General features: G+C 36.4%; 2 protein-coding genes, 4 long non-coding RNA genes, 2 other non-coding genes and 2 pseudogenes across 14 annotated transcripts; 7 read left to right on the top strand and 3 right to left on the bottom strand.

Moving 5' to 3' along the window:
- Nucleotides 1-17,961: 17,961 nt before the first annotated feature.
- Nucleotides 17,962-18,077, top strand: LOC113300683. Its single transcript, XR_003335890.1, has one exon. It is a non-coding gene; the product is annotated as a U5 spliceosomal RNA (small nuclear RNA).
- A 1,905-nt stretch (nt 18,078-19,982) lies between these two features.
- LOC113300347 (major latex protein 146-like) lies at nt 19,983-20,672 on the top strand. Its single transcript, XM_026549571.1, has 2 exons — nt 19,983-20,184; nt 20,270-20,672. The coding sequence occupies exons 1-2, from the start codon at nt 20,040-20,042 to the stop codon at nt 20,560-20,562; spliced, it is 438 nt and encodes a 145-aa protein (XP_026405356.1). The 5' UTR covers nt 19,983-20,039; the 3' UTR covers nt 20,563-20,672.
- A 129-nt stretch (nt 20,673-20,801) lies between these two features.
- Nucleotides 20,802-29,534, bottom strand: LOC113300348. Of its 7 annotated transcripts, none has more exons than XR_003335726.1 (11): nt 27,813-29,534; nt 26,881-27,283; nt 26,660-26,767; nt 26,353-26,450; nt 26,155-26,272; nt 25,925-26,026; nt 24,003-24,317; nt 23,120-23,894; nt 22,936-23,037; nt 21,254-21,666; nt 20,802-21,154 (listed from the first exon to the last, which is right to left on the bottom strand). It is a non-coding gene; the product is annotated as an uncharacterized LOC113300348 (long non-coding RNA). The 7 variants fall into 7 exon arrangements; XR_003335727.1 differs by having other exon boundaries at nt 21,140-21,666; nt 24,003-24,066; nt 24,172-24,317; XR_003335728.1 differs by having other exon boundaries at nt 21,140-21,666; nt 26,881-27,277.
- On the top strand, nt 20,945-21,099 carry LOC113300748 (annotated as a pseudogene).
- Nucleotides 29,535-31,950: 2,416 nt separating the features above from the next.
- On the top strand, nt 31,951-32,053 carry LOC113300948 (annotated as a pseudogene).
- Nucleotides 32,054-32,197: 144 nt separating this feature from the next.
- LOC113293768 lies at nt 32,198-33,338 on the top strand. The gene is made up of 3 exons (XR_003332546.1): nt 32,198-32,321; nt 32,799-32,869; nt 33,100-33,338. It is a non-coding gene; the product is annotated as an uncharacterized LOC113293768 (long non-coding RNA).
- Nucleotides 33,339-33,529: 191 nt separating this feature from the next.
- On the top strand, nt 33,530-36,229 carry LOC113296544 (zinc finger MYM-type protein 1-like). The gene is made up of 2 exons (XM_026544846.1): nt 33,530-35,582; nt 35,790-36,229. Exons 1-2 carry the CDS (start codon nt 33,530-33,532, stop codon nt 36,155-36,157), a joined length of 2,421 nt encoding a protein of 806 aa, XP_026400631.1. The 3' UTR covers nt 36,158-36,229.
- Nucleotides 36,230-38,878: 2,649 nt separating this feature from the next.
- Nucleotides 38,879-40,718, bottom strand: LOC113293769. The gene is made up of 2 exons (XR_003332547.1): nt 40,455-40,718; nt 38,879-40,158 (listed from the first exon to the last, which is right to left on the bottom strand). It is a non-coding gene; the product is annotated as an uncharacterized LOC113293769 (long non-coding RNA).
- Nucleotides 40,719-42,121: 1,403 nt separating this feature from the next.
- TRNAW-CCA lies at nt 42,122-42,193 on the bottom strand. Its single transcript has one exon. It is a non-coding gene; the product is annotated as a tRNA-Trp (tRNA).
- Nucleotides 42,194-68,271: 26,078 nt separating this feature from the next.
- Nucleotides 68,272-69,243, top strand: LOC113299518. The gene is made up of 3 exons (XR_003335094.1): nt 68,272-68,313; nt 68,429-68,517; nt 69,210-69,243. It is a non-coding gene; the product is annotated as an uncharacterized LOC113299518 (long non-coding RNA).
- Nucleotides 69,244-72,089: the final 2,846 nt, after the last annotated feature.

Here is a 72,089-nt window from a genome sequence, read left to right on the forward strand (position 1 = left end):
GACCTTTTGAATCATGAACCCCTAAAATTAAAAGATTTTGTGCTTAAAAGTAAACCTGTTGAAAAATTTTGGTTTAGGGGTGATTCATTCGGTTTTTCACTCTCACTCCCATTTAAGTCCAATTTTAGTGTTTTGAAACTTTCTATGTCTCTACACTTTTTCTTTTGGGTTGATCCTCAACTCTTTAGACTTTTGGTGTATGGTGAATTTTTTGTATATAATCCAGTAGATAAAATTTCTTAAAAACCCTTTTGTTCCTTTTGTATATATTTTGCTAATCCAATATGATCTCGGCTGAAATATGTTGGATTTTTTTTTCCTTGAATAACGGAGTTTTGATCGAGCTTTCGCCGAAATCGGGTATTCTCTCTCCTTTTACTCTACTCAGCATGTCCCTTTCCATATGTTGCATTTTAATTCTTTCCATATTTTGAAACATTGAGGACAATGTTTAGTTTAGGTTTGGGGGTATAGAGTAGATACCATGATAATTTGCCATAATTGAAAACGAACTCCTTCTTCTTTTTGAAAAAATTGAAAAATTCCAAAAAAATTGAAAAATCAAAATTCAAAAAAATTAAAAAAATTAAAAAAAAAAATCATAAAAAATGGAGCTCATTTACCTTGAAATGTTGACTCTTGTGCAAATATGTATTTTTATTAGGAGTCTTAGTCTAGATATTTAGGCACCCTGATTCTAGCACAATTCACATAGTGATAAGAAATTTGCACGCGCACGATCTACCAATACATGTATGGCCTCGATCTTCAAGGTGTTTGATAGGAAGTTACGATTGCCAATCACTTTAGAATACTGAACGAAACTTGACTAGCTTGTTCTTTGGTTGGTTGGGATAGAAGGTGGAGGTTACATTAAGAAAGACAACCATCGAATTTAACTGGGTGCATCAAAAAGGGCTACCTCTTGCAAAGTGTCATGTAATCTTTTGTTTCCTTTTGTACATGTATCAAAAGTGTTTCCAAAAAAATCAAGTATTTATCAATTCCATCATCTCTTGTTCCAAAAATAAAAAGAGAATAGTCAATGTAAATAAGAGTCATGTAAAGAGTCATTTTGTTGTTTCATTGTAATAAGCAAGGAGGGTGTATGCCATTGATGTACAACGCGAGTAATTGTGAAATACCTCCAACTCATTCACAATTCTCGTAAAGTCCGGACAGCTAGCTAGATTTCGACCTTGGTTCTTAGCCTGAGAAACTATCTCTTGGTGATTAGTAGTCATAACTTCAGATCTTTCTTTACACATGTGTAGATACACTTTACACTCTTATCACATGTCCTTTTTTTTGTTATCAGTGCTAGGATTGTGCCTTTGATAGCTAGATTGACATCTCCATTTTGCTGTGAGCTTTAACTGACTTGCACATGTCACATTTGATGGAATCTGAGCTTATATTTTGACCTAGAACTTTGTAGGTACGTTCTAAGCAAACCTTCACGAGACTTCAACTCGTCCACTAGGGACACTTAGTGGTTTAAAAGGCTTAGTGCATACGCTAAATGCATTCGAGAGACCAGCGACAGTGGTATAGTTAGGATTTCCTTAGTTTTGTTTTACTTGAGGACAAGTAAAATTCAGGTTTGGGGGTATTTGATGAGTGCCAAATAATGTATATATCTATCCCTTTTTGTTGGAATTTAACTCATCTTTTGTGCAGTAATTCTACATTTTATCCCATATTCTGTATTTTCATTGTTTTCAAGAATAAATATTTTTCTTACTTAATTTTGCATTTTTAGGTAATAAATAAAGTCTGGATGACTTGCGGAGCAGAAAAGAGCTGAAGAGTAGTGAAAAGCCGGAAGAAATTACGCAAGGAAGCCGCGAAGAATGGTGCGCATAAGCCCAAAAGACTAGAAATGGGCTCAAGAAGGAAGAATTGTTCTTAAAGAAGATATGGGCTTGGCATACCCAAGGCCCAAAACCCTTACCCAAACCCATTTTCTATATCCATACCCGCCTCCATTCTCAGCCGTTAGATTGGATCCATCTCATCATCCAATGGTCGCTTCTTCATCGTGCATCAAAATCTGAAGTCCCTGCAAAACACCATAGTGCCTAAATTCCAAGCCTTCAGATTAGATCACATTTAGATCCTACGGTCGTTCCTTTGCCTGCGCATCAAATCTCGATACTTCCGCTTAACACTACAGTACCTAACATCATCTAACACCGTTGACTTCGTTGTGTTTCAAAATCCAACGGTTGCATCGATTCATCTCTCATCTCACCGTTAGATCTACCAACCATCTTCGCATCCCGCAGCTCAGAGTCACAGAACATCAAAATTTGATGAAGCCGCTCAACACCCGAGTACCCAATACCTATACCCAAAAACCAAACAAACCCTAACCTATTTTCTATCGGGCTCCTTCTTCTTCCTCCCCTCTTCTTCACTGCAAACCCCATGACCACCACCTGCTCCGCCACCCACTCCATCTGCCACCACCACCAGCTCAATACGAGCTCTCAAATCACTCAACAACCCTATCCCACATCATTACTTCCCCTTTCACCAACTCTATGTCCTCCTAATCACTCAATTTCACGCCTCTCCCATGTCAGGAACCCTAGAGGTGAAATTGACAAATTAGGTGAAATAGAGTTGCAATTGGAGGCGTGGATAACATCAGGAGAACAATTAGAGGCATGGGTCGAAGTCAGAAGCAATCATCAGTGATTAGGTAAAACTAATTCCAATTTTCACCAAACCTAATTACACTGTATTTGGGGATTTTTTGTGTAGAACCCTAATTGTGCTTGTAACTATAAATAGATACTGTGGGTGTGATGTAAAAAACTTATGCTGGACTAGCCAGTGTCCAGAACTTTGTTCTGTTAATGTTCACTTTTTTTGCTGTTCATATTAAGTTTTGTTCTGAGTTTCTCCATTTTGTTCTCTGTTCCTGTTAATGTGTGCTGTTAATGTTTAAATGTTCATGTATTGTTCTGTTGCCGTCTATCTTGTTGTTCACTGTGATGTTTAGTTTCTTCAATTTTCCTAGTGCATGTTCCTGTTGATGTTTGTGTTCCATGTAATGTTAATATACCTGTCATGTGATACATGTTTTGTGAAGTGATGGAATGTTAGTCTAGAAGCCTTGAAGCATTGTGTTGATTGAGCATTGGGGAGAAACTAGTGCTCACTAGTGACTGTGAGCAAACTAGTTCTCTTCCCACTCTAGTAGTATGCCTAGGCTCACCTTCACCATTTTACTTCACCATCTCCCCTTCCCTTGGCTTAGGCCTTGGTTTATATCTTTGTCACCACTGTTAGCTTCTCATCTTCACTGCCCTTGGCTTAGGCCTTGGTATGTAACTGTTTCCAGTCACTGTCATCACCTAGTAGTTTCTTTGATGTTTTTTTTAGTTTACTTGTTCATTGTCTCACATTTTGTCACTTTCATTGTCACCTTAACTTTTACTTTGTTCCACTCTGTTTTGCTTTTGTTTTCTGTTTAGTCCCATTGTTTAGTTTCACTTCCATTCTGTTTAGTTTCATTGTTTTGCTTTTGTTTAGTTTCACTTTGTTCCATTCTGTTTAGTTTCATTGATATGTTTACTTTTGTTCTGTTTAGTTCATTTTGTTCATAGTTACTGTTTACTTTTGATTCTGTTCACTGTCCAAATTCAATTCTATTTTCTGTCACAAAAGCCCACTGTAAATTCTTAAGGTTATAGCCAAAGGCTAAAAGCCCAAGTCACTTCAGGCCCAGTCCAGTTCATTGTTTGAGCCTGAGCCCAAGTTCACAGTTAACCAAAGCCCAGGTGAAAGGCTAAAAGCCCAGTTCCCAGTTCAATATAGCCCAGGTTCAAACCATACCCAAAGCCCAGTGCCTTCAAGGCTAATTTCAGTTCACTGATACCAAACCCATTTCATTCCACTTCAAAGGCCCAAGGCCTAAAACACTTCATCATCATAAATAAACCAACTGAGCCCAAGCTCAGTTCACTTCATTATCAAACAAGCCTATAATCCAAAGGTACCCTAAGCCCAAAACCCAAAAGGCTTCATAGTTAACCAACAACAAATTAGAGCCCAAAATAGCTAGAGAACTCCAAAACACACCCAGTCTCTGTGGATCGAACCGTACTTGCACGAGCTACAACTGACGACCGTGCACTTGCGGTATTACTGTAGGCCCGCGTTTATTACGCTTTAATTTTTACACATCTCCGGGCCCACCAAGTTTTTGGCGCCGTTGCCGGGGACCATTTTACATTTAAATATAATATCTTTGAGGCCTACCAACAGTGACTAAAAGCACTAGGGCATTTTAATCCACCTAATAATCCTAAGCTAAGGCAATACCTATTCAACTTATGTTCTTGTTCCTTTCCAGGGAAGGATAAAATGGATAATATGCCAACCATTCTCACTAACTCACCCCTAGCATAAACTGTCTTCTTACAGTACAGCCTATCACAGGTTCATTTGATCAATTTAGCTAACTATCATCCCTAACAGGATAAAATGGATAATAATTCTAGCTATGTTATCTAATTCACTCCTAGCATGAACTGTCTTCTCACAGTACAACTCATCACAAAAGCATTTGAATGCTTTAGCTAGTAATCCTCCTACAACAGTGAACATCATAAGAACATTAAATTGAACAGAAATTTTCTCAACATATGACTAAGGGTTTCATCTACACCCTAGCAAGAGAAATTAGAACATACTAGACATGGTGAACAAATACAATTGAAATTACTGAACTTGAAATTAAACAAGAAGTAACAGTAGAGAGCACTGGCTAGTCCAGGCCTCTAAGGTGGTGCTCTGGCTAATCCAGGCATACATCAACACAACACCCACAACCCATATTTATAGTTACAATTACTTTCCCCAAAATACCTAATTTACAAAATTAGGGTTTTGTGTTCTTCCCCAAATTCAACAGTAAACTAGGGTTTCGAATTTACCTAATTAGATGGGACAATTGCTCTTCGACCCATATTTCGTCTGCCTCTCCTGGTCCATTTCCATGCCCTAGCTTTTATCTTTTCCATCATTGATATCTTCCAACCAATTTCTTCAACTCACACGTCACTGTTGAGATGTGACGTTGCTGAAATTAGTAGACATATATCATGGATATTTGGTGGTAAAGATGGGTTGTGTTTGTAAGATGATTTGGTGGCGACAGGGAGTGGTGGTGATGATGGAGCTCTCTGTAGAGAGCAGTTGAAGAGGAGAGGGAGAGAAGAAGGAGAAGAAGTCGATGGGAATTAGGGATTAGGTTCTGTTTTGGGTGAAATAGGTTTAGGTGCTATGGTGTTGGGCGGATCAGCAGGGTTTGATGCACAACGAGGATGAGTGTTGGATTATCACATCTGGATTGAATCGAACGGCACGAGGGAAACAGGCTTGGAGCGACCGTTGGATTTGTGAAACATCAAAACTGATGTCTCATATTAGAGTAAGGTGCTGTAGTGTGAGTCCGACGTATCGAAATCTGATGCACATCGATGAATAGACTGTTGGATGCATCTGTGGATCCAATCTGACGTCTACATGAGAATGGGCTTTGGGTTTGAGTTTGGCTTGGGAGATAAGTTGGGCTTGGGATAATTCTGAGCCCATTTCTTCTTTAAGAACAATTTCTTCCTTGTTAAGCCCATTGCTAGCCTTTGAGTCTTCCATACCACAATCTGCGCTATCTTTCTGCCGGATTCTTTGTCGTGCCTTTGCTATTTTTGCTCCGCAACTCATCCAATCTTTATTTAGTACCTAAAAATACAAAATTAATTAATAAAAATATTTATTCTTGAAAACAATGAAAATACAGAATATGGGATAAAATGTAGAACTAATGCATAAAAGATGAGTTAAATGCCAATAAAAAGGGTGCAAATATATACAATATTTGGCACTCATCAGTGAGGAGATAAAAAAAGGAAGAAAATACCCGTACCTTGCATGGAGGATAATCAAAAATATTTTGCATTTACTCGAGAGATTTGGAGTCGCTATGGGTATAAATAAGTTGCTGGGAATCCTAGAAGGATATCGAGTGATTGGGGAGGCTACAGAGTCGAGAGAATTGATGCAGTGAAATCTGCAGCAGCAGCAGAAAAATAGTGAAGAACGAAGAACAGGCTTGCAAAGACAGTCGTTTTTCAACAGTGACAACGACACTTAGCCGTGGGTCTTATATCGACAGTGGTTGCGACACATAGTGACAGTCGTAGAAGCTACAACGTCAGTAACAGTTTATTGTTGTATCTGTAACAATTATAATTGTTACAAAAGCCCTGTTTTTATACCTTTTCTCCTTGTAAACACCTTTTTGAGCAATGAAATATTATTTTGAGAGTGTTTTCACCATGTGGAGCTAAATCCCAACACTGGGTCGACGGAGGAAGCCGGACTTCATACTTGGGTGAATTTGTTTTATTTTCTATTTGACTTTTTCACTTAATTAAAATAGAATTATGATTTGAAAAAATTATTTATTATTTTATTAGATGGGTCATGCTTGCTTATATGTTTGATGTCCCATGCTTACGATTTATAATTAATGTTTGGAGAATCTACCTTGGAAAGAATAAGAGTCGATGTTGTTTTATTTGTCGAGCGATAATTGTTTGAGAATGAACAATTGAACCTATTGATATGAGTTAGGACGAATCCTAGACCCAGTAACTCTCTATTTTATTCCTTTAAAATTAATCTTAACAAGTCTTAGAGTTCGAATCTTTACTACTACAACAACCACAGTAAAAAATCGTAATCATTTTGGCGCCGCTGCCGGGGATTTGTTTTTAGATTAATTTTTGAGGTTTATTTTTTTTATTTTTTAATTATTATTTGTACAGTATTTTCACTTTATTTTAGATTATTTTTTCCTTTTTATGTGTTTCTTTTTGTATTTCTTTTCAGGGAATTTTTGAGGATGATGACTTCTTTTGAGGAGTAGTCACCAAAGATGACATTGGCAGAATATAAGCGTAGAAATTCAAATCAGCATGCATCCTCATCCGAGATGACGCTTGGTGAATACATGCAGAGGCAACGGTATGGAGTTTTTGATCCACATGTGGTAAGTGAAGAATCTCCTTTAGAGATATACGAGAAGTATTATAAACACACACCACCTAGTTTGGAACAAAGATTGAGAGTTCTTTAATGTCAAAGATTATTTGCTGATGATGATGATGAATCATGTAGTGACTCTCTGTCCCATACTGAATATATAGATGACCCTGTGAATGATTGTGTAGATGATTCGTCTAATTTATTAGAAGAACCTATATCGCAAGATCTTTCACCCAACTTAGAGGTTGTTTCTAGTCCCCTAGACTTCCAAAAGTTACCTAATTTAGGGTTAGAATTATGTGCTTCAAGAATTTTGTTGGAATACTTTGCATCCAAATACCCAGAGGACGTCCCTGTTTCTAATACCGTGCATGAGCCAATTGACAATTTCCCAGTCCCAATAGTATCCCCATATTTTGTTCTTTATGCACTTCCTTGTGCAGTAAAAACTTGGTTTAGGGGTAAATCTTTGTTTTTGATAGTTTCAGTGTCTCCGCATCGTCATTTACAAATGTTGTATTTTGGGTCGATCCCCAAATTTTCAGGTTGTTAATTTTTGGGGATCCTTTTTTGTACATTCCAGTAGGTGTATTTTATTTTATTTTTATTTTTATATTTTCGTTTACTCTTTTTTCATCTTATGGATTTCCCATCTTAAATTTTGCATTGGATGACTCAATTACATTGAGGAAAATGTAATGTTTAAGTGTGGGGGAGTGGTTAACGTTTTACTTTTCTTTTTCAAGAATTTCCTTGCATGTTATGACCAGCTATGTAGCGGGTCTCCAAAAAAAAAAATGATCAGCTGTGTAGCGGGTCTACATAAAAAAAAATGATTGTTAGAGTTATGACCAGCTGTGTAGCGGGTCTTAAAAAAAATTATGACCAGATGTGTAGCGGGTCTCTCTATGTCTCTTATTATATGACCAGTTGTGTAGCGGGTCAGTTTTCTGTTTTGCTCGAGGACTAGCAAAATGTAAGTGTGGGGGAATTTGATAAGCACGAAAGTGCGATACATTTTCACCCATAAATACATTAGCTGGGACTCCTTTTATCACTAATAAACTTGTTTGTAGGTGTTTTTGTGAAATAAGCTCTTTTGGAGAAAGTTGCTCGGAAAGTGGTTTTTGTACCCCGGAGGACACGTGTTATTCAGACTCCCACCGTTGGATAAGGGGCACCTAAATTACTAAGGGGCACCCCAGGTCACCCAAAAAGTAATCTGCTATTCGTACCCTAGTTCAGGATTGGGGCACTTCATCTTCAACAATTCAAATTTTGAGTTTTGGCGGGAAATTTTGAACTTCACGGAACAGAATTAGGGTTTGTGTTTGTGGTTTGAATAATGAGATTCAATCACTGAAACTTCTTGGGTGAGTCTGTTAAAGCTTAACAGGGTTGGTATGATTGATGGAATTCATAAACTTTGGCTGGGTTTGCTAGAATCATGGATCTGAAGCAACACAGTTTTGGCGGGAAAGTTGTTCTTCACGGACCAGAATTAGGGTATGAGAGTTCGAAGCTTTGTAGTGAGATTTAATGGCTATACTTGTTTGGGATATCTCCATTAGGTGAAACATGGCCGGTAAGGGTCTTAGAATCAATCCAGGTTGGCTGGATAGTTGGATCCAAAGAAAACAGGGTTCACGGGTTTGACTGTATCTGCGTGTATTTGTGGAAGTAATTTAGCTGAAATTTAATCGGATTTCTGTTCGGAATTGGTTGAAACAGTGAAAGAATATTCTCGAGAGATATTTTTGGTATTTTGTTGAGATATTCTTGGTGGTAGCATGTGGCTGGATGGAGTTCAATTCATTCAAGAGTTGTGTATCAAAGTAATTGGAACATGTCAATACCAGCAGAGCGCGTGAGGAGATAAAAAAAGGAAGAAAATACCCGTACCTTGCATGGAGAATAATCAAAAATATTTTGCATTTACTCGAGAGATTTGGAGTCGCTATGGGTATAAATAAGTTTCTGGGAATCCTAGAAGGATATCGAGTGATTGAGGAGGCTACAGAGTCGATAGAATTATTGCAGAGAAATCTGCAGCAGCAGCAGCAGAAAAACAGTGCAGAACGAAGAACAGGCTTGCAAAGACAGTCGTTTTCCAACAGTGACAACGACAATTAGCCGTGGGTCGTATATCGACAGTGGTTGCGACACATAGTGACAGTCGTAGAAGCTACACCATCAGTAACAGTTTATTGTTGTATCTGTAACAATTATAACTGTTACAAAAGCACTGTTTTTATACCTTTTCTCCTTGTAAACACCTTTTTGAGCAATGAAATATTATTTTGAGAGTGTTTTCACCATGTGGAGCTAAACCCCAACACTGGGTCGACGGAGGAAGCCGTACTTCATACTAGGGTGAATTTGTTTTATTTTCTATTTTACTTTTGCACTTAATTAAAATAGAATTATGATTTGAAAAAAATTAGTTATTATTTTATTAGATGGGTCATGCTTGCTTAGATGTTTGATGTCCCATGCTTACTATTTATAATTAATGTTTGGAGAATCTACCTTTGCAAGAATAAGAGTCGATGTTGTTTTATTTGTCGAGCGATAATTGTTTGAGAATGAACAATTGAACCTATTGATATGAGTTTGGCCGAATCCTAGACCCAGTAACTCTCTATTTTATTCCTTTAAAATTAATCTTAACAAGTCTTAGAGTTCGAATTTTTACTACTACAACAACCACAATCAAAAATCGTAATCAATCACTTGTGGGTACAATTCATTTAGAGATTGGATTATTACATGGACAGGCAAAACAAGTTGCATCCAGTTCAAGCACCATAAAACCATACATTGCATTGCATACATCATGTGGGCTTTATGGAAACATAGATGTGATACTGTCTTCTAACATACTAACCCAAATGCATTTAGCATTTTACTAGGCATATAAAGCAATATTGTCAGTGGCAGCATCTTCATTTTAAACTTCATTTCAAATTTGATCCCTTATTGGAAAATGCCACCAAAGGGTTACTTTAATATTAATATTTATGCTTCTATATTGCCTAACTGTAGCATTGTGGGAATTCCCATTCTAATTAGAGATCATGCATGGAGATTTATGGAAGCCATGGGACTCCTCCAACATGCCAGAAACATAACTCAAGCAGAAGTATGGGGATTCTTACACGCTATATGAAATGGGCACAAAGATGTCAATACAAGAAGGTTATATTTTAAAATGATAAAAATAAGGTAGTGAATCTCCTCAAAAACCAAAATCTACATCCTCCCTGGTAGGATGATTGTATAATTAATAGGTGTATAAAATTATCAGATTAAAATCCCTACTGGACTTCTTTGTATGTAAATAGGGCTTGCAATAAAGTTGTTGGTAAAATGGCTAGGTACGTAAGAAAGAATAACTTAGATAAAGTGTGGTAGTTTTTTTGTCCATCGGAGTTCAGACCAGCTCTTGAAGCTGACTATGTTTGTTGTAGAGTATCATAATCAATAAATCTTGCTTCTTTATTGTCAAAAAAAAAAACATTGTTGACTCAGAAAAATCCTCATCATTTTTGCTTAAACGATTTCATCATCTATGATCGATGATTCTAAAATTTCATCGCCGATTAACGTCTTTTCAAAAATGAGCTTGGTTTGAACCAAGCATCAAGGCCGACGGATGATCCTTATCTCGCAAGAGCTTTTCAATCACAAGCAAAATCTATAATAAGAGAAAGATTATAAATATTTATTGTTGAAGAATAACAAATTGATCCAGGGAAAAGTAACTCAGACAAACTTCTTCGAGAATGGCTCTAATGAAAAAAATTAAGTGTCTCTTATTTGTTTATATTTTGTTTTGATTGATTTGAACTTGATTTAATATGTTAGAATAAGAAAAAAAAATTATATGACTTTTCGGTTACACATCAACAATCAACATGGTATAGTTGTTGAATGTCATGCCGACCGTGTATATTGTTCTTCGTATGAAATAAAATAATTAACGGTTGGCACTTTGTATTTGTTGAATGTCTTGTAGACAGTTAATGATATTCTTCATCACCAATATCGTTAACAATAGTTTCCATGTTATTCATTATATAGATATACATAGGAACCCAATAGGGATTCCGATCTTAATTGTGTTTCCATATTCAAAGGTAATATGTAAAGATGGTGCTAACCGTAATCTACTAATAAAATCACAATTTCTTGTTAATGCGTTATTTTCTCCTGTTAGTCATTTTAAATGAATGTTGAGTACAATATATTTATTTATACAAGAGAAGCTCTTGCATCTCTTTTTTTCTTGATAATAAAATATTAACCTTTTATAGCTTCAAGTAAGAAAAGAAAAGAAAATAAGATAGGTTTATCCAGTAGGGATGTGGTAGAAGGTGAAAATATAATTTTGAGAAAGAACATAAATATTGACTGCCCTACTGGTAGTGGCCTCTGGATCATTAGAATGTACCGTTTGGAGCTGCCATTTTAATTCGAGGCTTATATGGTTAAAACCATTTAATAAAGTATGATAAGGGTGTTCTAAAATTTAAAAAGATAAAGTTACCATATTTCCTACCTTTTTTGGGAGCATCGCTATCAAACTCACATGTTTTGGTATATCAAGCTTACTGTCATATTAGTTGAAATGATCAAAACAAAATCTTGAATTATAGCCTACTGAAGTCAATTTCAGACTAGGAATAAAGCATGGTAGTTAAATATCGGAATCTACCAATCTTCCTTGAAGACCGAAGAACAACAAAGACATCTACGGGAACTTCATCAATAAAGGTATGTGAAGACTAACTATTCTATTTACTTATATTATCTGTCATTTATCTACTAAAATAATATTGCATTATGATGAATATTGTAAAGAATAAATCTTGAGTTCAATATAATAATTGGTGAAAAGAAGAGGGTACCAAGTACACCACCAACGTTTTGTTCGAAAACCTGTATGCACAAACTTTCCACAATCAGTAGCACATATCAATAGTAAATATCCGACATACCCGATATCTGGATAATCTTTACTTGGACAATCTCAAAAATCAATATCCAAGTAGCAACCTAATATGTACCCAAACTGCTATTAGATCTGAATTCCTACAAGTACAAGTCTTTTAATCTTCGTTAATTCAAGATAGAAATTCTTCAAGGATAAATCTTGTAGGTTATACACAGTCTTTTGGGCTTAAAAACTTTCTAGGTTGTTTAACGTACTACTTGAGAAAAACAAAAAAGCACGAAAAAGAAATAACACAACTCACCGGAAATTTTTATCGAGTAAAATTGAGAAAAAACCCCGAACCAAGTCCAGAACTTGAACACCACAATGTATTAACTCCCTACAGAAACTAGCCTACCATGAGACTTCAGACTAGAATGTAATTGAGAGTGAATCAACCCTATGAGAAATTCAACCTAATTTGTTCTCTTTTACATAATACTAAAGTCATACGATATGTCTCAGTAGATAATATAAGTAAATGACATATTTAGTTTTCACATACCTTCGTCGATGAAGTTTTCGTTGATGTTGTTTTTCTTCAATATTTAATCTTCAAGGTCGTTTGATGAATTCTGATACTCAACTACCATGCTTTATTCTTAGTTTGATACTGACTCTAGTGGATTGTAAATCAAGATATAATTTTGATCAACTAAATATGACAATAACACCAAAACTTGTGATTTTGACCGAGCGATGCTCTAACACTTGTAAAAATTGAGTCTAAAATTTAAACAATATAGAACTTATGACATAATAATTAAGTTATATGAAATTTAAACAATAGAAACATAGCTCGGTCAAGCTCAAAAGTTTAGGTATATCGAGTTTGTTGTCATATTTAGTTGATCAAAAAAAATCTTGATTTATAGCCTACTAAGGTCAGTCTCATATTAGAAAAAGTATGGTTGAGTATCAGAATTTACCAATTTTCCTTGAAGATTGAAGACTGAAGAACAACGAAGAAATCTACGGAAACTTCAACAAAGGTATGTGAAGAATGACTACCATATTTACTCATATTACCTACCATTCTATCTACTGATACGGTGTCATATTATGATGAATATAATAAAGAAGAAATCTTGAGTTCAAGTTAATACTTGGTGAAAAGAAGAGGGTACATACCAATTAGACCACCAAGTTTTTGTTTGGAAACCTGTATGGACAAACTTGCCACAATCAATAGCACAGATCAACTAGTATATATCTGATAAGTGGAAAAGTTTTACTTGGAGGATTACAAAAAATCAATATCCCAGTAATAACCTCGTAAGTATTCAAACTGTTATAAGAACTGAATTCCAGCATAAACAAGTTTTGTAATCTTCTTTCAAGATATGAATCCTTCAATAATAAATCTTGTAGGTTATACACAGATTTTCGGGCTTAAAAACTATTTAGGTGTTTAAAGTACGACTTGTGATATTTATATCATAAAGATAAACAATCGAATGTAAGAAAGAAATAACACAAGACACAAGATACTTTGTTAACACTGAATATACAGAAAACCCCTGAAACCTAGTCCAGAACTTGAACACCAGACTATATTAAGTCACCAGAGACACTATCCAACCATAGGAATTTGGAATGTCATGTAATTGAGATTAAATCGATCCTATGAGAAATTCAGCTTGATTTGTGCTCCTTTACATCTCTTGGATCTCACAAGACCCTAAATTACCCTAGTTAAAGTCTTATACAAGCATAGGATTTTTTTCAACGTAAGCGAAGACTTTTTAACTATTCTGCCTCTAACAAAAAGATTATTGATTCTCTTTATATATATTTCGATCACAGTCTGGAAATCTATTATGAAAATTCCATCAAACCTCAAGGATCTGGAACACTTACACTCTTATCAAAGAGAATCCTAGATAACTACCACCCCAAAAGAACAATCTAAACAAATCAAACCAGAAGTGATTTATATATTTATCTTGTCAAATCACAAAGTTTGAGACGAAGAGTACTTTGTGATTTCTGTCTATCTTATTCCTGATAAGAACACGACACGGATAAAATAGATTTATCAGGTAAAAGGTAGTCTAATCGGGTTTCACGAATCCCTTGGTGAAGTTTTTCAAAGTCATACCTAAATACGGTTTCACCATTGGAAACCTAGGTTTTTAGAAGAAAAATCTAGCCCCAATTAGGACATGGAAAGATTGAGAGACTAGTGTGCATCAAGTCCTCAATTTATATTGATAAACAAAGAATGGAATCTTACAAACAAATCTAGATTCGTGAACTAATTTTCTTGTTTACGAATTGCTTTGTAACCAAACAAGCTTAACTTCTCCATATATATTATTGTACATGTAAGCATGTGCGAACTTTGGTTTGAATTACAAAGAAGATATGTGCAATCGTAAGTATACGTTACGCACCAAGTGGTTTATCAAGGAAATCGAAGTTTATGGAACAAACAAGCTTAAATCGAAGTTTTACTATCACAAGACAAAATCATGTCGTGAATTTCCCAAAATGGTTTGTGAACAAATAGTCATCTCGCAACTCAGAACCTTTTGTATCTGTGATTTTCTCAGCACACAAACTTGGAACTTATAAAAGTAATTAAGACTTGATGGATTAATCTCTAATTAAATTGTGTGCATGAACTGATTTGTCCAGTTCGCAAACTGTTGATTTTGATATGTTTTTGGATAATTTTGAATCCTCAAGTACACAAACTGATTTGGTCTGGTTTATCTTAATAGGTTTCTGGAAACTAATATTAACTTTACACGAGCTGATTTGGACAGTTTACGAACTTATCAATACAAAAATCCCTGGACTCTAAGAGGCCAAATTGTTTACAAACTGTTTGGACATTTCAGGAACTATTTTAGTCTTGAGAGTTATTAATTACTGAAGAATTCCTCCATTTGGTTACAAACGAAATTGAAAAAAAATGACAATTACAAAGATCATCCTGGGAACGATCCTTACTAACATTGTAGATTGTTAGTATCATTGAAAAATATATTTAAAGCAATTTATTGCACTTACGCCACACATCATTTTATACATTAAATGCTTGAAGTAACCAATAATTTTCATAGATTTTAGAAAATCTAACATAGTAGACAAGGGAGTTTGATATACTTATATTCTCTTAACTCTTTATTTCTTTAACATGTTTACTTATATACTTGGTGGGCATATTTTTCTTGTGTTTCTTCGGGGAATTTAGTTCATAGGTTGAGTATAGTCACGTTTAAAATGAGTACGCATTCAACTTGGATCCAAGTTTTCGTTAAGTAATTACTTATAGCAGTGTGCATTTAGCTGAAATCCAAGTTTATTTGAGATGAACCTATCCATCAACAATAAAGTAAGCTACATTAAGCCTCTATACATAAGAATGTCATGGGGACCAAATAAAAAAAATTCTTATATAAAATTTCGCCTGGAAAAATTAAACCATTGATTTTACTACATGGATTTAGAAAACATACTGATATGCAATTACAAGAAACAACTATTTGTCTAAAAATGTTTAAAGTGTTCACAAATTTCTTTATCTTTTCAATTATCGTATCTTCATCATTTTTGAGACATAAAAAGCAATTCTGGTTGTTCTGTTTTAATTTTTGTTCCTAGAAAGCGAAAATGGGTATTTAGATGGCTCTAGTTATCAAGGGGTACTTTGATACATGGAAAGAAATTTTTATTAGAGAGAAAGATCATACATACCCTAGCCTTTTATACTAGTCTTCCAACCAGATAGAGTCTAATGGCATGATAACGGAAAATCAAAAAAGATGTTATCTGAGTGACTCAGGTAACTGACAACTGAACTAAATACCAACTAAGTGTGGTGTAGAGTCTCAATACATGTCTCAACACACCAATTATCGAGTCTAACTACACTCGGTATGGAGCCAATTATTTGTCTTATAACCTCACAAACATGCTATTGGACAACTTCCCAAACACTTAGATACTGTGATTCTTTAAGAATTCTTCTGTTTAATATTACGAAGTTATATAGATGAACAACGGTATTTACAATCTATGAGAAACCCACCCTTAACACACAGCATAAAAAAAAATCGATATTGTTATGTGGGCCACTTCATCGTGGAAAAACCAAGCTAGATTATGTGATTTCTAATGAATTTCTTTTTAACGGAATGACAGGCGCATCACACGTGCATCTTGTTTGCATAAAAACTAGGTTTAGCTTGATAAAATTTATGCAATCATCACTAACAACATCTTTTTTATTATAATGTCAATTTTTTCTTATTCCAATCTATAGTTTATTCTTATTTATAACTAACCTAAATTAAGACCACAAAGTTTTATTCTTATATGAAAGTTACTTCCATATACGAAAGCTTTACTATGGGAATTTCAAAATAGACAACAACTAATTCCCAATAGCGCGTTCCACGCAAACGACATTTATTGGGATTTACAATGAAATTAAACATCATCCCTCGACAATTTTGATGTAGAACAACATAGTCATTTTGGAATTGTGTATTCAAACTAACTTCTGAATTTTTTGCTTTTAGAAGTCAAAAAATAATTTCTGGATATATATCCAAACAGCCTATTAAGTATTAACTTCAAAATGAGTATTCGTTATGTTCTCTCACACCTGTACAAAAAGTGAAATTGGGGATGATCTGTTTCAACATTAGGAAGGCCCATCTCCTTGTAAATCACATGAGTGCGCAGCCCTGAAACTAGGGGTGTAAATAATACCCGAAAATACTCGGCTTTCCTGTATCCGCCCGAGCCCGCCTGTACCCGAAGTAGCCCAAAGCCTGTTATGGCCCGTCATGGACCACCCGGCCTGGCCTGGATTAATATTTTGGGCGGTCTCGGGCTTTGCGATTAGTTATGATGCCCGGCCTGATACCCGGCCTGGAGCCCGGCCTGAAAGCCTTCTATGTGCCATTAATCATTTAATATCCTCTTAAAAGACTTAAAAGTTACAATTTTATAATTGTCAATTTTGTGTCAAGAAAAATAAAATATATAATTGCTTTTGTACTTATAATTAACATTTTCAAAACATTAATGGTAATATATTTTCTTATTAGAAAGTTTATTGTACCCTAATTAATTATTTATTATAGGCTAAATTAAATATTTGTCAGTGTAATTTAAATATAAAATAATACTATCACTTATGATATACGATGTTGGAATGGAAAGGATATTGTATTTAATACCGTTCATTTGAAAATTTAAACTTCAAAAAAAAAAATCAAAATAGTGGCCTGTCCGGCCCGATCTGGCCTGCCCGTATAAAAATCGGGCTTTGGGCGGTCTTTGGGTAGCAAATTATCTACTTGTGCCCGGCCTGAATTTGTTTACGGGCTCACAAATATTAAGTCTGGCCTGCCCGGCCTGTCTTAGTTTTTGGGTCGGGCGGCCCGGTCTGCCCGAATTTACACCCCTACCTGAAACAAACTTACTCGATTACTGACTGTAAGTCTCTGTTGAGAGTAGAAGTGAAAAGGGAGATTAGGAAGCACCGGTCTACCCGAAATGCTCTCTATGTAAGAACTTGTTTGTTTGCAGCTGACTCGGCGTCTGAATCTGAGTCAACCCCTGACTCGGACCGAGTCAGCAGTCAGACCGTTTGTTTTCCATTTTGAGTCAGATCTGACTCGACCTCTGACTCAGACATAACTCCTGATTCGGACTCATTTGAGTCAGGTAACAAAATACCCCTGACTCATGGGACCAAACCACTGACTCACTTATTTCCGAGTCAGATGAGTCAAATCTGACTCAAAACAAACATATCGACTCAGATCCAGATGAGTCAGGTGATTTCACTCAGATTCAGATGATTCAGATCCAGACGACTCAGATGAGTCAGGAGTAAACAAACATGGTGTAACTCTTCCTCTTGAAAATGACTCACGCAGCCGTGCGTTCAGCACAAAGAGAACTATTCCTTCGCGTTTTACTAATGAATACCGTGTGTAGCTTGCCGTTTACAAGCGGCATACGTCTATTTTTCGAATGCACAATTGGGGATACTAAAACTAATCGGGCGATATAGGAAAAAGATAAAATCAGGATTTAAATAGTAAATCAAGATCACCCCCTATCCGGATAATTTATATAATTCTCAATCTACCCCTTATTAATCATGTTTAGTGGTTAAATATAATTAGTTAAGTTAATAGAATAGTTTGATAATCATTAGAATAAATCATTATCATTGAACTTGTCGATGTAACGACATCAAATCAACATATTTATGATCATGAAGGTTTAGGTGAAGAATCAACCCAGGAACGTAAACAAGCTGAACATATAAGTGTTCCGATTACTTATATATACGCATTAATGTATTGAATTTGATTTTTTTTTGCATTGAATTCGCCGTTGTTGTGCCTGAAAAACTCAGTGCAGGCATGGTAAAAGTATGAATATCATGCCGGCAGTGAGACCAAATCGGCATGGTATTCATACTTTCACCTTGCCGATACACAATATCCCCAAATTTTAAAATTGTAAGTACACTGCCGGCACAGAGGGTTCACTATCGAGCATGCCGGTAGTAGTGCCGGCATGGTCGATTCCCAAGTGTACCGTTCCGGTTTGAGAACAAAAGTATACAAAAAATTTGTCTAAAATAGCAAGTATCGGCATAGTATTCATACTAAAAAACCATGCCGGCACTAGTATCGGCATGGTGTTCGTCCAAAGAAAACCATGCCAGCACTAGTATCGGCATGGTGTTCATCCTAAAAAACCATGCCGGCACTAGTATCAGCATGATATTCATCCTAAAAAACCATGCCGACATTAGTATCGGCATGGTATGCATCCTAAAAATTATGCCGACACAAAAAAACTGTAGGGTATTCATCATGAACACAAGCTGCGAGTGGATTGAAACAGTATGATTCTAACCCAAACGAAGTTTTAAAACAATAACAACACTTTAAATATGATTGGGTATCATGTACCTTTTCAATAATTTTTAATTTAGATGGAAGGGTATTTTAGTATTTCCCGTCTCCAAAAAACGCGGACACTAATCGATGGGTTTAATAATTCATATCCTCCGATTAGTTTTAGTATCCCAATTGCGCGTTCTATTTCTTTTAAGGGTTTTTTGTTTTTTTTTTTAAGAGTAGAGGAACCCAACAATTCTCAAATCCAATAGGGTTGTGAGGCTTGTATTTGTTGCAAACCTTTCTCACATGCATCAAGACAAAATCTAGCAACTTGTTATGCTTGAAATCACATTTAATCCAATGGGTGTAAATGAACATTATAGGACATTTTTTTCTCCAGCTTCGTTGAGCTTGAGCTGATTTGGAATCTCAACAAATGTTGTTAAAATTGTTGAGCCATGACCATATAGTAAGTATGTCACTGTTCGTAGAACTGTTACACTTCCGTTCATAGTCACACCTACCGAAGGATTATTGAGATTGTAAGTGGGAGTTGGTATTTTAATCTGAATTCTAAACTGGACTCATCCCAATACTCATGCCCATGGACTCATCTCACTTCAATCCAGTTTAGCACAAGGCAACGAATTGAAAAGAACCAAACAACGAAGAAAAAACTAGAAGTTCTAGTTCATTCAAATGAAGATGACGATAAATAGATAGCTAGAGCGCTAACTGCCAAGTCTTCCTTGAACAAAAAGAGGAAATAAGTATTTGGAAGGAGTTAGGTTACAAGTCATTCTACAAATGGGCACAAGAAAAACTTGAATTTTCAATCAATTATAGGAAAATGGATGCAGGGTTAGTACCAGTTCCAGTGATGGGGATGGTAGCTAAGCCAAATGCACCAAATATATATGACATATATAGTGAACCTACACTGACCATGTACCTACTCCAAAGAGCCGTGTACGCAACTGGTGAACTCAACAAAGAACAAACCACCTTAGGCCTCTATATAAACCCCGAATAGCATTTTCATTCCCTTCACTGAACGACATAACCTTGAGGAGGTTGTACTTAAAGCTATAATGGCTGCAAACCGTAAGATTGAGGTTGAATTTAAAGTTAAATGCTCTGCGGAGAAGTTTTACTCTATGATGACTCGTGATGCACTCAAGCTTCCAAAATATGTTCCTCGTATTATCCACAATGTCCAAGTTGTCTCTGGAGAAGGTGAACTTCGTTTAGATTGTCTCCAATTATCTTCCTCTTGTTCTGTAAATTCGTAATGTAATTCTTAGCCAAATTGTTGTTACAGATAATAAACCTTTTGGTGTCAGGATGAGAGCAAAGATAACGGCGATGGACCATCAAAACATGTCATTAACTTTCACAGTTGTTGACGGATATCTCTCGGATGATTACACAAGTTTTTCCAACACACTTACTATCACGACACCAACACAGAGGGATGGAAACTATAATTGCGTTGTCAAGTGGTCTGTACAATTTCAGAAAGCAAATGAAAATGTAGCTGATCCAACTTACTATATGAAAATGCAGGAAGATTTAACCAAGGAATTGGACGCCAATTTGCTCAAGGAAGGCTAGACAAGATTGATCATCTACGTAGATGCATGTTTATGCTTGATGTTTAAACATCTAAATAAAGTTGTAATATGGGTTTACCAGATATATTTATCTAATCTAATTTAGTAAAATGCTTAAGCATGGTGAGGATATTCGGCAAGGAATAGTAGCAAGGGGATTTGTTTTTCTAAAGTTGCCGATTCAATATAAATCATCTCACACCCATATTTTGTCCAAAGAGACATTCATCCTGCTGCAACAAGATTATAGAGGCCCAACTTCTCAACCCATGAAAGCAGGATATAAATGAGAGCAAGGTAATATTAGTCCCGCATAGGTCAGGCAAGAAAGAACAGGAGAAAAACAAACCTATAAGTTAAGCTTGAAATTCGACTAGAATTTCATACTTACCTGGACGGGGTCTATGATTGATCATGAAGGATCATGGCCTAGGTTTGTGACTCCCATTGCACTTTGGGAGGGCGCTGGCCTAAGATCTCCAAGGAAACTCTACGTCATAATTTGTTTCTGAGGGGTAGGCGTCCGCGCCAGCCCTGCCAATATTATAAGTCCAATCATTGCTGCTGAGGCAGTGCTTCCCTTCTCAGTGGTGCTGCTCGCCAGCATTAAAAAGAAAATTTATATATATTGCTAGCAAGAAAATGGTAAACACGGAAACTCACTGAAATCATAAGCAGCTTAAAAAAATTACATTTTTTCATTGGATGCAATTCCAACATGCGAATGGGTTTTGGTTGCAGGCTTAGCTAATTCAGGAGTTGCAGGCTTAGCTAATTCAGGAGTCCCAAATGCGAACCTAAATCTTAGAGTTGCATCACCTGCTGCAGAAGCTACAGCACATCCGTCTGGACTATGAGCCATGAATATGACTCTTGAAGTATGACCAGTGAGATCAGCAATCTTAACCATCGACGGATACTTCCGCAAGGTTGTTCTCTCTCATTTTTCCTTCACAATACCAGTATCGACAGATTTCAAGCAAGCTCCAGTGTGGGTGTTCCAGAATTTAACATGTCCATCAGCTGCACCTCCACCACAAGCAAGCAAGCTAGCCTGGAATGGCACCAAGCTAAGGCTCTAACCATAGTACTGTGATCTTCCAGCCTGCGAAACCACTGAGTAGGAGAATTAAAGACTCTAGGAGTTTACTTGTGCTATATATCACTTCAGGTCAAAAAATTAAGCAGAAACATTAGGACATGCAGGCAGCAGATAGGGGTACGTATGTAACAAGAGTTGAACAAAAGATACCTTGTTCAGACAGTTAATGCAAGTAACAAGAGTCTTCACATTTTCACTGACTAATTAAATGGGAAGTGTTTAGGCACAGTTAAAGAAGGTTTTACTAGGAAATACTGGAAAATTTATACACAGCAAATATAGTGAAACACTGCTCTGCTCTGCCTCATTTGACACCTAACAAAACGAGAATCATAAGATTCATAACTCATACAGTAGGAAGCATGACATGAGGACAAATAAGTCCAAATTTGGAAAGAAGGATACCTTTGCTACCATATCTTTGGCAACACGAAGCAATAACAATTTCAACTGAATCTTCCATCAATGCTTTCGGGAAATTAGATAACGGATGAATTTCATTACAAACTAACGAAGCAAACTAACAAAATACCAGAACGAAATCTCTGATTATTAAGCATTTCAACTATCACAGAAAGAGAAGCTTCCCTAATTGACGAATCAGAATCGTCAAGCACCTTACACTTGAGATCTGATTGAAGAAACTATTGCAGAGAAAACAACTTAGGTTTATTTCAAGTAGAATTAGAAGTCCTAAACAGGCCAGGACAAAAAAAGAAAAAAAACTCGTGTCTCTCTTACATTCTATTTAAAATCAAATGGTCAGAGAGACTAGAATCTTGCCTGTATGATTTGAAGTTGACCAAGAGTAAAATGAAGGATGATAACAGATGGATCTAGATCAAAGAAAAGAGAGAAACTAAAAAGTAGGTGATACTTTTGCGCGCACATAGGTGAGCATATCAAGCCAAATGAAGGATCACCTAGTTAAACTTTAAAGCAGGAATGATTTTATTTCTAATGAACTAATTTAATAAATAGAATAAGTGGGATTAGAAACTTCTTTGAGGTCACAACAATAATAATTCAAGAGAAGACGGGGTTGCCTGGTGGTATGTCACTGGGAAATGTATCAAAATTTTCTGGGTTTGTAGTCTATGCCTTCAGTTGTAATGAAATCTAATCCATGGTTAGTAATAACAATGGAATAACACATAATCTGATCCTAATGATAAAAATGGAATAACACATAATCTAATCCCTGGTTAGTGAACTGCCAGCAAATTAGGAGAAAACAGATCAATGACTTAGGTGTAAATATGTCGCACACACCTTGGTCCAAATGGAGTCCTCATTAGCCAGAGAATCTTCAATCAACTGGTGAAGTGCCCCACGTTTCCTTATGCTTGCATCCCCATCATTTCCCTTAGATACCTATGTATAGATTAAAAAACAGGCTCATTAAGCCAGAGAATTATTTCCATCAAAAAACAAAGCAGTTTGTTCCTTGAGTTACCTTGGTGAAGAATCTGAGGAATGCTAGGGCCAGCTTCAGTAGACGAGGTGACTTAACAGGTGAAACCTTCTCAAGACTAGAAACTGTGCCTAAAGAATTTTCATTCGCAGTTTCAAATCAGCCATCCCACCAAGATCCGAGGACATGTACCTGTTTATATTTACACGTGAACTATCCAAATACACGCTAAGATATACAGTTCCAGGCTGGGTTGTCCAAGATGTTCTGTTTTCAGCTGAGGGCATTGTACATTAGATCCTTCTTGTAGAAATAGGGCATCAGTTTTAGAACCAGCCTCAAAACTGCAGACACTGTGTTCTGGGACAATTCCAGCAGTCCATTTCTGAGACCATAGCTATCAAAGGAACCCACAGAATACCTTTAAGTTACTTTTCTTCGAAACGACAGTCTATCTCTTTTGGGAGGAAGTTCCAACAATATCTGACTGGTCATAGAGAGATCAGTAACACTGTCTGTCTTTCTTGCTTTGTACAAAAATCATAAGGTCAACCTCTATAAACGGGCTGTACTACTACAGCGCTCGTCTGATGGAATTCCTCAACTGATACACTGAGAATGAAGTTGAGAACTGATGTTGAATCATAAATATAAATTCAATGTTGTTCCCATCTATGATGTAAGTGTTCCCATCTATGATTGTGCTCAGATGGGTTTGCAGACGGCATATCTGGGTAATGTACCATATGTCAAAGACGGACGCGTTTTACAACAAGCATGCCCATTATCATACAGGAAATACACCACTCGCATTAGTCTGGAAAGAAGAGAATTGTAGCCAATACGTTATCAACGAAGAAAGTAAAGGACAAACTCCTCATCAACAGGTGGTTTTGGCTTTGAATCATGAAGATGGAAGTCTTACTGCATCAGATGATCCTCCGGTTGTCTTTGGATGGTTAAGTCACGAGTTCATCCTGAAGTCTCATCTGAAACAAAGAAACTTTATGCATCTTACAGTTGGTGATGGAGGCATGTCTTCTGTGGATGGAAAACTTGAAAAGGCTGATTTGCATTACACCAACCAGGCTTACCGCGCACGTGCTTCCGCAGAAAGTTATTCTGAGATCCTGTTTTAGTATGCCGCCCGGCATTCTCCCCTTGGAATTGAAGACCTAGTTGCATCCATGGGTTCCTTCCTGGATGGTCTTGCGGAGGAAGCCAAAGATGTGGAGATGATCTGATGACAAAAATGCAATGGTGGGTGTCAATTTTTCTTTTCCAGACATGCATCCATATTGTCATTGTATAATAAAATTGTATTGCAGCCTAAGTAACCTTTTCCATCTATTTGAGGGTTAAGTATAACTGTTGCCCTTTCACCTGACTTGATTACCCTTCCCTCTTAACCCTACATGTTTGAATGTCAAACAATTGTTGAAAAGACCAACATATTTGAATCACAGATGTGGATCAAAAAAAACCTTTGAAATGGCAGGAATCGACCAAACTTAGTTTCCTAAATACTTGATTTCTTTTTCGTACATACTAGTATTCCTAAATCAACAAGTATCATATGAATATACCTTTTACATGTTTCGACTTATATACACACCCAATATTGTTTCAGCTTATAACGCTATGCACGACTAATGTTATCAAAACTGAATCTGGCGTGAATCGAACACGCAACCTTCTGATGTAGAGTCAGACACGCTACCATTGCGTCACAGATTCACATTGAAATATTGATTAACATGTTTCCAGATATATGAGATCACAATGCCCAATGATTTTGGTTTCAAGTTATTCCGAAAGAAAAGACATCCCTACCAACACAAACTAACTGTCTAATAAGAGTTAGGACAAAAGATAACTTGGTCAGACAGTTCATGCAAGTAAGAAGAGTCTTCTCATTCTCACAGACAAATAAGGGTACAATAACCTGCCAAAACCTCAACTAAATGAGAAGTGCTTCGGCACAGCTAAAGAAGGTTTTAGTAGGAAATACTAGAAAGTTTATAACACATGAAACATATTAACTCACAGTTAGGCATCTGAATGGATCTTACTGAGACAAAACTAATGTTAAACACTCCTTCGCTTCACTTGAAACCTAATGACAGATGAAGCGAGGATTATAACTCATACGGTAGGAAGCATGACCGTGATTCTTTCTGGAAATTAGATAATGAATGAGTTCCATTACAAACTAACCAAGCCAACTAACAAAGTAGCAGAAAAAAATCTCACTAACCTGATTATTTTGAACTATCACACAAAGAGCAAGTTCTGTAATTGACAAAAATGAATCAAGTACAACAGCTAAGATCTGATTGAAGTACTGCAGAGGAAAAAACTTAGGTTTGTTTCAAGTACAATAAGAAATCCTAAAAGGGCCAGGACAAGAAAAAATAAATCATGTCTCTCTTACATTGATTATTCCCAACACATAAACTCAAACGGACAGAGAGACTAGAACTCCACTTTCGTGATTTATAGTTGATCACGAGATTAGAGTCCCACTTTCGTGATTTATAGTTGACCACGAGTAAAATGAAGAATGATAACAGATGGATCTAGATCACCTAGATAAACTTTGAAGCAGGACGATTTTATTTCTAATGAACTAATAGAATAAAATACAAAAGTGGGATTAGAAACTTCTTCGTGACCACTACAATAATAATTCAAGGGAAGACAGGGTAGCCTGGTGATAAGACATTGGAAAATGTATCCAGTTTTAACGACAACAATGGAGTAATACATAATCTAGTCCATGGTTTGCAATCTTCCAGCAAATTAGAAGAAAACAGATCAACGATTTAGGTGTAAATATGCACGCACCTACGTCCAAATGGAGTCTTCACTAACCAGAGAAACTTCAACCGACTGGTGAAGTTCCCCACATTTCCTCATGCTTGCATCCCCATCATTTCCGTTGGATACCTATAGATAAATAAAGAAAAGGCTCATTAAGTTCAATGCTTATAAAAGGAGTAAAAAGGGGTCTTATGTGGGTGTCAAGCCAGAGAACTATATCCTTCAAAAACACAGCAGTTAATTCCTTTAGTTACCTGGCGCAGAATCTGAGGAAGCTAGGGCCTGCTTCAGGAGACCTTTGCTACCATATCTTTGGTAACATGAAGCAGTTTTTTCAATTACAATCTCAATTGAAGCTTCCATGGATTCTTTCTGGAAATTAGATGATGGATCAGTTTCAATACAAACTAACCAAGCCAACTAACAGAGTACCACAATAAAATCTCAATAACCTGATTATTATGCAATTCAAATATCACTGAATGAGCAAGTTCCCTAATTGAAGAATCAGAATCGTCAAGCACCTTACACTTAAGATCTGATTGAAGCACTGCAGCGAAAAAATTTAGGTTTATTTCAAGTACACTAAGGAATCCTAAACAGACCAGGACAGAAAATAAAACTCATTTCTCTGTTACATTGATTATTCCCAACCCATAAACTTTTATATAAATAAAATGGTCAGGAGACTCGACCACGAGTAAAATGAATAATGATAACAGATGGATCTAGATCACATAAGAGAAACTGAAAAAGTACCGAATGATACTCTTGCGCACACCTTCGTCTAAATGGTGCCCTCATTAACCACAGAACTTCAAACCAACTGCTGAAATGCCCCATATTTCCTTATCATTTCAGTTATACCTATAGATAAATAAAGAAACAGGCTTATTAAAGGTGTCAAAAGGGGTCTTATGCGGGCGTCAAGTCAGAACTATTTCATTCAAAAAAACACAGCAGCTAGATCCTTAAGTTACCTGGTGAAAAATCTGAGGAATACTAGGGCCAGCTTCAGGAGAAGAGATGACTTTAACAGGTGAAAGCTTCTCAAGAATAGAAATTGCCTCAGGAGAACTTTAATTCCCAGGCTTCAATTCAGTCTTGTCTTCCCACCAAGATCCGGAGGACACGTGCCTGCTTATATCTCCACGTGGAGTTGACAAAGAACTCTCCAAACACACGGTATCATCTACAGTTTCAGGCTGGGTAGTCCAGGCTGTTTTCTTTTCAGCTGGGGTATTGGTGTTGTACATCAGATGCTTGCTTGTAGATATAGGAACACCAGTAATGGAACCAGCCTCAAAACTGTGGTAGATGTTCTCATGAGGTTCATCGGAAGGAGCTTGACCAGCAGAGAATGTTCTGGGATGATTCCTGCAGCTGTTAACAATTTACTAAAGTATGCACCACATTCTCAGATTGCAAATAGGCCAATTGACCAACAAAATATGTAGATAAGAAATCAATACAGCTTAACAGTACGCATAATCTTTATCTAGTGGTACTCATTAAAAAGTTTATGTGATCCTAAATCGAACCTTGAAACGCATAAATATTTATGATACTCCTTCAAAAGGCCATTGAAGCTTACCAGTTAATAGTTAAGGAACTGTAACCCAATCCTCTTGAGCAATGAATATATTAATCAGCACAGTCTCTAATGAAAATAGGAAGAACTACATATTCTTTGCTCACCGGGTTACAGATACAAGCAGTATTATCTAATTTATCTAGGTGTCCATATAAACGGACTAAACCATTAACCGAACCAATAACCAATAAGAAGATGTAAATGGAGGGGCAAAATTGATCCTTGTAATGCAATGTATAGGTGTCTCATCATGTTTCTCATTATACTCAAAATAGCGAAGTTGTTGATTCTTAGGTGCAACAAGAAAAGTTAACTTACCAGAATCAGCAGAGTGATTAAGAAAAGTTTTGAGGTCATTCAATCAATCGAGCACAATAAGCTTAACATTGTTATCACTCTGAGATTGTAGAAGTTGGAAGCAGCCCTGACAGCCGTTGGTGCAGATGAAGTCCATCAATAAATCTTGATCAGCTTCAGCCCTGAAGCAACATTGCTATCACCCAAGAAATCCATCAATAAATGAACCACAGTGCCGGCAATTTCAGGAAATTTTATGGCACAAGAATGAATAGCTTGAACAAGCATTTGACGGTATTCCCCATTCTTCGCACTCTTGGTGCTCTGAGTCTTCACAACTTCCTTCTTCAGTGCTTGAACAACTTCATCAATGTTCCGAGGAGTTATCAGTTCAAGAGCAATGTCAATTGCTTAGATGAAAGCGCTTTCTCAATCAAGAAGCATCAACAAGAAGCTGCTCACCTTGAGGAAGTTCAATTATAAATCGACATAATTGCCAAAATTGCATTTCTTCTGATAAAATGATGGCGATGTTCAATATAGACGGGATCAAAGGCTCGATAATTTCAGTCTCATTCAAACGACAAAGAAATCTAAAGTATGTATTCATTTGGATGCTGAAGATTATTTCTTAAATTCCGACAAATCAAGATCATCTTAGGTAAAACTTTTCAATTTTATCAATAATTTTAAAGAAGCAAACAGTTTGTGAATTGTATGATCTTCTGATGGTAAAAAATAACGAACAATAGTTATGAAGAGTTGAGAAAGAAGCGTTTCACCACTGATGATTCTTCAATTGCGCTGGTGTTCCCTTGTCGAAATGAATCAACAAACTACAAGATTTTTCCACCTTGTAATTCGATTACCCTAAGATGTCGAAATCCGTCCCCAATGCAAACTAGATCCACCCGATTTGCATATGAAATGCGCGACTAAAATACAGGGAATTCTCGGATCTGAGAATTTTGGGCGACTGTTTCGAGAGTAGTTTTTCTTTTTTTGGGTGTTGTGGAGAGGGTAAAGTTAATGAGGGGAACCGAGTACTTGAAGGAGCACTTGGGGCTGACGATTCCAGGTAGGGTTGCACAACGGTCGGTGGGTGCGGTTTTGAGGCAAAATCGTTGACCGAACTGCATATGTGTCGGTTTTCAAAATGAAAACTGAAACCGAACTGTGGTGTTTTCGGCTCGGTTTTAAACCGAGCCGACTCGGTCCGGTTTTTGAGATGGTAAAATCGGTTATAACCGACTGAAATTAGTTTCAATAGAAATTGCAGAATGATACATAAATTAACGGACGAAATAAAAATCCAAACTTAATTGCATAGATAATCTTCGTTGTTTAGAAATTTCGATCTCAAAATCTAATCAATCAAACAACAAAATATTATCGTAAAAGAACAACAAACAAACAGATTCATTACCATAAAACTTGAAACTTGAAGATTGAGTAATAAAATGATCTTGTATAGAGAAGGTGTTTTATTGTTTGAGTTCTTGACATCTTAGATTTGTTATATGCATCAACAATAGAATCGAACCCCCACAGTTGTTGATGTTGATATTACGGTTGCAGGTGCTACTGGTTGATGGTTGAAATCAAGAAAATAGGGGGGGAGTAATCGAAGAAGAAGAAGGTGATTATGATGCTGGTAGAGTGATGTTTATGATGTTGTAGCAATTAGTGGTGGCGTCGACGGCGAGAAGAGTAGAAGAGAAGAGCTGCCGCTGGAGAAGAAGAAAAAAGAGGACTAGTTTTGTTTCCAGAGTTAGGGCATATTATATATATAACGATGGACGCCTAAGATCTTATTAGATAAGTGGTTAATATTGATCGGTTTAAACGGTTCGGCTCGGTCAGTTTCTATGATCAAACCGAAACTGAACTGAGAGATCAACGGTTCTGATTTTTAAAACTGTGACCTATGGATGTTCGGTTCGGTGCGGTTTCGGTTCGGCTCGGTTGTGTGCAGTCGTAATTCCAGGTTGATATGGTTAAATCCATTTAAACTTGTATGATATGGAGTGTCCCTCGAAGTAGAGAAGTGATTTTACTTTTTCGGCAACAGAAATCAATCCTTGACCAAATTTCCTAGCCTTTATATTTCTAGAGTTTGAGTACTTTTACCAAGCACCCTCTCAATTCAGATCGAGCAAAATTCTAGTTTTGGAACATAGGTACTTTTTAAGCTATCAATTTGCTTGAGATGTCAATTTGATCGAGCAAAATTCTGAACACTTGCTTTTGAGCTGTCAATTTGCTTGCAAGGTATGGTCTCTTATCCTCCCTAGCCGTTCCTCTTGGATTCCACCAATTCTGCAATTGGCGCAAACCTGGTCAAGTAACACCATCACAGGACCTGCTAAACTGATTTGGACTTGGTTCTTGTCGCCGTTCTCTGGGCAATTTGGAATGAGCGTAACGCAAGAATTTTTCAGGAAAAATCCCAGTCATACTTTCAAGTAAGTGTCAAAGTCAAAGCGTCTCTTCTTGCATGGAGTTTAGCCTTCAAAAGAAACTTTAACTTCAGGTTATCCCACTGCATCTTTTCTTGGGATAACATTTTCGTTAACACATAGTTGTAATACTTTTGTTCCTCTCACTTCCATCCCATTCTGGTTGGAATGTATCCCATTGTTATCTCTTTTCGTTTTCCAGTTTCCCTTTATGCTTGTATCTTATACTTGTAATTCTTTCTCCTCTTTTTAATAAAATTCTCCTTTCACGATCAAAAAAAAAATCTTGTTTTTTTTTTTTTTCAGAAGTAGAAAAGGCAAATTATATTAAGAGACAAAAGTCACCAGAAGTGACAATTGCCAAAACCTCCGGACCGACCCTGCTTGACATCTCGATGTATGTCCCCGTGTTAGTATATGTTCACCAATCCTTTCAAAACATCTCGTAAAATAGTAGACCTGAAGATGATACCTTTAGAGATAAAGAAAAATACTATTATTCCTACTGAGTTTCCGAATTGATTTATTACCCATATCTTGATGCTAGAAAACCTTTATGACATACAACTGATGGCATATTGAAGGGAAATGGAACTGCCGCATTCTTTTACTGGTGAGCTGATGGACTTCAGTGTTTAAAAATGCTAGCTAGCTCACAATCAAGTTAAATGTTTGGAATTTTATTTTTTTTAATCGTTAAATTAATTTTTCAGCTGTTTATATGCAGACTGTAGTTGCTTGATTCTAACACAATAGTACAAAGCCTGCACCCCAACACAAAAACGCAACAATTGGTAGTGCCATATCCTTCAGCAGACTCATACCGCTGTCTCCCTCACTCTCCATCAGAGATTACCAAACTGATGATTTTGCTTTCTGTGTACGTCCCATGTTGCCTTTGTTTTGCAAATCAGGTTCAGAAGTCTAAAATCTTGAATTCTGTTCCCAAACACCCTTTCGATGTATGTATTACTAGTGATAGCTAGAAAATGAACATATGTGTTGGTGGAATTCACAAGTTATTATTTGTTAGCAATACCATAAATGTATTTTATAAAGAAATTTCTGATCCAATAAAGGTGTTCTAGAGTTAGCAGTCAAATTAAAATACTGTATGTGGTATTTCAACTAGCACACGAGCTGTTCTGTTCACACAGTTTGAACATTCCATCTTTAAATACTGCAACCTGTTAGGGGTACGGACCAGTAGGTGTGATATTTATCTTTACAACTGTTGGAATATATGGCATGCCAGTAACAAGAAAGCCAAGACAATGACAGGATTGGAAAACCAAGCCAGAAACAAGAATACCAAGTCAGTAACAAGATTGTGCTAGTCTTAGGGTTTACTGATTCCTATTACTCCTATAAATTGGAAACATAACGTAAGTGTAAAAATATCTCAGAATTTATGATGATCATAATATATTTCACCCCTATGGGGTTTATCAGTGGATTTAGGCCAATAGTGCCGAACCACTTCAATTGATGTCTTGTCTAATTTAGATCTGATTCTGATCTCTCATAAATCTAATAACAACCATTTGAAGGGTGTGAAGAAATTATAATTTCATCTAACTCTATATACCTACCTCATAGGCCCGAAGGCTGTGTCTGGGACTTAGTCCCACACTGTCTAAATTTTGAAGAGTGGACGGGACTGGGGCATATAAGAGGCGAAGTTGTAGAGGGGGATAAGCATACCTTTCTCGGCTTTTTGGCTAAGATCAAGTGTAGTATCTGTTCTTATCAGTTTAATATCTGATATGCTCGTTCATGTGACGCGTTCTCGTGTGTCGCCTCAGGGCCGGCCCCCAAGGGGAATCAGGGAAAGGCCCACTTTGGGGCAGCAAAGCCTTGTCTGATATGGGGGCTTATCGTCAAAAAAAAAAGTTTACTTAGGGACTTATTTAAGAAACTATATAAAGGGTTGGGGCAAACGTTTCAATTAATCTAAATATGGACTTTTCGAGATGAATATTGGTCAATCTCGTTAAAATTTTCAGTTCTTCAATTAGATCTCTTTTTCACTGTTGCCTTTTCTTTTTGAGCCTAAAACGAAAGGAGAAAGGTAATTCTATGTCCACTTCACTTGTATTCTATGAGTCTTAAATCATTGATTGAGAATCATATGATCTCAATAATATGATTTTATTCTCCCTTTTTCTGATTCTAAAACACATATAAATAGAGAAAGTTAGGGTTTATATATTGGTTAGAATTTTTTTTTTCTTTTCTTTAATTTGATCGATCTAATTATGTTGGCATGCTTAATTTCAACAATTATCTAGTGCTTAGCTTTATTAGGGTGTTCAATTAGTTGATTCATTGGTCTTTTTTTGTTTGATTGTTAAACCTTTGAAAAATTAGAATTAGCTTTTCGGTTTATAAAGTATTCTCTGCATCCATTTATTTAGCTTTGTGTAATGTTTTGTTTGATTTGATATTTCGTTACGGTCAGAATGATATTTTCTTAAAAGAATATTATATCCCTTTGGATGGTTTACTTTGTAAATGTAATGTTAGGAGCAGCTTGAATTTGATGCAGGTGTGTGGCAAATCCACTTTTTGGATTTAAGCTTGACGGCATATGAGAGTGGGAACTCATTTTTGGAAAAGGTAGCTAGTTATGACCTTACAATTAAATTTGTAGGTTAAACTGATTGCTTCACTATAGTTGGGCTAAGGAATACTAACAGTAAATGATATCCAATAATAGCATTTCTCTTACTCAACCTATAACAATTTCACAATCATGGGTAGTTCATCAGCAGACACTGCTTACGGTTTATATCAATGCATAGGTGATTTATCCATGCCGGATTGTACTAACTGTGTAGCTCGTGCAGTGAGTCAAATTGGTACTCTTTTTTCTAACGCATATGGTGGCGTTTTAGAGCAACAAGGCTGTTTTGTTAAATATGATAATACTAAGTTCTTAGGTGTTGAAGATAAGACGGTTGTGTTGAAAAAATGTGGACCAGCGAGGCAGCGATTGGTTATGATACTGATGCGTTAGGCCGTAGAGATGCGATGTTGGCCGGGTTAGGTTCTGGTGGTGGACCATATAGAGTTTTAGGGTTTTGAAATTTTGGGGGTTTTGGTATCATTGTAATTTAATTTTATGATTAATTAATCTGGGTGATTTGAATTAGGGCTAGCACCATGATTTGGATTGATTTTATATTTTTACTGTTGATTTCCATTTTTTCAAATAGTTATTGCTCTTTATTCATGTATAAGGAAATTCATTAATCTTGTTTTTTTTGTCCCGTAGGCATGCCTCCACTCAAAAGAAAGCAATCATCAGGATGTCAAAATAGAAAAATATCTAAGAAGAAAGAAGAGTTCAAAAAATCTCTTGTTGGGTCTCTTGAAAAATATGTGGTAAGAACAAGTGAAACCATTGTGGTAGATAATGTGAATGTTGCAATTACTGATACGGGGGGGAACGTTAATCGTACAGTTGAGAGCAATACTTGTGAAAATGTTGATCAAAATTTAAATGAGATAAACAGAGATGGTAATGATGCACATGTTGCCGGAAATGTTGATACTGTGGCAGGTGGGGGAGATGTAAATGAATTAAATGAGAATAATAACAGTGTGAATGTTAATGAAGAGGTAAATGACATGGATGGTTGTACTGCGACTGAGTTTAACATGGAAGAACCGAATCAAGATATTTTTGATCCAAAGAATTGGGGTAAAATCGATCAAAAATTGATTGATTTTTTAGTTGAGAACGGTCCAAGAAGGGTTGAAGATTATGACTTTCCTTATGATAAATTTGGTAAACGTTTTTCTAGAAAGCATTATACCCGTAAGATGGCAAACAGGGAGAAGCAAGATAGGAGATGGCTTGTATATTCAGTTTCTTTAGACAAAGTATTTTGTTTCTGTTGCAAGTTGTTCAAAAAAGATGATTCAACACAATTAGCTGACATTGGATTTGATGATTGGAATAATCTTAGTGGAAGACTTCAGAAACATGAAATGTCTATTGAACATAAAGAATGTATGAGAATGTGGATTCATCTGGAATTAAGATTGAAAAAGAATGAAACCATTGACAAACTGGTGCAAGGACAAATTAACAAAGAGAAACAGCGTTTTATAGAAATAATGGACAGCGTAATGGATGGTGTGATGTATCTTGCAAAAAATGGTTTAGCATTTCGTGGAGACAGCGATAAGATTTTCACAAGAAACAATGGTAACTTTTTGAGTTTTATGGAGGTTATTGCGAAACATGATCCAATGTTAAATATTCATCTACAACGTATTGTTAAGAAGGAAACTCGTTATAATTATCTTAGTCATAAGATTCAAAATGAGTTGATATCCATGGTCGCTGATAATATTAAGAGTTCGATTGTCAAGAAGATTCACACAGCTAAGTATTATTCTATTATTCTTGATTGTACTCCAGACATAACTCATCAGGATCAAATGTCTATTGTGGTAAGATGTGTAGATGTTTCCCAGATTCCAGCAAAAGTTGAAGAATTTTTTCTTGGATTTTTGAAAGTGGATGATTCAACAGGTGAGGGTCTTTTCTCGGAACTTGAAGATGCATTGAAAAAACTCAATCTAAACATTGATGATATAAGAGGGCAAGGCTACGACAACGGTTCAAACATGAAAGGAAAAGAGAAAGGTGTGCAAAACAGGTTGCTTGAGATAAATCCCAGGGCGTTTTACACTCCATGTGGTTGTCATAGTCTTAATCGCATGCTTTACGATATGGCTAAATCTTGTGAAAAGGCAGATTCTTTTTTTGGGACCGTACAATGTATTTATAAATTATTTGCTGCTTCTACAAAGCGGTGGCAGGTTTTTAAGAAGAAGGTAGGATCTAAAGGTCTCACTCTCAAACCAATATCTGACACTAGGTGGGAATGTCGTGTGGAAAGTGTTAAAGCAATAAAATTCCAAGCACCGAAAATACGAAAAGCTTTGATTCACTTGATAAAGACATCCAAAAATAATGAAGAAAAGTGTATTGCTCAGGGTATACTTAAGAATCACATGAAGAATTTTGAATTTTTTCTTGGCATGGTTATTTGGTATGACCTTTTATCGGTCGTCAACTCCGTTAGCAAATCACTACAAGCAAAAGATATGCATATGGGAGATGCTATTGAACATATAAAAATGCTTGTTTCATTTTTCAAAGAGTACAGAGACAATGGCTTCCAAGCTGCACTAGTTGAAGCTAAACAAATTGCTGTTGACATGGGTATTAGTCCTAAATTTCAGGAACAACGTGTTAGAAAGCGGAAGAAGCATTTCGATGATGATGCTAGCGAGGAGACAGTTCCTGACTCAGGTGAGGAATCTTTTAGAAAAAATTATTTTCTATACATAGTTGATTGTGCTTTGCGTTCATTTCAAAGTAGATTTCAGCAATTTAAGGAGTACGAGAACATATATGGTTTCTTATTCGACTTGGAGAAATTACAATCCATGAGTGATGATAGTTTATTGGCATCATGTACTAAACTTGAAGATTATCTAAGTTATGGTACACTTTCAGATATTGATGGGAGAGATCTGTACACTGAATTAAAGATTATGAAAAGGACACTGCCGGCCGAGATAAAGAAACTAATTGAGGTATTACATTATTTGCAACACTTGGAAGCATGTTATCCCAATGCTTGGGTTGCTTATAGAATTTTGCTTACCGTCCCTGTTACCGTGGCAAGCGCAGAAAGAAGTTTCTCCAAACTGAAATTAATCAAGTCTTATCTTCGGTCCTCAATGTTGCAAGAAAGATTGAATGGATTGGCTATGATAGCTATTGAAATAACCATAGCTGAAAAAATAGACTACAAATCCATCATTAGAGAGTTTGCGTCTAAGAATACGCGAAGGGTGAAAGTATTTCGACGAACTTTGTAAAATTTATGTTTAGATGTCAATATAATTATATAATTATCTTTTATTATTACAGTTGTGTGGAAATTTTTTTTTGGGAGGGGGCATAATTTATTTTTTTGCTTCGGGGCAAAAAACATTCAGGAACGGTCCTGGTCGCCTTTGTGTTGCACTACTGCAAACGCATGGCGCACCCCTACTACTAAATATTCTGCTCTTACTGTAACCATCCTGCCAAGTTGACGAATGAGGAGGTGCATCTCCTCTCGTTCTTGCTCATATTTTTTGTTTACAATCTCGTGGTGCATGCTCACATTTTCAGAATGACCACACAAATTTCGCTTTTAAACATCTTATGACTGGCTCGTGGATTAAGGTCCACCCAATGCGCCCCTTGGCACTTAGGCCAATCAGCTTGTTGCACCTTAAGTGGAATAACAAGGCCAAAAACAAAGACGGACTTCGATATTCTTTTTGTTTTGCCTGATACTAAATAAATTGGTTTATATAGATTTTTTTGTAATTAGCAAGGTATTTTCTGTGGGGCAGTTGCTTCTAGGAAGGGCAGTTGCTCTACTACTATCCCCCAACCCCTATCAATATCCTGCCTCAAGAAACATCTAGCTACTTAAATAATCCAATGGGACTCATACTTTGTAGCCAAACACAAAACTTCCACTACTAGTCATGTTGGGTGTAATGAACACTATAAGACATTTTTTTTCTCCGGCTTCGTTGAACTTGAGCTTGTTTTGGTTTCATCATGACTTTCACAAAATTCCATTACTTTTAAACGAGTGCACAGTTCATAAGGATTGGAGAGTTAGCAGCGAGATTGTTATTGAGAGAAGAGCCATGGAATGCGGCAATTTAGATGAGTCTGAGTTTTGTATACAGAAGCCAGCTGAGCCAAGAGATGGGATGATGTTGTTATGGTAAAGAGAGAAATGAAGAAAATTGATTCTAGGATAAGTGTAGGTTGTAGTTTGATTGACGACGTCAATGTTTCTGTTCCTTGCCAATTTTTTGCTGTGGATAAATCATATCCAACTCCCGCCCGGCCGGATAATTTCTCAATCTTCTAGTCTATTGGTTTCTTCAAAATACAAAAACCTTGTAATGGCGACGGAAGGTATTCTTGTTAACCGTGTCGTGGAAGTATTAACTTAACAGCATCAAAGATGACCTGAAAAGGCTTCAACAAACCCTATAGATGATTCTAACTAAAATAGCTGCTGATGCGAGGAGAAGCAAAGATAGATAATAAAGAGGAGAAGAAAAATGAGTTAGGACTTTGTCTAAAAGGGCTCAAGGACGTACATAAGATACCTTAATGTGGAACGATTTTTTGGGACCATGGTTTTATTTTGGATAAAGGCATTAGAAGTAATTCTAGGTCACCCAATATCTAATTATTTATTTAATATCTAATCTATCCTCTTAATTAATTTTAGGTTATGATTAGTGAATGATTTAGTTAAAAACAATTAGTGAAATTAAATTAAAACATGAGTTTATTATTGGTTGAGTAGAATTATTGAGAGAGTACAGTTAGAGAAGATGAAGGAGAAAACATGAAAAATAATTATTTTTTTCCAATTCACTAAGTTTGAGTATTCAAATGCTGAAAACTCATCTGATTCTTCATCTCCATCCTCTCCTAGAATATTTGTTAATCTTCAAAATGATCCGGATTTGAACTGGGTTTTGAACAGTTCGGTTACTTTATATGAAGAACAAGTAACCGAAATCATCTGAAGCTGTAATTCGGTTACTTTATATGAAGAACAAGTAACCGAACTCATCTGTAGTTGTAGTTCGGTTGCCCCGTGCGACGAACAAGTAACCGAACTCATCTGAAAGTGTAGCTCGATTACTTATTCCAAACACGCAGGTTACCGAACTCTCTAATAATAGAATTTCTAGGAGTTACAGTGTTATGTTCGGTTGGTTCTCAACTAACCGAACTTTGGTGTACAAAGCTCGGTTGGTTCGCAAACTGCAGCACTTTTGATCTAACCGAACTTTACGTAATATAAGAGTATATAAGTTTACAAAGTTCGGTTCTTTCGCAAACTTGAACCTAACAGCTAACCAACCGAACTCTGAGTTCGGTTTCTGCGATAAAATTGTGAAGTTACCGAACTTAACAAACAAAAAAAATGTGAAGTTCCAGCGTCTATTGGCTAAGTTCGGTTATTTTGTAGTTTTAAAATTTTTTGCGAAACAACCGAACAGAGAATTCGATGACTTAGTTTTAAGTCCAATAGAACCGAACTTTTCTTCGTGTTCTTCATTTTCAAGAAGTTCGGTTAGTAAACTAGGGTTTTTTGGAAAATCGGCCTAACCGAACATGGCTCTGTAACTCCTATTAAAACCATATTTTGATGATTTTTATTCGATTGAAGCAATCAAAATCAAATTAAAATGAAGGGTTTGTTGGAAAATACCTCCGGAGTGGTCCCATGGCAGAATCAGGTTGCGACTGGCGTCTTTTATACTCGATAAAATTATTATGTAACCGAACCTAATTGTGATTGCACTTATGTTGTTACATTTCTTAAATAGGCGGTGGTGGTGGTGGTTGGAGGAGGTGGTGGTGGTAATCGGTGGTTTGTGGTGGTGGTACTCGGAGGTGGTGGTGGTGGTGGTAATCGGTGGTTGGTGGTGGTGATAATCAAAGATGGTGGAGGTGGTAATCGGCGGTGGTGGTGGGAGGAGGTGGTGGTTATATATATATATAGGTGGTTATTAGGTTGGTTTTAAATTAAAAGACCAATCACAAAATGGTCCTACTTTTTATAATTCATTTACAAAAAGGTCACACTTTTGTAATTAGTTTACAAAATGATCATGTTCCGTCCGACATAACAATTTGGGAAAAAAAAGCTGTTACTTATCTCCAAAATACCCTCATTTTAACTCAAGCTATTGTCAACCATAGTTCAGTTATCACATGTGGCAGCTGATGACGTGTACCAACTCATACACATGGCAGCGGATGAATTATACCAACTCTAACACATGGCAGCGGATGACGTGGCCTGGCTACCAACTGCAGTTTGCCCCGCAAGCCGGTGAAGATTTGTAGTTGTCAAACTAAGCTGCAGGTGGACTAGTGGTGTGTTGGGGTTTTGCTAACAGGTGATGATGCAACCTTGCAACTGGCAGTAGTGTTGTGTTGGGGTTTTGCTAGCTGCGGTGTTTTGCAAGAGGGAAAGAAGTACTGGTGTTATGGATGATAGATGCCATAAGCTAACTTCTCTTCAGCTACTTTTTCAGCCATATGTTCACCCCAAACTCTTGGAATCTCAAAGCATAACCACACAGACCTTGGTAGCATGCAATTTCAAATCAGACACAAACCCATTCCCCCAAAACACACAAACACAAACCATTTTCCTGCCGTGTGAGCTCTCTTCCAACCTACAATTCGAATCAGAGAGCAACTGATTCTCCACACCCCAACTCTATCTCCTGCAATTGCATCTACACAACACCACCATCTCAGTTTCTGCATCAAACACCACATAACAACCATCTTTGTCCCTGAATTCAACTGACTCAATAGGACCATTTGAATCTCTCACAACTCCAACCACCAAAACCTGCTCTTTCTATCACTAGCATACTTCAATAGCTCAAAGAACATCACCACCTCCAACCACATTAACACCACCAACTTCAGTATTTCAGTTCATCTTTTCTTTCTTTCAATCATCAACAACAACATCAAATCAATTCCATCAAAAACCCTATACAGAAACCATTCATTTTGGCTTTACCTTCAGCTGTATTGCAACTCCATCCCCATCACCAGATTCATAAACCATTGTGTAGCACAACCACCAGAAAACCCCAAGACCCATTGTTTCTCTGCAATTTCTCCACATACAGCTTCAACAGCAACCCCTCTCATCAACACTACCAGACCCGCCTCCATCTCTCTCAGGACTTGTTTTCCCATCTACAGCTAGCACCAGATTCAAACCCTAACTTCCATTTCTAACCCGTTCATCCAATTCCTGTAATTCATAACACAATAATCTATCAGACTCGTACAATTAGACATTCAATTCGTAACAAAAACATCAACCGTACAGATAAATCCCTGATTTTCCCTAATTAGGAGTTATGAAAAAATTAGATATCACATCCTTAATATTGGCAATTAAACAACCAGTTAGTAACAAAATCATCAACGTACAGATAAAATCCCTGATTTTCTCTAATTAGGGTTTATGAAAAAATTCCTAAAAACTTAAAATTAGGGTTTCATAGAATAATATGAAAATCACAATTTGGGTCAAGGAAAACTAACCTCATTATGTTTCCGAACATTGTGTTAATCTCTTGTAAGAAAACCACCATATTCATTAACCAAACAAATCAGTCTAAGCTCCAAAATCTTCACAAGAAAAACCATACCGACGAACTATGCAATCTTATAAAGATATGTTTGCGATTTCTTTCACTCAATCTCTCATTCTTTAGTGAACCGCAATTTTCGCAGAGATTTGATAATGGAGACGGACAGAAAGAAGCTGTTGAAAGAAATGAATAGCAACTTAGAACCCTAACCATTATAGATCGTGTTTTTCCCTGACTGCTCCTGTCCGTCTAGATGTTCCTTGAGATTAATTTTCACCAGATAATGGCTACAAATCAAGCGTAGTTAGGTTAAGGATAGGGTTGTAATTTTACAAGTCTATTTAACTCTGACCTGGTGGGACCACCTGACTTAACTGAACAAATAACGGAAATGTGACTGTTTTGTTAAACGTTTGTAGCAGTGTGACCATTTTGTAAATCGGGTCCAAACCGGCTAGCAGGACGAAATTCAAAGTTCTCCATCAAATGAAAGTTTGCTGATAGCTCATGTAAAGCTATTGGGTGGGCATACAATTCATAGCTAGTTGGCGATATTCACTTCAAATATTAATATTTATATGCACAATTCCCAAGATGATATTCTCCAATGTGGGACTTATCATTAACTGGGATTCATTATCAGCACAAAATTAATCCGCCAACCAGAACAAACAACTACTAGTATAACATATAACTAACCGACGCTGTTATGTCAAAAAGCAATAGCTAACTAAATCCGTCAACGCAAAAAATCTCCGTGAAATCTCCGGCGGCTTGGACTTGTCGGTTGAGTACAATATTCTCTGGAAGCCTCAACATAACTTCTTTTCCTGCTCATTAATCAAAATCTCTCTATGAGACGTATGAGAAAAGCACGACTTTCTTCTGCTCACGGAGCTTAATTTGCGAGCCACATGTATTATATATCCAACTACTGGGTGCTATAGTCATTAGCTGACCACTCACTATGTTGGCCAACATGGCAAATTCTACTGTATTTTCCTTCACTCCCTGACAGACTTTTGTAGTGTCTTTGCCTGCCAGACTTTTGATGAAGGGTATCTGCTCGCCTCTTTTTTCTGATCACAAAGTGCCTCTTGCCGTGCTGACGTTTTCAGAATAATAACCTATAACATCTAGACAACCAAAGAAGTGTTGCACCTACTCACGTTTTTACTAATCGATTGGTGCCCAATTCGTTTGTTACTATTTTGTATATGTTTAATTTGTTCAACTTCTCATGTGTGTTACACATATATGGAATATTAATCCTAAGATCAGGTTAGAATATGAATTAAAACCGTAGCATTAAAACGAAAAATTCCATATATTGTAGGCAAGAAAATGGTAAACACGGAACCTCACTGAAATCATAGTTGTTTCCCTTTCACCTGACTTGATTATCCTTCCCTCTTAACCCTACATGTTTCAATGTCAAACAATTGTTGAAAGCCCAACATATCTGAATCACGGATGTGGATAAAAAAAAACATTTACAATGGCAGGAATCGACCAAACTTATTTTCTTTTACTTACATACTAGTTTTCCTATTACATGTTTCCGCTTATATGCATGCCTAATATTGTTTCGGCTAAAGCTTTTAATGTTATTAGAACTGAATCTGGCGCGAATCGAACACGCAACTTTCTGATGTGGAGTCAGACACGCTACCATTGTGTCACAGATTCACATTGAAATATTGAATAACAGGTTTCTTAGTAATCTAGATTCAGATTTATGAGATCACAATGCCCAATGACTTTGCTTTCAAGGTTTCTGAAAGAAAGACATCCCTACCAAAACAAACTAACAGCATATATGGATGATAAATACACCGTATCTGCTACAAAGGACCCTATACTCTTTTTCCTGTCTCTCAAGAGTTTTCTAAATTATCGTGGAGTAACATCCTTAGTATCTGGCGAACCAGATTTATCCTTAGAGGACTCAGAATTGTTTGCAGCTTTAAGAGAAATCGCCTCTTTTCTAGATGCGTGTTCATTATCAAAGATCTTTAACTTTCCAACGAGAGTATTTCTGGAGAGTCTAGAAAGATCATTTGCTTCTTCAATGACATGTTTCTTAGACTCGTATCTTGATGGTAGAGACACAAGTGGAAAATAGCAGTTTCGCGGCCGACGAAGCAAGTCATAGATACGAGTTAAATGACTTGCTTTCGCGGTCAAAGAAAGGGTCGTTGTTTGAGCGTCTTTTTCTACTATGACGTGTCTCTGTGGGTCGTGGAAAATCTTGTATCAACGACCGATTTTAACGGTAAAATCTTTATGACTGACTTCAATCAGTCATAGATATAAATCTTAATATAAAAAATCTGGCCTGACTGAATCTGACTAATCCATCTGGCCTGACTGAATCTGACAGATCCGTCTAGCCTGACTGAATCCGACTAAATATCAAATTAGAATTCAAATGAAGATTAAATAAAAAGAAAATCAAACTCAAATAATAATAATGTTGGACCATATTCCATCCCATTAAACATTCATTGTATTCATTGCACAACCCATAACTGAATTCAGTTGACATTTAGTTTCAAAATCACACAAAGAGGATTCAAATCCTGAATTCGCATAATACAAGTCCTAATAAGTTTTCTTAAAAGATACATGTGGAATCCAGCAACATAAAGATCATAGTATAACACAAAAACTCAAAGAACTAACGCATTTAATAGCTAAAAGAAGAAAAATGAAAGTCAATGTGGAACCTTCTTCAGTTGGCACGAACATTAAACTTTTGTTTGTTCCTGAACCTGAAAATACACAATGATTTCAGAAACAATGAGAGTCAACTTCTAATATAGAGACAGCTGGTAGAGATAGTGAAATCATTTTTCATAAGCATACATGGCCACTGGGATATTTATAAGCATACTGGGAAATTTATTGTATCAGATGTTCAGCATCAATCTAAAACAACAGTACTAAATCTGGTCATTTATTCTTTTGTTGAGTATAAAATTTATCATAATGTCACATTTGTATACAACCAAAAGAAAGATAAAATCCTACGAGAAGACTAAATCAAATGCAAACATTTTCAAAAGCATGATTAAGGAATATATATACACACACACACATATACACAACCAAAGGTATAAAAATACAATCTCCTTATCTGATAAACAAAACTTACCAACTGGTTAGTCGCCCATCTCTCATAGTAATGTGTATATCTCTCTAAAGAATTTTTAGCCATTTCTCTTCTCTTCTCCGCCTCATCATACTATAAAAGAAAACCAGGATAAAACAATGAGGGATTTGGGCTAATAAATTTTCAAGAGTTTTGGTCTATTTTACTATGAAACTGTAAAGAAATAGAATGTACCAATCCCTCTTGATTTGCTGTCTCGTAGCGATTGCATGCATAAAAACCTCATGTCCTTTCTCCGTGATCTGACCAATTAAGCACCAAGGAAGAGCCTGGAAGCATATGAAAATGAACATTAATGGCCAAGTCCCAGAGACGATACCATATTGAAAACAAATGCAAACAAAAAAAAACTATAAGTATATCAGAAGCTTATAACCATCCATGATATAAGGATTTTATTTGACATGTATGAACCAATTACCAGAAAAACTCGAATTTGCAAGGAGGTGTGCAGGTAATATGCATACACCCCTGATTTTTCTCAATGGGTCGTTTGCATTTTGGACAAGGCTTAGAGTCGGCTAATATCCCGATAAAAAAAATAGCAAAAACATGTTAGCACCACAACCAGATTATTGAAAAAAAGGAAACATTTGTATTTGATTCAAAACAGATTTACCAATTCATATTTTCAGACTCGACACAATTATTCAAGATCCACTTGGCAACAGAGACAACTGGTTGATGCGCCTCCTCGGTACACTTCAAGTGAAATTCAGATAGCTTGTGAGGTAAACAACAACTATGCACTAAAATAAATATGGTGCAGAAACACCAGCAAAAGAAACTTACATTCCAGCAAAAGCTAAATTTATCTCATCATTATTCACCATAAACAAAACCCAACCAAAATGAGTACATGAAAAATATATTTTCCCTTTATTGTATTAAAATTGTGTTTGCAGCAAACTTCAAAAGATATTCTCATTTAAAGGTTAATCTAGCCTAACAAGTGTAAGCTAAATCTACCCTGTTGTATTGAAATTCCACATTTCCTTGAACTAACCAATAGGTTAAAAAGTCATTTTGGACAATTATCCTGCACATCTTTCTAACCAGGTAGCATACATTCGAAGAAATATTCATCTTATGATTATCCATTCTCAAATGGAAGCCTGTAAGACCAATAAAAAGGATAAACACAAGAATCAACATACACGGTTTTTCTTAAACATAACTGATCAGTTATCACCTTTGTATCATACTTCTGCAGTTGCATAATATCTATGTAGGTGAAACTTACATCATAACGATGCTTAAATGTGTCATACTTGTTCTTGTACTGGTTAATAAGGCGCGCAGCTAAATCGGTCCTCCCCTATACAACGATTAAATGGAACAACACAATCATATTACATCCAACATAAGTATAAGTAATTTTATCGATCAAGAATCAAATGAGTCCAAATATGTTCTAGACCTTAATGTCATCCAAGAAAAGATATAAGTAATAACCTCACCTTTCAAACTCAACATCCCATCATCATGTCTCCATCATCCTTAAGCTTCAATCAACAACCAATACCAAACCAATTAACCAACAATCAAATATTCAACCTACAATCAACAATAAACTCTAGGATAGTATATATATTCGTACTTGGGATAGTTGATCTTCACTATACTTGACCGAGGAATGTATGATTGTCCAACTGGAAGGCTCGACTGTCCATGTGAATAAACTTTACTGTATCTCCAGAAGTCATAGTTCTTATATTTTTCCATCTGAATAAGATAGTAGAGGACGTCACCTTAAGAACCATATTTCTAAGTATAAACTAAAAATCATAAAAGAAAGGGTTTAAGGAAAAAAATAAATAAAACCGAGCAAGTTCTCACCATAGAGGTCACCTTAAGTAATCATATTTCCACCACCACCAGAAAATCCATCATCAATAATTCAATCCCTGAAAATAGTATGAAATCCATTAGCTAGAATTCAATCTAGAAGATGTAAACAAACTGAAATTCAACACCTTCATCACTGCCACTGCCACATTGTTTCATATCAAGATCAAACACACGTAACCGTATAGTATTTTTATTTTACTACTAAACAAAGCTTTGATGTCCTTTAACAAGTTTTAAATTCCACCAAGGAGGTAGAGGGCTTGCGTCGATACATTTAAAAGCATGACAGTTATCTATAGGCCTCTCTGTCTTTGACATTCTCTAAGATTAACAACATCCAACCAAAATTTCATTATCTCGTGTATACATATTAGAGCAGACAAGTCAACCTTTTGCAATACTCAAAAGCATCAAAAAGGTCTCATCTTCAGTTTCAAAACCTATTTTAAAGTGTAACTCCTAGTCCAAGGAAAAGTCTATATCCTTGCTTCACACATCTAGTAAGCAGGAAACTAAAAATAACTATGTGAAACCAAGTACTTATTATTGCTTAATCAACTCAACATCCACAAAACTATGAACTCATAAGCAAAGTTCAAAAAAAAAACACATACTTCAACCGCCACCAGAAGGAAAGACATCATTGATGAAACATGAATGATTTCAATCAAATAAACTCAAACTACACCTATATTTGACTACTTTAGGAAAAAAAACACATCCTCATTCCATAAGGTCCTTCAAAAATATTCCTACCAATCTTCAAAATCAACAAAAATTTGATCAGATCACCAACATCCAACAAAAATAAATAAATCAAAGCATCACAAATAATAAAATTCTGCATACAACCAAACCCTCAATTCTTGATAACCAGTTACCACCTTCAGTTTCTTGCCCTATCAAAATCTCGTGTCATGGAACCTAAGAATGACTTAGCTGGAATGAACCAAAACCAAACTGAAATATCATCAACTCATGATGTTAGAATACCTCTAAATCCAAAATTGAAGAAACAAAAACAAATTAACTCACCTCACAAAAATACAAGCAATGTAACGAGCAATCTTCTTCACCTTTATCACCACCACCACACCGTAAATAGGAACCAGTTGAAGTGATCTACAACCCCAATTAACAAAGATAACACTTGATCAAAACTATTACCAGGAAAATCAAGAGCTTTGAAAATTTACCCTAACCCTAAAATTAAAAATTAATTTTTTGTAATTGAACATGATAAATAAGAATCAGTCATAGATAGTTACCAAATTAGTCGCGAGAAGACATACTAAAAACACATACTTCCATTGAAATCGATTATTTGTTTGAGGGTATTGACTTCTACTCCACCTTCCGGATCTGGAAAAATTGCAGAAGAAGACGATGAAGGTCGACTGAGAGCAAATAATGAAAGAGATGAGAGAGAAAGTCAATAAGCAGACTTGATCTCCATTAAAATTTCAGAGAAAAAACCAAGAAAAAGATAGAGATGAGTTAGGCTATGAAAGAGGTGGGAGAGAAGAAATAGAATTAAAGAGATAAGGTTCCTTATGGCTTTAACGAGGGGATGAGGTATTTAATCACAGTCATATGTCAATTATCAGACTCAATCTCGCGGAAATCTAACCACTGAAACATCTAGGATCAGCGGTCGCGACATCTGTAGCTGAAGAGGACTAATATGTTATTAAAAATTTTGTTATGCAACGGCCGTTAATAAGGATTAAAGAACTTTTCCGTGTTTTTTTAGATCAATGACCGTCTTGACTGGTCAATGGTCCGTTGACCGTCAACGAGGGTCACGGATGTGGGTGATAAAAACCCTATTTTCCACTAGTGAGACCTGAGAATTTTGCACACAATAACTTTCTCCGGAATAGTTATTCCTAATGAATAGGAGGAGTTAACTATTTGAAAAAGTCTTTGGTTAAACTCATCAAAGGTTTCATCATCATACATGTGTTTCCCAGTCAGAAGCTAGATTTTGAAGCCTTGCTTCTTTCTCTGTGGCATTCCCTTCGAATACAGTCTCTAAGATATCTCAATCATCTTTAGACTTACTACACGTAGTAACGTGGTGCTGAAGATCTGGGTAATGGCATGGATGATATAATTTAATCCGGCAGAATTTTCCTTTGCTGCAAGAATCTCAAGATTATCATAATCACCAATATCCTTTGCAATAGTTACACCGTCTACTGTAACTAATGGAGGATCATAGCCATTAATAATACGAACCCATGATTGAAAATATCTCGCTTGTATAAAAGCATGCATAGCAATTTTCCACCATAAATAGTGCGTGCCATCGAAGACTAGCGATACGTGTATAGAGATAGCACTTCTGTCCATATCAGATCGCTACAAACACAGACTTATGAGGTATTTAATGTGTTTGCCTGCTACGATACCAATTGAAAATGCCGGGGTCTAACAACCACACCGAACAATTCATTTTGCAAACTGAGAAGACTTACTCCAATACACTTTCTAGAGAATCAACTAGACAGTCAGACTCAATCTAGAGTAAAGTATATCAAAGAGTTTAATATCTCTATTTCAACACAATCAAATTTCAACAGAAACAAGTCCGCAAACCCGATTTTAGTGTGAAACTCTTGAAACAAAATCTTTTGTGTTAATCATGCACAACCTATTCAATATCCACCATGTATAAACCTCTTTAAGCAACAATCACTAAAGGAATATTTCAACACAGTGTCCACTTGAAATAGGGTTAGTCCATACTGGTCTAACAATGTGAAAATAGCAAAATCAATTGTTCAAGTTCAATAAAGTCTTATCCAACAAACAAGGTCGGATTTAACAACTATGATTGATTAACGTACAACTTGTATTATTTCAATTATATAAATAAAACATAATTCGGAAAAGAAATAACACAGACACCAGAAATTTTGTTAACGAGGAAACCGCAAATGCAGAAAAACCCCAGGACCTAGTCCAGAATAAACACACACTGATTATAAGTTGTTACATGAATTTCCTACTACCTATTCGGACTAAATGTAATACCTGCTTCAGCACTTATAGAACTCCTAGCATAACACCGATTGTCTTTAGGAATTCTTCTCATAAATCTTCTAGCAGAACCCAAGGCTCTCTTTAGAAGATACAACAACATGATTGATACGGTTCGATCTTTTGTTTGCACAAAACACCGATTTGATTTCTCGTTAGATGTAAATCAAGGTTTTGGAAATCTTGTGTTTATTTTGATAAAAACAATTACTAGGTAAAAGCAAGGTAGTTAATATTGCATATCGGTTTCGTATCGGCCGGGTCTGATACACCTATACAAAAGATAATATCGGTTTTTATCGGTGATACATCTTTTAATATAGAATTCCAAATAATTATAAAACCATAAGAAAAAATAACAAGAATCATTCAGATATCTCAAATTCCCAAAATACAAGGTGGTTTGTTAGCCAACGTTGGGATTGTTGTCCCATATGACGATAAATATTTTTTATTATCCTTCATATTTATCTTTTATATTTTCCTCCCTTGCAATCGAAATATGGTTTCCATATTATATCCTACCATATAGTCACTGATTTTTTTTATATTATAAATATATTAGGTCTTTTTACCTTCTATAATATTGACATTATACTTGTCTGTAAAGACTAGATGCATAGTGACGGAAAATTGGAACCGATATTATTATCAGTGTACAAGTAAAACCGATATATCGGTCTGTGCCGACCTGCACAACCGATAATATCGTTCCGTATTTGTATCGCCGATATTTTCGACATCGTATATATATAGATATTTTCCGATATCCGATAAAAACCTGTAATATCGGTCTGTACAACCGATATTGACTACCTTGGGTAGAAGTAATACCAAAACAAACTTGTAGATTAGGGATTATCATACTCTTCAAAAAAAGGAAGAGAAATCTAATGATTCTACAACAAGAACAACTAGAATAAATCTATAGTTATGTTGTTTAAAACTTCGTAAGGATTTTTACGAGATACCTTAATAGAAGTTTTCTTTCTAGCTTCCGATTTTGACTAACAAGTGTTGGTATACGATCAGAAACTGAAATCTATCAAAACCTAGGGTTTATGATCAACAACTCAGAAGAGGAAAATATAGCGAAAACCTAGGGTCTTCTTTCTAGCTTCCGATTTTGAATCAGACGCCAAAATTGCTGCTATAGCGAAAATATTAGAAGCTTTAGAAGTGGGTCACACTAGTGGTAGATTGGAGCCTTTTTGGGAAGTCCATAATAATGACGAGCAAGCCAATGCTCTCTATAATAACACTAGATTCAATAACCGTCAGAAGTTTGACCCATATTCAGAAACCTATAATCCTGGTTGGAGAAACCATCCGAACCTTTCATGGTCTAAAGGCCAGAGTCAAGGTCAGTTTACTAATTCTAATGCTCCCCTATGTTTTGGTTCAGATAAGAACTCTTCAGGTCAGTTTCAGAACTCTTCAGAGAATAGAATAACGAGCTTAGAGGAATCTCTTAGTATATTAAGAAAGAGCCAGGATATGATAGCACAGAGACAGGACATGTTATTAAAGAGCCAACTTAGTTTTCAACAGGAAACCAAGCAGAACTTTCAAACTAGTGCTCAGAGCTTTGCTAAGATAGAACTTCAAGTCGGCCAAATAGCTAAGACCTTAAGTGAGAGAGATAACGGAAGGCTCCCTAGTCAGACTACCCCCAACCCTAGAGGAGTTCATGAAGTAGGTGCAAAACCATCGAATCAATTGAATGCTATTAGAACCCTTAGGAGTGGTAGAGTAGTAGACAATCAGGTAACCATGCCCGATAGTGAACATACTGTAGTTCACCCCTCAGGATCTCATCCCTCAGGACCACTAACTGAGGGGACTGATAAAATTTCCGATGATTCCAATTCGGTTCCTGAGAGGTCTGATTCTGTGCCTAGAGCCCCATTTCCCCATCTATTAGCATCAACAAATAAGGAATCGAACTTTAATGACATATTGCAGGTTTTTAAGCAAGTTACCATAAACCTTCCTTTATTAGATGAAATTAGGCAAATTCCTGCTTATGCCAAGTTCCTTAAGGATATGTGTACGCGAAAGCGAAAACTTAGCGTCCATGAGAGAGCCTTTTTAGCTAGTCATGTAAGTTCAATCATTCAGAACACTACCACTCCAAAGTACAAAGACCCAGGTTCCCCAACCATTGCTTGTACAATAGGTAAACACCGGGTAGAAAAAGCTTTACTTGACTTAGGAGCCAGTGTGAACTTACTTCCGTACCATGTGTACTTACAGCTAGGACTTGGTGAAATGAAACCTACTCAGATAACACTGCAGTTAGCTGATAGGTCTGTCAAAATTCCTAGAGGTGTTATCGAGGATGTTCTTATTGAGGTCGAAAAATTTATTTATCCAGTGGATTTCGTGGTCCTAGATACCCAACCTGTCCCTGACCCAGAGAACCAAATACCTGTGATTTTAGGTCGCCCATTCTTAGCTACGTCTAATGCGATCATAAACTGTCGAAATGGTGTGATAAATTTATCCTTTGGTAATATGACTATCTAAATGAACATTTTTAATGTCAGTGAGATACCTTATGAGCTAGATGACACATGTGTTAAAGAGGTGAATATGATAGAATCCTTAGTTCAGGAGTCATTACCAAACATCTTGTCTGAAGACCCATTAGAGAGTTGTCTATCCCATTTTGGTTTAGATTTCGACGATGATAGTGCCACTGAAAAAGTGGATGCTCTATTAGATTCTACCCATGTGTTAGACACTGATAGATGGAAAGCTAGGTTCGAACCATTACCAGCTTTTGAGACTACCTCAGTTCCTTCCTTAGAAGAGCCCCCTAAGTTGGACCTCAAACCACTACCAGATAAGCTGAAGTATGTGTTCTTAGGCCCATCTGAGACTTTACCTGTGCTTATTGCTGCCGACTTGGATAGTGATCAGGAAAGTAGGCTAGTAAAAGTACTTCAAGAGAATAAGGAAGCTTTAGGGAGATCTATAGAAGACATTAAGGGTATTAGTCCTACCGTTTGTATGCATCAGATTCATTTAGAGGAAGACTCCAAATCGTCTAGGGAGATGCAACATCGACTGAACCCTAACATGAAAGAAGTAGTTCGACAAGAGGTGCTTAAGTTGTTAGATGCGGGTATTATCTACCCAATTTCAGACAGTAAGTGGGTCAGCCCCGTTCAGGTTGTTCCCAAGAAATCAGGTATCATTGTAGTCCAGAATGAGGATAATGAGTTAATCCCAGCCCGAGTGACCACGGGATGGCGTGTCTGTATCGACTATAGGAAATTGAACAAGGTCACAAGGAAGGATCACTTTCCCATTCCTTTTATCGACCAAATGCTAGAGAGATTAGATGGATATAGTTTCTATTGTTTTTTAGATGGCTTTTCCGGATATAATCAGATCATTATTTCCCCAGAAGACCAAGAGAAAACCACTTTTACCTGTCCTTTTGGTACTTTCGCGTATGGACGCATGCCTTTCGGGATGTGTAATGCCCCTGCGACTTTTCATCTTTGTATGATGAGCATATTTTCTGATATGGTAGAACGGTTTTTGGAGGTCTTTATGGATGATTTTTCAGTGTTTGGTTCATCTTTTGATGAGTGCTTGCATCATTTGACATTAGTGTTGACTAGGTGTAAGGAAAAGAATTTAGTGCTTAATTGGGAAAAATGTCATTTCATGGTTAAATCAGGAATTGTTTTAGGGCACATCATTTCTTCAAAGGGTATAGAGGTAGACAAAGCCAAAGTTGACCTTATTAAGACTTTAAAGGTCCCAAAAACCGTAAAAGACATTAGGTCGTTCCTAGGACATGCAGGTTTTTACCGTCGATTCATTAAGGATTTTAGCTTGATTTCTAGACCTCTTTGTAATTTGCTTGCAAAAGATGTTAAGTTTATCTTTGATGATGCTTGTTTAGAGGCTTTTGAGAAGCTTAAAAATTTACTCACTACCGCTCTCATAGTCCAGGAACCCAACTGGAACCTACCCTTTGAGATTATGTGTGATGCTTCAGATTATGTTATAGGCGTTGTGTTAGGTCAACGAGTAGACAAATTACTTCATGTGATTTACTATGCTAGCAAAACTCTGAATGATGCCCAACTGAACTATACAACTACCGAGAAGAAACTGTTAGCCATCGTGTTTGCCTTGGATAAGTTTAGATCCTACCTATTAGGTTCTAAGATCGTAATCTATACCGATCATGCTGCTTTGAAATACCTTTTGTCTAAGAAAGACACCAAACCTAGATTGATTAGGTGGATCCTGTTGTTACAAGAATTTTCTCCAGACATTAGAGACAAAAAAAGTGCGGAAAATGTAGCAGCAGACCACTTATCCATGTTAGTTGTTAGTTCCCCTAGTGATGAACTTCCTATAAGGGATAGATTTCCTGACGAACAATTGTTCTCTGTTTCCCAATCACCTTGGTATGCAAATATAGTGAATTATCTTGTTACTGGCCGTACCCTTCATCATTGGGGTAAACAAGATCGTTCTAGGTTTTTAGCCGAGGTTAAGCATTTCTTTTGGGACGATCCTTATTTGTTTAAGTATTGCCCCGACCAGATTATTAGGAGATGTGTACCTGAGAGTGACCAGTCCAGTATTCTCTCCTTTTGTCATGAACATGCTTGTGGGGGTCATTTTAGTACTAAGAAGACTGTTGCTAAGATATTGCAGTGTGGATTTTACTGGCCTTCATTATTTAAAGACTCCCATAGTCATTGTATTTCTTGTGATCGTTGCCAGAGGTTAGGAACCATTTATCGTTGAAATATGATGCCTTTGAACCCTATTTTAGTGATTGAGGTCTTTGATGTGTGGGTCATTGATTTTATGGGTCCATTTCCTAGTTCTTTGGGATATCTTTACATACTTGTCACTGTAGACTATGTGTCTAAGTGGGTTGAGGCGGTTCCGTGTAAAACAAATGACCATAGGGTCGTAGTTCAGTTTTTGAAAGAGAATATACTTACACGTTTTGGTACACCGCGAGCCATAATTAGTGATGGAGGTTCACACTTTTGTAATAGATCGTTTGCTCTTTTAATGAAACAATATGATATTACCCATAAAGTAGCTACCCCATATCACCCTCAGACTAGTGGTCAGGTAGAGGTATCCAATAGGGAAATTGAGCGTATATTAGAAAAAACAGTTAATCCCAATAGGAAAGACTGGTCGTCGAGGCTTACTGATGCCTTATGGGCTTACCGTACTGCGTTTAAGACACCCATTGGAATGTCCCCTCATCGTCTAGTATTTTGCAAGGCATGTCACCTACCTGTCGAGTTAGAGCATGGAGCCTATTGGGCTGTTAAGAGCTTAAACTTTTCACTTGACAAGGCAGGAGTTCATAGAAAGCTCCAGTTCAATAAGTTGGACGAGATTCGTAGAGATGCATACGATAGTGCTAAGGAGTATAAGAACAAAATAAAACTTGTGCATGATAAGAATATTTTACGAAAGTCATTTTCTCCAGGTCAAAAAGTTCTTTTGTATGACACTCGTTTGCATCTATTCCCCGGGAAGTTGCGTTCTCGGTGGACCGGTCCTTTTGTGGTCCGTACTGTTTTTCCTCATGGCGCTATTGAGATTGAGACACCAAATGGTAGTAGTTCTTCAAAGGTTAACGGTCAGCGATTGAAGTCCTTTTTAGAGCCTTTTCCTACAGGTGATGTTGAGGAGGTCCCTCTAGAGGACCCTGTTTACCTTGATTGACCATCAAGGCGGTTTGTATGTTGTATATTATTTTTGTAGGTTTTTGGTTACACTTCACCCAGGTACTATCTTTCCAACTTCTCTCTTTACAAATTCCTCATGTTATTTATATTTTATTGTGCTTTCACTAGAAACATTGAGGACAATGTTAGATCTAGGTTTGGGGGTGGAGATGAAATATTTTTTTATTTTTTTCGTTTTAGTTGCATTAATAAACTCCATAGCCTAGAAATTTATGTTTATTAAGGATGGCACTAACTAATCTAAGCGCATGGAAGCATTTTGATCGTAGGAGTTGAGGAACCAATCTGATTAGATGGAAACATCTAGAAGAGTCTATTCATAAAAGCACAGAGCTCAGGTGTTAGAAATAACATGATAGTTTCACCATATCTCGTTGAGTCCTTTTCACTTCTATTTTTATTTTATTTTGTTTTTAAACTATGTTTCTCTAAGTGATTAGGTGGGGCTCACGATTCAAGTTGTTACCAATGCTAGGGTGAATTAGAGTGATTCAGATAAAAAAAAAGAGAGATAAAAAAATGGTAGTTACCACAAAGTTGAAAAAAAATTTGAGACCAGACCATCTGACCAAAAGGAATAAATTCAATAAAGTCGACCACTGGTACCCTTGTATATGCCAGTTGTGTTGACCTAAAGTTAGGTTGTCGACCACTGGTTCCCTTGTATATGCCAGTTGTGTTGACCTAAAGTTAGGTTGTCGACCACTGGTTCCCTTGTATATGCCAGTGTGTTGATATTAGTCAGACTAATATCTCAATCCATTAGGATAGGTTCATTTTGGCGGAGGCCTTCAGACAGATATGGGAAACGTCGTTCACTTAGTAAACATCAAAACCATCTATGTTTTTCTCTATATCCATCTTCTTGATCTATCAATGTGATTAGTTTTCACTCCGGATATTGATGTCCATAGTGCAACTATCTGAGTAGATCTCTGTCACTTTATATGAATTTTAGTATGCTTGAGTGCAAACTCGTGTACAACAATTGGAATTTCGCATCAGGGTACTATCTCCTGTAGTCAATAAGTATGCCAACCAAGGAGATTCTTTAGTGCCTTCCAAGGTTCTGCGTAGATAGTTAGGGTCTGGAGTAAAGGTTTTGTGGGTATATCTCTAGTAAGCCCTCCTGAGACTATAACTCGGCCACTGGGGACACCTAGGGGTTTAAAGGCTTATTGCATACGCTAAATGCAATCGACGATGCCTGCGACAGCGAGTTAGGATTTTATTTTATAGTTTTGATTTGCTCGGGACTAGCAAATAATAAGTTTGGGGGTATTTGATAGACGCATTTATGTGTCTATTTTCATCTCTATTGTATATATTGTTAGTACCCATTTCTGTACTTATTTCGGTATTTTATCTCTTTGTAGGTGTTTTTGGAGAAATAAGCTTTTGCGGCGAAATTGGCTCGAAAAGTTGTTAAAGGAACCTGGGAGGATATTTGCTATTAGGACTCTCTCTTTGGATAAGGGATAACCCATTTCTAGGCATGTGCTAAAGGGACACCGGAACTGGATAGGGGGACACCCTTCTTCTTCATGTTTAAAACGGTTTTTGGCGGGAAAAATGCATGCAGACGCTGTTGATTTTGGATTGAAGATTTGAACGAGTTTCAGGGTGATTCAACACTGGAAGTCGATTGGGCTGGACTTGCTAGAGAAAAACAGGTTTAATACATGTGTTTGGATCGATCGAATTGGGCTGGAATTGCCGGAAAAAGGAAACAGAGTAAAAAAGGAAACACGGTCCCTGTCGAGTTTGTTTTTGGACATTCAGAGAGATTAAAGGCAAGAAATTCGTTCCAAAGATACATATTCTATCTAAGGAGGAGTTTGATATAATTGGGAGAGCTTAGAAACGCGTGAAACGAATGAGGGAAGAGATTATTGCCATGACAGCCAAGGAAGGAAAGAAGAGATTTCGAAGCGATTTGGGAGAGATTTAATCGTCCTTTGAGGTATAAATAGGTTTCTTAGGGTCCCAAGAAGGGGGATGAAGAGTTTGGAGTATTTTAGAGCACTACAGAGCTGAGAAGATCGAGTTGCAGGAAGTTACGTGTTTCTGCTGCTGTTGAAGAACAAACGTTGCAAGGAAGAACTCCGTCTCAAATTCGCAACATCACTTCTCTGTAACAGCTGAACTGTCTGTCACCTTTTCTTTCACTGTAACAATTGAACAACGCCTTTGCATCAGTTATTTCTGTTGCAATTTTTCTGTTTTATTGTTTCACCTCTTGTAAACACTTTTTGAGCTATAAACATATATTTTGAGCAAGTGATTAATATGAGGAGCTAAACCCCTTAGCCGAGGCAACGGAGGAAGCCATTGTTCGATTAAAAGTGGTAAATTCTATTTAATTATTTATTGCAATTATTTTACATGATTATTTGCATAGAGTGGTTATAGAAAATTGATTTTTATTGAGTAGTTGTGAATCGTTTTGATGGAGCATGCTTGGTTCTAAAACTTTTGATGTTTCATGCTTTGTGATTACAACTATTACTTCAAAAATCTATTAGAGGCAAAATATTAGATCACTTTAAAAGAAAGAATTGCATGAATATTGATTAGAATTTATCACTTAATTGGTTAATGGTGGAGTCCAGGGTCTCGGTATTTTCTTATTATCTTTGAAACAACTTTATTTAATTTTCGAAAACCCTTCACAAGTTCGAGTTGAACGAATATTATTACCACTTTTTCTACAACAATTAAAATCACAACACCAGTTAACAGACACATAGGCAGATAGGTACAGTCAGCGTTGTGCAACTCATCATTATGCGTCCAGTCACCAATGCCACGTCAGCAAAGGTTGCCACGTCACCACTCCGTCAGTTTTTGAGACGGACCAATTGGGAACCTGCCACGTCAGCATCCATATGTCCAGTCAGCAGCACCACGTCAACCCTTATCTTCCATGTCAGTAAACTGTGCACGGTCAGCACTGCCACGTATGCAACAGCACGCGCGCTTCATTCAAATCTTGTTTCGTCAATAACTTCTTCATTTTAAGACCGAATTGAGTGAGTTTTGGCTCGTTGGAATCGTCTTTTAATTATCGAATTGAGTGAGTTTTGGCTGTGTTCAAGAAACTTTTATGTGAACTTGGAGCAGCAACATGATCGAGTTCGAGGTTCGTGGATGGCGATATGATCGAGCTGGAGACGAGGATTGCTTAGACCCTTTAATGTTTAGCCGTGCATCACATCGCAAGCACCTAAATCCTCACCTTGCACGTGAGCACTTAAGTCTTGCTTTCACAATCATAAAATCTCGTCTTGCACGCGAGTATGAAATACTTGCACCTTGGCAAGCATAAAGTCTCGCCTAAACCACGAGCCCAACGCCCGATGTTGGTCCAAAGTCTCGTCAAACCACGAGCCAAATGCCGGATATTGGTCCAAAGACTCGTACTCAACACAAGCAATACATCCAGCCTGCCCGATCAGCGAGCGCTTCAGCCTTGTTACGTTGCGAGCAAAAAGCCTTGCCCCAGCCGCAAGCACACTACGTTTTACGTAAGACTCGACTAGCTCTCGATCATAAATTCCACCATGTGGCAAAAAGTCTCGCCTTGCACGTGAGCAAATTTTTTGCAGGTAATTACAGTTGGGGGCGCCTTTGTAGTGTTTCTACTCACGCTTGGGAGCGTCTTTGCAGTGTCTCTACTCACGCTTGTGGGCGAGTTACGACATCGATGATCGACGGGAAGGAAAAAAAACTTCTTAACCCCCAACAAGTTGGATATTAAGAGGGGGCGATGTTTGTACCGTCAATAAATTGACAGAGAGCCCGTTAATCAAGCCCGTCTACCCGTGAAGATTCCAGAAGTTTTGTTTCCCAAGTTGCTTGCACATGAAGTTTACCTAATTAGGGTTACATAAACACTATAAATACATGTATCATAAACCCTAAAGGGATATGGAATTTTAGGTAGCTAACCCGGAGAAAATCCTTTGTATCATCATAATCAATAAAACATATCTCCGTTCCTCCGTGGATGTAGGCATCACTCGCCGAACCACGTTAAATCCATGTCTTCTTATTTATTTTCTATCGTCTTCTAGCCCTAATTCATCATAAAATCATCGTGTTTAGTGCCTAAATTAATTTTGGGTACAAAAAATTGTATTTATGTGAATAAATCACATTTTAACTTAGGCAGGAATTAAAAGTTATCACAAACACTTTAATATGGTAATCAAATATGTTTGGATTAAAAGTCATCTTGCCTAGATAAGGAAACATCACCAATTTGACTAAAATAGACTTCTAGTCACGTAATTAGGCCCAAGTCCGTGAACCGTTACAGGCAGTCCATGGATTGTTTCCTACTAACGAACTGTAACAGTTACAACAACACTTATAACTGTTACTTTAATAAATCACTCATAACTTCATCGTTATAACTCGGAATTGAGTGATTCTTGGCTCGTTGAATTCGTAAGCTCATTCACTATAACATGAGAACCTTTCCAGGGATAAACGTTATTGTCACAAAAGTCGTGGCTCAAATAACCTCGAGTATATATACATAAGTGTGTATTTACCACCATAGGAATTGTTCCATAGAGTGAGCATTTGTTTCGATATATTAGAAAGGTAGAATTGAACAAGAATCCAAATGAAATCAATTACCACATACCTTTGTTGATGAAGTCCTTGTTGATGTCTTCTTTGTTGATGAAGTCCTTGTTGATTCTACTTCTTAGACTTAATCTAGTCCGAAACTATCTATAGTATACTAAATCAAAAATGCATTTTGGAAACTAAAATTGACAATTAACTTGACACACCAACGCTAGTGGGTTCAACCGAGCAGTGCTCTAACAAGTTACCTCTCAATTCGTGGTTTACTTCGCCGTTTTTTTAATTTCTTTTACCCATCTTCACTTTAGCCTCTGAATCTATTAGACTTCTTCGTTCCTTTGATCTATTAGGTATACCCATCTTTTAACACAAAGAACTGAACAGAGAGGAAGGAAGGAAAAAAAATGAAAATGATGTTTGATCAGAGATTTTGTACCTTCTGTCATTAATTACGAAGTGCAAATAATCGTAGCCATTAAAAATCATCGATATCTGTTGATTCGAGATGAACGAGTGAGATCTCACAATCCTGTCGTTAATTATGATGTACCCTTATCTTAGCCCTGAAAAATTCATCGAGATCAAATGATTCGAGATGAATATCTCAGAACTCACCGCCAAATAAAATCCCATACGTGCCATTGGCATAAGTCGTTCCATGAGTGGCATTTGCAGCACACATGTCTTATATTTATCTCATCTAATCTAAGCCGTTGGTTATTCACGGGATTAACACTACTAAAAAGACGACACATGTATAAAGGGTATGTGGGTAATTTCGGCGTCATTATCTCATCTCATACGAGGAGAAATTAACCGAATTGACCGAGAAATTGACAAAACTAACAAATTTGGATGGAAACATGGATGGAGGCCTAGTTTTGTATATAATCCTTGGAGAAACACTGCTGTCCTGAAAAATTACACTGGCATAGCCAATTCTGACATACATCCAACACTGTTGTCCTGTAAGGTTAAAAGCCCTCTGAGCTTAGTCTACATTATGGTAATCTTAGAATTCTTCTTTTATTCTGTGAATTGAAATATGGGTTTTCTTCTCATATAATTTTGTAAGAAAAAATTAGTTTTTTGGTAGAAAATTACACTCTTTCAGATATCTGATCCATGATGGAAAACAACCATCCACAAAAATCTTCTCATGACCACTTAGTGCAACAGCTGAATGCCTGGATTTGTTACTGGAATCAAAAAAATAAAAAACCAAATCAGCTATGAATGTAGAGGCCCCAAATCCGAATATCTGGCAGAAGACGAAATACGAAGTTTTCCATCAAATGAAGTTTGCTGATAGCTCATGTAGAGCTATTGGTGTGGGCATACAATTCATAGCTGATTGGGGATATTCACTGCAAATATGAATTTTTGTATACGCAGTTCCCGAGATGGTATTCTTCAAATTAACTGTGTGACGTTTTATGCGAAATTGCAGTTTTAAATAATTATCAGCACAAAATTAATCCGGCATGTCAAGCAATAACTAACTAAATCCGTCAACGCAAAAAATATCCGTGTAATCTCCGGCGGCTTGGACTTCTCGGTTGAATACAATATTCTCTGGAAGCCTCAACATAACTTCTTTTGCTGCTTATTAATCAAACCCGCTCTATGAGACGTATGAGAAAAGCACGACTTTCTTCTGCTCACGGAGCTTAATTAATTTGCGAGCCACATGTATTATCCAACTACTGGGTGCTAGACTATGTTAGCCAATATGGAAAATTCTATTTTTCTTCACTCCTTGACAGACTTTTGTAGTGTCTTAGCCTCAAGCATGGAAAAACCTCTTGGACCGAGCATACACATATAGGGCCTGGAACAATCTTCTCATCTGTGCTTAGCACGCCCCCATGTCTTTATTACTTATATTCCTGTCATTGTGCTGAGCTGCACTTTGCTTTGCTTTTTGATGCATTTGATACCACGTAAAGAAAACTGAGTACTGATTCTTGTCCATTTAATACTATGAGAAAGGGTACTTCGTGAGCAGGTGATATATGTAAAGTCACTTTAATATAAAATGTTTGATGATTTGAATCTGTACAGGTAGAATGCATGGGAGTAAAGGCAATGAATCCAAAATAAAATACTAGTATATAGATACCTTAAAATGATATCTGAACCTACTCTTCCTTTTATTTTCTGTATTCGGGATTGCACCTTAAAAATTAAAATCTGACTGTACTGTACATTTGCACTTAAATACCCAATTACTATAACTAGATGGGATTCATTGTCACTAGAGCCATAACATTTGTAGCTTTCTTCCAATTTCTTGCAAAATCTATCTACTCTGCTCTCAATTAATTTATGTCTATCTAAGCACTGCTGCAGTAGTAGTAATTAAATCACCATGTGATAAACCCTCTCTTGTACGTCTCTATTCTTGTTCTGCTTCTCTTAAGAGAATCATTTACAACTAAAGTCTGAATGTTGGAGAAGATGGAGAAAATGGGGAATCTAGGCTCCTCAAGCTCTAAACCACATTTTTTTCAACTCATCCATCCTGATTGTTCATCAGCAGATCAGCTTGTGAGTCTCCTTATCTATATAGATTTACTTGTTTATCTTTCATATTCATAATTTTTTGTGTTTTATAATTTATTTATTTTTGGTTTGTAGGCAATACCAAAAGTATTTCAAGTAGACTACTTAATTGACAGAGAAGATAGTGAAGGGGTAGCAACTTTGAAGAGTCCACTGAAATCATGGAAAGTGAAGCTGAATGACTTCAGGTTCACAGATGGTTGGCCAGAATTTTACAAGGCTCATGAACTAAGTACTGGGTATTTTCTTGCGTTTCAATATCAAGGCCATGATTTGATTTTTCAAGTTTGGGTTTTCGAGTTGAGTTACTGTAGTTGAGTATTCAGTGATGTCTGAGGGTGAAGATGAAAACGAAATGCACTGTGGTGAAACGGCACTAGTGGAAAATGGCGTTTTTGTGACTCACATCAGAGTCCCCCGTTAATGGTAGTTGGATCGTTGACCACGCATAACGGTCACTGATATGGAAAAAAAGGAAAAATTCCGAGAGCTTAGTAAGCCGTCTCTGATATGGAAAATTTATTTACCATCTTGCCATCAAACAACTATCGATTCAAAGACCCTTGACCAGCGATGTAGAACTGGTGCTTTTCTAGGCGGGAATGTTCGCGCCATTTTGCACGGTCAAGATATTTTTAATCTCGGGACTGGGAATAGCAACTTCGGGATTATCGGCCTATATATATATCTCTTCACATATCCCTCTCTCTTCACTTATCTCCTTCGCTCTCTCTCTTCCCTTATCCCTGCAGCAGAAACCCTCTTCTCTCTCAACACCACTGAACGAACCAGCAGAAACTCCACCATGAATTCATCTGATACCTAATAGAAATTCGATCTACCTTCTGCGTATTTGGATTTTGTGTAATTAGGGTTTAATTTTACAAACAAAATTAGGTAAGTTAGGGTTTCAGTTTAATTTTTTCAGTTTTATTTGTTTTTTATCATTGGGTTTTAATTTTTTTTCGTTTATTCTTTTATTTCAGGTTAATCTCTCAATTTAGAGTTTCTAGAGTTTGATTTTACAAACAAAATCAGGTGAGTTAGGGTTTCAGTTTAATTTTTTTCTGTTTTTTTTTTTATCATTGGGTTTAAATTTTTTTCATTTCTTCTTTGATTTCAGGTTAATCTCTCAATTCAGAGTTTCTGGGTTTGATTTTACAAACAAAATCAGGTGAGTTAGGGTTTCAGTTTAATTTTTATTTCGGTTTTATTTGTTTTTGTATCATTGGGTTTTAATTTTTTTTGCGTTTATTCTTTGGTTCCAGGTTAATCTCTCAATTCAGAGTTTCTAGGGTTTGATTTTACAAACAGCAGGTACAGTTGATGTCAACAGTTGAGTAGGTATGATAATTATTTTGTTGGTTAGGTTTTGTTGTTGGTGATGAATGATGGTAGGATTTGTTTGGTAGAAAGGCTTGAGGAATTTTCTATGTGTGTTGATAACTTGATGGTAGTAAGTTATTTGTATGTCTTCCTTAAATTGATTGTTCTGTAACTTTGGATTTTGGCATGTGGAACTGTGTTGTTTCATTAGAAGGCTTGTATTATATGGTAGAAAATTCGTTGAGTGGAGTGATTGTATGCCTAACTAAGACATTTTCTTAAGTTCTTTGGTGTTGGTTTTCCTTATAAGCATCTACTGTACTGATTATGTGGGTTGAAGTTGTGAGTTGGGGGTTATCATTTCTCAAAATCTCTATTTAAAATTAAGTTCTAGCTCATTTGCAGATATACATAAGATTCATAAAATGAGTTCACTAGAGGCGTTCATTGTGTTATGTACTGATTTTGGACTTCCATTTGATTAGTAGAGGATTGTAAATATTCAAATAATTAAATGTTAGTTACATCATATGGTTCAGAGCAAAGTTTCCATTTGGCAGAAATTCTTCTCATGTTTTCTTGTTTCGGTTTATTTGTTTTGGTAGAATATTTGTAGTTTGATTGTAAATTTAATGGATGCATTATAGTTTAGTAATTTAGAGCAGCTTCCAATGATTGAAAGTTTTTCTAATTAGATGTTTATAGTTTCTATTCTTCGGTGTTAGTATTGATAGTGGTATTATCTCTATAGGTTTTTGTGTTATGGTTGTTAATCTTTTTCAAAGTGATTTTCTTGTAGACAAATATGGCAAGACATCCTATTGGTGGTAGCAGCAGCCGATTCAGGTCTAGAAGTACTAGGTCTGCTAGTACTAGATCGCCTACTACTACTCCTAGCTCTAATGAAGTGAACTGGCCAAGGGGGTTGCTCAATTCACAAGGCTCTCCATCAACTGATGGTGCACACACAGCTGGACATCCAAGTGTAGGGAATCAACATGTGTCTTCGTCAGATGGTGACAATTCTCCAAGCCAAGGTACTGGGAATCAAGCAGAGGGACATGGATGGCACGACGCTTTTCATCAGGAAGATAATGATCCTGGCGATACCGAGGAAAGCATGATAAATGGTATAATACAAAACTCTGTTTTTCAGTTTACTTTATGTGATATGTTATCAATTGACATCTAATTTTTTTTTTTTCGATAGATGATCAACTTCCAGAAATTCCATTCAATTCCTTGGGACAACCAATATAAGATATTTCAAAGAAATATGCTTCCAGAATTGGAGTAATAACTAGGAATGTTGTCTCACCACATTATGAGGATTGGAGGATAGTCCCATCGGATTACAAGGATGAAATTTGGAGGAGCCTTAAGAATGAGTACAAGGTACCTGAAGTCATAAAGGGAAAGGTTTTAAGGATGGCAAATAAATCATGGAAAAACAGAAAGACTAAACTTAGAAGGTGCTGTGATAAGTTTGATATTGTTGCTGCGAAAAAGAACAATAAACCAGCAAGTGTTGGGAGAGAGGATTGGGAACGCTTTGTTGATTTGTGTATTACAGATAAGGATAAGAAACTAAGGTAAATAGGGAAGGAGTCAAGAAAGCTACTGAAAGCTCTACATACTACTGGAAGGGATGGAATTGCTCGTCTTCTTCATGTGATGGAGCAGCAAAGTCCAACAGGAACTTTATCAAGATCTATCGTATACTTGGCAACACATGTTTACCAAGAAATTCCTCAAGAACATTTTGATTTAATGGACCCTAATTGTTATGAAATAAAATGCAGAGAATATGTTGTAAGTGCTGAGATTTTACTTAGTTGGTTTTTGATTGACTTGAATATATTTATTTTTGTCTTTGTAATTTGTTTTCCACTTACATATAATTTGATGTACTTTGCAGGCAAAGATTAGAGAGTTGAATGAACTAGAGCAGTATAGAGAAGAAACCAATTTGGACAAAGATGCAGTTGCCACGGTGGGTGCACATGAATTCATATTGTAGTTTGTAAAAAAAACTTGTTAGTTATGCTTGCTTAAATGATTTTGGTTACTTCTTTGTAGGTGCTTGGAAAAGATGGCAGAGGCTTTGTACGAGGAATGGGAGGTGGGATATCAAAGACTGAACTGCTTGCTTCTGCAGTTCCTAGGTAGCAGTTACGTTAACAAGTGTTGAAGACTAGAGTTGTGGAAGATCGTGTACGTACTCTTGAGGTTACCCTTGAGACACTAATGGATAGTTTAAGCTGCAATCCAAGCACCATCAATTCTAATGCTCAGATAGAATTCTATAACTAGTTAATGATCAATTGTTTGAGTTGCTTTTTGATTGATTGTTGTTTTCAAGAACGTTTTTTCAATACTGTTTTTAAATTTTACAATTAGTCTTTGATTCTATTATAATTTGTTTGTCTTATTTCTAAATGTGAACCATGAAATCATGTTTGAATATTGAAGTAGTTGACTATTATGAGGGATATTATCATGCTTAGTTTATATTGCAAATCCCTTTCATTGTGGGGGAAAAATAATAACCGTAACAAGTTCTGTATGGAGTTCGCTTTTCTTACTGATTTGTTAAGATTCTTCGTTATTGTTTACATCTATTTGTTATTGTTACTGAAATTCATTCTCTGATTTTGATGGAATCTAGTACTTGATTTTTTTTTGTTATCATTTCCATGGCTTCCTCGGATAATATAAGAACCTCCACTTTATGGTTTGATTGAAACAAAAGCTTGAACATCAGTGCAACTTTTTTCAATAGGACTGTTACTATGTTTGCATTGTTTTTCTTATATGCACCAGTAATTCTTATTGCCATAATGGATGTGGTTATGATCTGCAGGGAATGAATGGTGGTGGTTGTCAAGCTAGAAGTCAGGGAGTAATTTTGAGAAATATGTGAAAGAGATGGTTATGATCGCACGTGAGACTCCGTGGTCAAAGAGATCGATCTTTTTCGGTTTCCCATATTGGAAGGTAAATTCCTTTCTCATCAGTTACTTGTTATATTTGTTTTGATCTCCATAGTTTTACTTGTTTTGATCAGCATATTTTTACTTGTTAGAAGCTTTATAAGTAGTTCAGCATCCCCTGTCTTGGTAGATTTACTTTGTGAGAGAGGGAGATAACAACATAGTTTACTTGGTAAAAGCTTTATAACTAGTTCAGCATCCCCTGTCATGGTAGTTTTCCTTTCTAACTTAATATCATCTCTTCTCAGTAGTTACTTAAATTCAATATATTTGTGTTGTTTGTGCTTAAGCAGTTACTTAAATTCATTTCAATATGTGTTGTTTAAAATTCCTTTCTAACTTAATCTCATCTCATTAGTTTATTCAAATCCGGCACAATGTGGATGTCATGCATGTAGAAAAAATTTTTGCAGAGAATTTGTTTGGAACTTTTATGAGTCATAAGGATAAGAACAAGGATGGGAAACTGGCGCGCAAAGATTTAAAACTTCTAAACTTAAAGCCTTTCTTGTGGTTGACGGAAGAGAATGGAAAAGTATAGATGCCTCATGCACCTTATTCTTTGTCTAAGGCAAAAAGGGAAGTCATCTGTAAAACTCTTAGCACACTTAAAGTTCCAATTGGTTACAGTACGAATTGGAAAAAGAAAGTATGCTTGAAAGACTTCCAATTGAAGGGTTTGAAGTCTCACGATTATCATATTCTGATGCAGGGATTAATGCCTATTTTTATCATGCATTGTTTCAAAGAACATAAGCCTTTGCGTGAGGCAGTTCGACACTTATCATTGTTTTTCAAAGTCCTAACTTCCATGGTTATTGATCGTACTGAGCTTCGTATAATGCACGAACGTGTGGTGGAGTCAATATGTGTCTTTGAAATGTATTTCTCTCCTGCTTTTTTTGTTAGTATGGCTCATGTTGTCATACACTTAGCAGAAGAGGCACATAAATTGGGGCATGTTCAGTTTAGGTGGATGTACCCTTAAGAGAGGTATAGACAATTCTTTAGTTACTAATATTCCTTTAGCTTATTCTTTTTTGAACTAAGTGAAACTTACATATATTTGTTTACGAACTACAAGTGCATGATGATAAGGTACTACAAGGTTCTTGGTCGCAGAAGTCTCAATTACAAAACAATATGAAGTCAATGAAGGAGCGCGCCATTGCGTCGAGATACTTCCTGAAGTGAGGAGAAAGTCTTTTAAGTGTCGTGGAAAGATGTCAATGCCCAGTGATGTTTATGAAGGACCACACCCACCTGATTCACAAGGAAAACCAGATATGCTCACCACCGTAGAGTATGAACAAGTTCGTTTGTGGATATTGAGACATTCAGATGAAAATACTGAATGGGAAGCGTAAGTAAATCCTAAGTTGATTTCTTTTTAGATCATTTCATCACCCTATGCATTATCTTTAAAGTTCAAACTCATGAATGTAGTACTAATCAGTGAACTTAAACCAACAGTTAACTACCACATGCTAAAGCTGTAATGAAATTTTGTTTCAGATAGATGAGTAAAATATCGAAAATATAGGCAGTACTTGGTAATTAGAAATCATGTAGTAGGCAGTGAATTTAAACCAACAGTTAACTACCTCATTTTTAATCATCCATGCTTCTTGTTGTTACTTTTATTTCATTTAGAGATCATGTAGTAGGCAGTGAATTTCAGCAATTATGTTTCTTCAAAATTCTGTGCGTGCTCGCTCGAAGCGAGGTTAAGCAGTAGTACTACTTGATTATGTTTCCTGATTTATTAGTTAATGCTTATCACTTGTCATTTTGTGTGTTGTTTGATAGGAAGTACGAGACATATATTTGTAATTTGAACCAAAATCGTATGAGAAGGATAAAACCTACAGACTACATTGAATGGCTGCAGAAACAACTTGAAGGCACTCCCATGACAGATTTTCGTAGGCTGGCAATTGGTCCTACTTTTGTTACAGTTTCGTACAACTCATATTTTGTTAATGGATATATTTTTTACACAGCTGATGCAGAAAAAAATTTCATTACACAAAATAGTGGAGTCACCATGGATGCTTACACCAGCTTCAGAGCAAGTTCCAGAGATACGAACTTGGTCGATGACGATACTACGTACTACGGTATTATACAACGTATACTTGAAATGGATTATGGAGTTTTTACAGAAATTGTTTTTTACTGTGATTGGGTGCGAGTCGAAGACAAAGTACATGGATCATATGTGGATCCAGATACAAAGTTGAGGTTTGTCAACTTCAGAAGGTTTATGAGAAGCTCAAAAGAAGCCGACGAGCCATTCATCCATGCTTCTCAAGCTAGACAAGTTTTTTACTGCAGAGCTGTGAGAATGGAACATTGGAATTTGGTTTTGGAATCTCCAATACGATCAGATCCCAACAAGAATTCACTGGAAGACCCATTTGTTTTCACTGCAAATACGAATGAAGCTCCGTCAGTTTTGACAACTGTTGGAGATGATGAGTATTGAATGGAGAAACTCGGGTGAGATTCATTTTATTTCTTCTTATATGTCTTTTATAGTAGATTCCATATTTGTTATGTTAGCTCTTTTACTTTAGTATTAATTTTATTTTCTACAATTGGTTGTATTTCCAAGGGCACGAGAAATGGGGATACACGTGAATGAACTTTCCCAACACCTTATAATTCCACTGGTGGAAATCATGTAGCTCCCCCTGCGCACATGTGAGTTGACAACAAACCTTGAACCTTTTTATAGTTTCATCACCCCAGCTAATATTATTAGTTGTTAAGTTACATATGTGATGTGCCCTTCTAGAATACATACAACTAAAGTTTGATTTGTCAAATTTACCTCACACATGATCACCTAGACTAGGTTATGGTTATGGTTGTAGTTAAAATTATGGTTGAATCACAGAATTTGTATATATGGAAATGATGCAGCAAATGAGTTTTTAGTACTATTAATGATGAGGTTGTTGAATCTGCTGGTAGTGGTTCAGGGAAATTGAGATTGTTAGTGATGATTGAAATGATTGCAGCTATCAGTGGATTGGAAAGTAAGCTGAGTTTATGATTGTGTATAACAATAAGTTTTGCTTGGATTATATAAGTTGGTCAAGTGATGTGAATCATAGTTGTGGTCTTAATTAGTCTGGTAGAATGGGAATAATTATGGTTTGATCCCTGCAATTGATGAGCCAACGGTTGTCTACATGACCTATATCTAGGTTTAATCTGTCAAATTACCTCTCACATATGTGCTTCCATCTACTCCAGGTACCCATTGCTAGAATGTTTGTCAAATTACCTTACATTGTTGTCTACATGACCTATATCTAGTAACTTATTTTGTTCTACCATGTATTATGTACTGAACAAAGTCATTGTGTTGTTGTTGATTTGCTTTGCAGGAAGTCGCATGTGAACCAAGGACACAACACATGGAGGATCTACTTGATATCATTTGTGAAGTATTGGCTAATTCATTGTCATCGGAGGAGCTTAATTATAATTTTGGTTTTTTTATCAGTTCTCTATTGGTTTAGCATGTTGTTGTTAGAATTTACTATCTAGCTTATGTATTCTCTGAACTCAGTATTTTATCCACTTTTTGTGTAATTTTGAACCCAATGGATAAATTGAATATGAATGTTAAAATTCTCGGTTTGATTACAAATTTCAGTCAAATTTGAAGGTGGATTTGAATTTCAGTGGGGATTTACTTGACTTGACTTTGTAATTGACTTCAATTTGACTTGACTTGAGTTTGACTTGACTTCTGTTTGACTTGACTTTAATCTGACTTCAATGGCAGTCAGATTAATTCAGCCATTCAGGCATTTCAGCAAATCTGAATCTATTTTTTTTTATATTATAATTCAAATCTACGACCGATTTCACGAGTCAGTGTCCAGTACACTTAGAAACGGTCTCAGTTCAGAGACCCAAGGTTTAGGGTCGTCTAATTAAAAGACGCTTTATCAGCGACCCCTTCAGAGGTCGTTAGAAAGGGTCGTTTAACTCGGATATATGACATGTCCTGACGGTCGCGGAACTTCTGTTTTCCACTAGTGCGGGTATTGAGCGAATGGATAGAGATGAAAGTATAGGTACTAGTAAAGGCAAAGACGAAAGAAAAAGCAAAGGCCAAGGCAGGCAGGAAGAAACATCTTCTGATGATTTTGAGGGTAATCTAAACACTGATTTTGTTTGTGCTAATAGATGCAATACTTAACTTGCTAATTAATCATGTTATTTTCCAATGTCTTGTGAAGTTGAAGAAGATAGTGAAGAAACTCTTGACGACGATGCAATCAGCGTTTCTAAGTATCCACATTTCATAGCTACACTGAAGAGTTACAACATTGGAAGATCTTTCTTGGTGAGTTAAGTATTGTAATCATTTGTCGATTTTTTCGTAGCTACTAAATGTTTATATGTTCGCGTTACTTGATTTTTTCTAATAATTTGTCTTGTCTTTCAGACGATCCTGACGAAGTTTGCGCAATCAAACATTCCTGATGATGTAGGAGATATACTTTTTATAGATGAAGAAGGAAAAGAATGTCCAATTAAACTAACTCGTCGCAGTGATGGCTATGGAGTACATTTTGGATTTGGTTGGTATGATTTCCAGTCAGAAAAGGGATTAAGAAAAGGAGACATTTGTCTATTTGAACAAGAGAATGAAGATCATTTGGAGTTCACAGTTAACATTATTAGGATTAGAACTACAAGAAAACATGGATTAAGCGACCAAAATCTTAGCAAGCTCCCAAAACTTTGGTCGCTCTAATGGTCAAGCAACCAAGTTTGCAACCACTACACAGTTTGCCTGCTTAAAATTTATTTCCACTATTCCGTAGCGACCAATAAAGGTGTTGGGTTGGTACATCACTTTTTCAAGCCATCCATGGCAACGACAAAAATGCTTGAGTCGCTATTTACTTTGAAGCACAGTCGGCCAGCAATTCAAAACATTTGGTTGGTACAATTGTATCTCAGCAACACCACCGTTTCAAAGAAAAGTCAGATCTTAAATTTTGTGATTTGTTTACTAAGCTTTTTGTTTTAGCCATTATAAATTTAGTTATGTAATAAAAAAAATCGGTATGTTAGGGAATTAAGATTTATTTCGAGGATACAAGGATATCATCCCTTTAAAAATTTAGCATTCATTTTCGGAACCATCATCAATAGGTTCAAATTAGTTATGTGATAAAAAGAATTAGTTTTTTGGTGAGTAAATTTTACAAGATACAATGATCATCCCATTGAAACACTTTTAGTTGTTACTTTGTACCATTTGATCCCCATGTTCAGAAAACAATCTTTCCAATCACACACGTGAAGGATAAGCAGTCAACTAGACCACTACCAAGTTTTTCTTGGATCTATACACAAGTGGTGGGAATTTTGCCACGAGAAGGAAGCTTTAATTCAAACCAAGTTGAACTTTGCCGCCTAATTTAAATTGTTCCGCCAAAATTGCCGCCTAACATTTTTGCACTAAATGAAAATTGACGAGGCAATTTTTCCAGCGTTGAATAAGGCAGCAATCCGTGTGAACTCTCGTTTTTGCAATATATTGGTCCGATCAAAAGTTTTGGCTTTCTATTGGCCGATTGTATACCACGCGTATTAGCTTCAAACATAAAATTAAAATTGACGCGTCAATATTTGCACCATTTGATAATGAAGTAATCTGTGTGAACTTCAGTGTTTGCAATATATTCATCTGATTTAAAACCTTATTTTTCTATTGGCTGATAATATACTATACAGATTCACTTTAATATATAAAAAAAAGAAACATAAGATTCGGGAGAAAAATATCTCTAGGCCATTTTCATTGTATTTTTATTTTTGCAAATACACTATTACGAGATTTTCTTTTTCTTCTTTTCTTTTCACTCATAGTATGACCTTTTTTATCCTGGTTAAATTGGGGCGTATGCCACTTAATTGGGGCCTATCAATTATTTCAACCAACACAAAAAGAAGGATATGGGATGTCAAAAAGATGGAAAAAAACTAAATTAACTCTTACAGAAAATTTAATTATTCTACCACAAATTCAAATACAAAATCATAATCACTTTATTAACAAATACAAAAATCGTTAATCGAAACTCATTTTCAATTTCCATCAAAACTAAATCCTAATCAATCCAAAAGAACAATTGAAATCTAATTTCATTTTGGGTTTTGAAAAAAAAAAACAAAAACAAACAATTCGATTGAGTTAAAACCCTCTAATTTCGTTCAAATGTATGTTAATAGACCCATTG

Source organism: Papaver somniferum, chromosome 7 (assembly GCF_003573695.1).
Source record: "Papaver somniferum cultivar HN1 chromosome 7, ASM357369v1, whole genome shotgun sequence".
In the NCBI taxonomy this organism is placed as follows: Eukaryota; Viridiplantae; Streptophyta; class Magnoliopsida; order Ranunculales; family Papaveraceae; genus Papaver; species Papaver somniferum.

Bases quoted from the DNA above. Each gene is read 5' to 3' on its own strand.
- LOC113300347 (XM_026549571.1), top strand. From the start codon at position 20,040: ATGGCTGCAAACCGTAAGATTGAGGTTGAATTTAAAGTTAAATGCTCT. The intron at 20,185-20,269 runs GTGAACTTCGTT...TTGTTGTTACAG, and splicing joins CCAAGTTGTCTCTGGAGAAG to ATAATAAACCTTTTGGTGTC.
- LOC113296544 (XM_026544846.1), top strand. From the start codon at position 33,530: ATGCCTCCACTCAAAAGAAAGCAATCATCAGGATGTCAAAATAGAAAA. The intron at 35,583-35,789 runs GTGAGGAATCTT...GTACACTTTCAG, and splicing joins GGAGACAGTTCCTGACTCAG to ATATTGATGGGAGAGATCTG.